This window comes from Equus quagga, chromosome 17 (genome assembly GCF_021613505.1).
Source record: "Equus quagga isolate Etosha38 chromosome 17, UCLA_HA_Equagga_1.0, whole genome shotgun sequence".
Lineage (NCBI taxonomy): Eukaryota > Metazoa > Chordata > Mammalia > Perissodactyla > Equidae > Equus > Equus quagga.
In genome coordinates this window covers 8350654-8416253 of record NC_060283.1, presented here as the reverse complement: position 1 = coordinate 8416253, position 65600 = coordinate 8350654, and the positions used below count along the sequence as shown (strand labels likewise).

Here is a 65600-nt window from a genome sequence, read left to right as displayed (position 1 = left end):
TTCACTGGATTTTATTTTCTTTTCAAAGGGCATTTTAAAAAATGTCTCTGCCCCCGCTCATGCCAGCTGCAGGAGCAGGGATGGGGCGGGGAGACCCTCTGCCAAGGAAAACCAGAAAGGGCAGCCACAAAGAGAAGGGGACACTGGAGGAAACAAGAGAAACATAGGCATAAAAATATATCGTCAAGAATTTACTCTTTTTCATGAAGAAACACATTGTCTCCTCCATCTCTGCCCCTCAGGAGCCCTCAACCCCCGGTCTCTTCTTCTCAGCTTCTAATTTTCCCTTTTCTGCCCCTTAGTCTTCCATCTCTTTCCTTCGTCCTCTCCCCGCCTCTCTCCCCTAACTCCACCCCTCAGTCTCCCCCAACGCCCCCCCTCTTTCCCCTTTTCCTCTCCCTTCCCATCCCTGCCCTCAGCCTCCCTCTGTCTGAGACGGGTTTCTTCCTTTCGCCAGCAGAGGGCGCCCTCCTAATTGCTGTGAGGAACTTGACAAGAGTGGCAATTTCTTGTGCCAAACATTCGCTTGCCATACCACCGACCCCATAATCCCAACCCTAGATGTTACCCAGAAGAGATGAAAACCTATGTTCAAATATATAAAACAAACCTATATGGGAATATTTATAGTGGCTCTAATAATTATGTCAAAAATCAAAAACCACCCAAACATCCTTGAGCTGGAAGTGGATAGACAGAGGGTGATCCACCCACACAGTGGGCTAGTACTCAGCAGCAAAAGGAACAAAGCACTGTCACGCGCCACAGTATGAACGACCCTCAGCTGCGTTATGCTAAGTGACAGAAACTGGACACAAAAGGCAACATTCTGCATGATTCCATTCCTATGACAGTCTGGAAAAGGCAAAACCATAGGGGCAGAAAAAAGATCACAGGCTGCCAGGAGCTGAGGGTGTGGGACCTGGGGGTGCAGGGGTTGACAAGGGGCGTGGGGGAACTTCCGGTGGGGGTGGGGTGAGGGAGCTCTTCTTTATTTGTTTTGTGGTGATGGTTACGTGATCGTAAGCATTTGTCAGAACTCTTAGAACCGTATTTGAAAAAGGGTAAAGTTTACTATTTGTAGATTATTCCTCAAAAAGCTGTTGGGGGGGTCATCAAGAAGACGTGAAGGCCAGTGGACCCTTGAGCTGGACCTGGGCAATTGGAGGCTCCTCGCCCCCTCCCCTGTCTGTGGAACGTGCATCCCACTCACCTCCCCCGCTCTCCGAAGGTGTTCCGGGGATGCAGCGTTGAGAGGGAAATGTGGTGAGAAGACTATCTAGACCGGCCACGTGACTGAGCCCAGTGAAAGCCTCTATGTCAACTTTTAAGATGTGGCGGCAGGTGCAGAGATTTACTCATTTTGCAGCCACACAAGACAAGCCTCACGAGTAAGTGCCCTTCCTTGTTGAACCGCCACCTACCAATCCTGAGTGGGGGAGTGGGGCTGCCTTTTTCTGCGGTCTCTCCCTGCCCTCCGAGGACGGGGGGCAAGTTTCAGATTACACCCGGGAAGCCCCTGAGTAGGTTGCATAGCAGCATTAGCCTAAGTGTTTAAGAACTGAATTTGAATATATATGCACGTGTGTATATATATGTGTGCATGTGTATATACATACACTCGCTGTACAGCTGCTTTTAATGGTTGTAGACCATGTCACTATCTGCAGGTATCTATTGTATCTGGCCAGTTCCCTGCTATTGAATGGTTTCCAGCGTTTCTGCGTTTTCTTCCATGGCACGATGCTCCAGAAGGAAAGGGAGGTTGGTTCAGCCCACGGCCAAGCCCTGCGCCCCTGTCTCCCGCGCCCTCCTTCCTCTCATACCTCAGCAACCCCGGAGGTAGATTCTTCTCCCTGCTCGACAGAGGGCGCAGCTGAGCTCAGCGAGGTGAAGCCACGTGTGCGCCTCACACAGTCGATGAGCGGAGCCAGGGTTCCGAACTGGTTCTGTTTAACTGAGGGACCCACACTCCTTCCATCACTCTGTGCAGCCAGCTGTCAGTTATTCGAAGGGAACAGCTGCTTCTTACTCTTGTCTGTCCCTCCAGAACAGCAAATGCATAGGAGATTGGACCCATGAAGGGTAGGTTCCCAGCCCAACCCCCCCGAGTGGGTTGGCTGGAACTAAACCCCGTTCTCTCAGGGGATAAAGGTCAACAGTCTCTCTCTCCAGGAGCTCACTGCTTCGGAAGAATTGCAGTTCGTACACCTCGCAGGAAAGAGCATGATTCACTCAGCAAATGGCTGCTAAGTGCCTACCATGGCAGGCACGGAAGTGAGAACAAGCACATAATTGTGCCACTGTTCCCACTCTCCACCTCAACCCTCGTGCTTAAACAGAGGACCATCCTTACCTGCGAGAGCCAGGTGGACCACATAGCCTCCTCCCACGTAGATGGCCCAGTGCTTATAGCCAAAGCGAGAAATCTCAATCAGGTCTCCAAGTCTTAGTCTCGGTTTTGTCTGCGAAAGAAAAACCAGAGACAGGCAGAGGTGAGTCCTCCCAGGGAACATTCTAGAACCTGACCTGCAAGGAGCCCCAGCCCAGCCTGCAGACTCCCTCCGTTCATCGCATGCAGGAATCAGGGAGGAGGGAGCCCTCCTCGCACAAGTGGGAAGCCCGTCCTTTACTGAGGCTGCTGGGCTGGAAATGAGCTCCTCAGAGGACAAGGAAGAGATGGAGAGGGTGTCCATGAGGGGCAGTGTGGGCGGGTGTGCAGCGTGGGAGTGTGGTGGAGTGGTGTGCACAAGCTGGGTGTGAACGAATCTTATGCACAGTGCATGTCTGTGCCAGCGAGTGAGTGTGTGATTCCCAGGAGTCCTAAAATACCCCATAAAGGGCCTCCCGCCTCCTACGGGGGCCTGCGTGATGCTTGTCAGTTACAGAGCTCCAACGCGCAAAGCCCAACATGCCAGACACAGGGCTCAACAAGCGATCCACGTTATGCATCACTGCCTGAGTGAGAACTCTCATTACCCCACTTGACAGACGAGAAGACTGAATCTCAGGAAGATTAGGGAACTTGCCAAAGATCCTTCCCTAATGAGTAGAAGAGCAAGACTGAAACCAAGTCTGAAGATTACAATCCCAAAATGTCGCAGTCAAGCCTGCGGCCACTGAAGTCTGAGCTCCAGGCCAACAGCCGGGCTGGGGCTCACGGGAAGTGGCGGGCATTGGTGGAGGGGCAGCGCCCTCTGGAGTTTACATGAGCAGGAGGTATGTTGACCCATCACACTCAGAGTGCAGATACGCCCTTGCCAAGGGAGTCCTGTCTCAGGAATGCTCTGAGGCCAGTGGGCACCCACCCTCCCCCTGACTCAGCTGAGCAGGGCCACACGGCTGGACCCTGACGGGGGACTGAGCTGCTGCTGGGAGGGGAGGATGCCAGCCGACCGGAAGTCTGGTGGGGAGACATGGCTGAGAGTAAGGCCTTTGACGCCAGGAGTCAAGAGTCAACTTGACCCAAAATGGGACAATCTGAGCATCAAAAAGAATAATAACTGCACATAGATCGAAACACATCAAATATGTTAAAATCCATGTGTTCATAAGGATATTTTTAAAACGCTTTGGAGAATGCAAAAGAATCACCTTATTACTCCAAAAGCTGGTAAATAAAGGAAAAGATTCAACCATTTCCTAAATGAACTGTACTCAAGGAATCAACTTAAAAACTATAGCAAAACCCAAACCCGCAAAAGAACAGTTCTAAGGTAACTATATCTATGCAGACAAATGAGTAGAAAAGTATCTAGAAGGACATACACCAAGCTGTACAGGGAGGAACTGTCTACAGTGGGGAGGATGGTGGAAGGGGACTTCAGCTTTAATGCTAATAGTTTCAATTTGGGTTTTGATTTGTTTTTTGGGTTTTTTTAACAAGGAAAATGTATTCATGTGTTTATTTTGGAATTAAAGAAATTAGTTAAGAAAAAAAAAGTAATGGCTGTGGAGTCAGACCCGCCTAGGTTTGAATGCCCTCTCTGCCTCTTGGGTGATAAAGTTGCGAGTAATTATTCCTCCTTCACGGGGTTGTTAAGAAGATGAAATAAAAGCCTTTGGTAGGGTGTCAAGATGCAAGGATCACTCTGGAATGCGGCCATTATTGAGCCGGAAGGAAGAAGGGACATATGGAAGAGGAATAAAGAGTTGGAGGGAAAAGGACACTGGTGCTATTGGGAGATGAGGGGGGATGAGAAGACGCTTGTGACAGCCCCCCACCATGGTCCCACACGGCTGTGAGCCATTTTCCTGCCCCTCCTTCCCCAGCTCATTCCACCTACCGAGGACAGTGTGGCTGAGGAGGGGGTCCTGGGCAGTGGGGCAGGGGCTGCCTTCTCTGAGCCCACCATCCCTGCCCCATCAGGACAACCCAGAGCAGCCCACCCCTTTCCTCATCTCTTTCCCCTTCCCCACCTGCCATCCCCAGGTAGCCGGGCCCTCAGGCCTCAGCACTACCGGTGCCCAGAGTTGCAGACCAACAAGAAAACCCCCCACATCACCACTAACAGAGTCATTGTTTTTCAAATAAAAGCTGAGTGGGAACTCACCGGAGCCATCCTTGTGTCAAGACTGCGTCTGTGTGTTGCCATCTGTATGTCCAGCCTTCTATTCCTTTTCAGTTTCGTTTTCCCTCTGTCCCTGCCCAGGCAGACAAATATTTAAAATTGTGAATCACAGGGGGCCAGCCCAATGGCGTGATGATTAAGTTCCTGCGTTCCCCAGGGTTGGCAGGTTCGGATCCAGGTGCGGACCCACATGCCACCGCTCATCAAGTCACGCTGCGGCGGCATCCCACATAAAAAATGGAGGAAGATTGGCAACGGATGTTAGCTCAGGGCCAATCTTTCTCACCTAAAAAACTAAGAACATGAATCACAATTATACTGTAATAAAATAAATAAATATGAATCAAAGTTCACATTAAAGATGTTCTATCTTCAAGTAGGGCCAGGGTCCACACCCAGTAGACAAGCAGGCCTGGAAATCAGTGAGAGAGAAGAGAAATCAGAGTTTGAATGTAGATTCAGAAGGATTTGGTGATGGTTGAGGTCAGGGGCATGGTCAAAAATCACCAAGTCCCAGGTCAGGTCAGAGAGGAGAGGAACGAGTGAAGTCGGGTGGGTATGGGGGTGAGTCAGGGTGGAGAGAGCAAGGCCAAAGTGGACGAGTTTCAAGAAGAAGGGAGGAGCTCCAAGGAGACCCGAAAACTGGAACTGACCATGACCAGAACTTACAAACGTTTCCACCAGCCTCAAAGTCCGTGGAACTAGGCAGAACATGTCATCAGAGGCGCATTCCCCCCGCACTGGAAACCGTGAGCCTGCTGGGCCAGGAATATGGCAAGAGACCACTCCCCTTCCTCCCTCTTGCCCACAGTTCGGAAACACACATTCTAAACCCAGTGGAAACCCAAAGTCCGCTACTGCCTGGCTGTGGAGGGGCTGCTTCTTTAGACACCAGCGTGCTACCCCGCCCAAAGCCCCAAAAAAGTATCTGACAGCCACTTACGGGCTGTAACATCCTGGGAAAACTGGGCAGGATGCCGTGGGTGGAAGTGACGATGGCGCTTAGCATCCTCACTGTGGGGCATGTGGGCCGGGAAGTGAGGACCAGTAACTTACCTTCTCTAGGCTCTTAAAAAAAGAGAGCTTTATGGTCAGGATACAGGTGGACTGGAACAAGACTGGACAACCAGTCAGGATTTAAGGCATCTCTGTAGACCAGCCACTCTCACAGCAATGTGGTCTTGCCCCAGTGGAGACTCAGCCTCTGTCAGCAGCTCCACTCCAGTTTCCTCTCGCTTCAGTGGGACAAAGAGAGAAGTACTCCCCTTCCTCCACTCTGCAGGAAGATAACAGGATTAGCTTAGCTTATGACCGCCTCCCCGTTGGCTGGAGCCCTTCGGGCTGGACCCCACTGGACACTGGACACCTACGAGTGGCTGGCTTGAGTCAGGTGATCTCAGTTGGTCCAGACAGTGCCATCCCCTTGAAACAACGTCACAGCCCTGTTTCCTTGAGCAGGCAGACTTGGCTGGGCGCTGTCAGCTGAAAAGAATTTGGGTGGGGCTAGCACAGTGACTAACTGAGCTGTGCTGGTTGGGAAAGGAAGAAACATTACTGACCCCATTCTGGAGCTTGTAGCTTTTCCCCTAATCCAACCTGTTCAGGGTGTCAAAAAATCAAGTCCAAGAGCCACATGAAAGGAGAGTCATCAAAGCAAGGGCTGGTGGGCTGGGGATTCTGCTTGTCCCACTGCTTACTGTCCATGCAGCTGCTGGGCGGGAAAGGGGCCAGAGTGCTCCCAACTGGGCAGAGTGGGCAGGGAGGGATGAGCCACATGAGCTAGGACCACAGCCTGGAATAGACATTTTTGCTCTTGCATGTGTATCCATATGAACATATATATTTTAAATTGTATAAAAGGCCATAAAGGGAAAGATCAGCCTCCATACACCCCACCCTTAGCCCCCAGCCACCCAGTTCCCCTCCTTAGGGGCGAATTTGGCAGTTTCTTGGTATCCTTCCAGAAATATCTTACACTACATGTATTTTTTAATGAGTTTTATTAAATTTTATGTCTGTATAGAAGAATATTCGTAAGTGTAAGATGCAAGAAATAACAATGAAACATCCATGCACCAACAATCGAGTTGAAGAAATAGAAAATATCAATATGTTAAATAAGTCCCATGATGCAAAAAAATCTGTACACAATATTCATAACAGCGTAGTTTATAATTGCCCAAAGGTAGATACAACCCAATCATCCATCAACTGATGAATGGATAAACAAAATGGGGTGTATCCACATAATGGAATATTACGCAGCCATAAAAAGGAAGGCAGTACTGTTTCATGCTGCAACATGGAGGATCCTTAAAAGCATGCTATTGAAAGAACCCAGTCACAAAAGCTGCATATTATAAGATTCTATTTACATGTAAGGTCCAGGAGGGGCAAATATATTGAGACAAAAAAAATAGATTAGTGATTGTTTAGGGCTGGGAACTGAGGAGGCTGGGGGATGATAGCTAAAGGGTATGGAGTTTCTTTCTGAGGTGATGAAAATATTCTAAAATTGATTGTGGTGATGGCTTCACCACAATATACTATTATACTAACACTCACTGAATTGTACACTTTAAAGTTTGTTCGGTTTTTTTTTTTTTTTTTGGAAGAGTCACCCTGAGCTAACCGTCTGTTTCCAATCTTCCTCTTTTTTCTCCTCCTTTTCCCCAAGCCCCAGTGCGTGGCTGCATATATGATAGCTGTAGGTTCTTCTAGTTCTTCTGTGTGAGCCACCACCACAGCATGGCCACTGACAGACAAGTGGTGTGGTTGCACACCCAGGAAGTGAACCCCGGCCGCCAAAGCAGAGCATGTCGAACTTTAACCACTGGCAATCTGGGCTGGCTCTGAATTGTAGACCTAAATTAAGTGAACTGTGTGGTATGTGAATTATATCTCAATAAAGCTGTTATTAAAAAAAAATTAGCCTCAGGTCTTCTCTCTCCTAATACGGTTGTAGATACTCTCTTGAATCTTATGTCCATTATTGTCTTGCTTTTTGAAAACATTTTACACATACAAATATATCACTTAACCATATATATCAGGTTGCATTTTCTGAATTTGGTAAAAACAGAATCAAACATCATGCATTCTACAACTTGACTATTTTTGCTCAAGATTAGGTCCCCTTTCGATGGACTGTAGCCAACGTGCGTTCACGTCCACAGTGTTCCCACTGCAGAATGCAGCGCAGTTTACTTATCTGTTTCTCGTCCACGGACATTGGAGGTGCTCCCAGTGGGTAGCCATTACCGACTAAACTGCCACGAGCATCCTCACGCAAGCCTCCGGGAGACTCCTCTCCGAGCAGAAGCTTTCAAACCTTTTTGACCGAGACTCATAGTAAGAAATACATTTTACAATGTGTCAGGACGTAGAAGACTGCAAGGACGTAAATGAAAGTCTAACTGAAAAATCTACCAAAAAACTAGACGAGACGCACTCTGATAAATTCTATTCTCTATCATTCTGTTTCATTTAATGTTTTTAATAATATTGACCATGACCCACTAAATTGACGTTATCACTTAAGGGTCCCAAACCAGAGTTGCTGGGTGGTAGGGTATGGCTGTCTCCAGCTTCCGTAGAGAAAGGGTGCACATGAAGCTTCCCACCGGCAGCAGACCAGAATGGCAATTGCTCAGCATCCTTTTAAATATTTGTCAGCACGTTAGCTGCAGCATAGGATCTTTTAATTCACATTTCTATAGTTACTTATCAAGTGCCCCACTTTGTCATAAGTTTATTGAATGTATTTACTCCTCTGTGAAGGGCCATTAATAAATTGGTCCACTTTTCTGTTGGGTTGTCTTTTTTCTTATTGATTTGTCTGAGTTCTTTATATATTAGGAATACTAAGGCTTTGTCAGTCTTTGTGTTACAAATATCTTCTCCCAGCGTTAGCCTGCCTTTTCATTTACTTTTATGGTGTGTTTTGATAAACAGGTGTTCTTATTTCATGGAATCGAATTTATCTTTTTGTGCTTTACGTTTTTTTCAATCCTTTTGTGTGTGTGTGTGTGAGTGTGCTTATGAACTACAGCAAGGTGACAAAGATGCTCCACTGTGTTTCATTCCAAAAATTTTGTATTTTTGCCTGTGATGGTTAATTTTATGAATCCATTTGACTGTGCTAAAGCATGTCCAGATAGCTGGTAAAACGTTATTTCTGGGTGTGCCTGTGAGGGTGTTTCTGGAAAAGAATAAACACTTGAATTAGTAGGCTGAGGACAGAAGATTGCACTCATCAGTGTGGGTAGGCATCATCCAATCTATTCAGAGCCCCAAATAGAACAAGGAAGGTGGAGGAAGGACAAACTCTCTCTTCTTGAGCTGGGATTGCCATCTTCTCCTGCTCTCAGACATGGGAGCTCCTGGTTCTCCAGCCTTTGGACTCCAGGGCTTCAACCATCCGCTCCCCTGGTTCTTGGGCCTTTGGACTCAGACTGAATGACACCACCAGCTTTCTTGGTTCTCTCCTTGCAGATGGAAGATCATGGGTCTTCTCGGCCTCCATACGGTGTGAGCCAATTCCTATAATACATCTCCATATATACATATATCTCCTATTCATTCTATTTCTTTGGGGAACGCTGACTAATACACTGCCTTTCACATTTAAGTCTGAAATCCTCCCCAAACTGGCTGTTTCTGTACAGTGCAGAGTCCATATGGCTATCCAGTTGCTTGAGCCCCATTTATTGGTTGAGGGTCAGCAAACCATGGCCCACAGACCAAATCCAGCCCTCCACCTGTTTCCATACAGCCTGGGAGGTAAGAATGGTTTTTGCGTTATTAGATGTTTGAAAAAAAAATCCAAAGAAGACTAATAGTATTTCATGACCCATAAAAAGTGCATGAAATTTAAATCTTGGCGCACATAAAGTTATGTTTTTGGCTTTTTTATAAATAAAGTTTTATTGGATACACAGCCGTGTATTACAATACATAGACGAGTATTGCCTTGGGCTGCTTTCACGCTACAACAGCAGAGTTGAATTGCTGCATTGGACGCCTTGAGGCCCACAAAGCCTAAGATGTTTACTCCCCGGCCCTTTACACACACGGTTGCCAGCCCCTGAGTAGTTCTCCTTCCCCACAGATCTGCAGAGCCGCCTCTGTTGTGAATTAAGGGCTCATATATTTGCGGGTCTGTTTTGGAGGCTGCACTCTCTTCCTCTCTCAGCTTAACTCTCCCTGCACCAAAAATGCACTATCTCATCACAGTGATCATCGATAATAAATCTTGATGTTTCAGAGCACAAGTCTCCCTGCCTGGTGTTCCTTCGTGGTCATCAAAAAAGCTAACCCTCCCTCTTTGCTTTTTCCATATTCATTTTAGAATCTGGTTGCAAATGCCAGGAAAGACCCTGTTGGGATTGAGTTTGGAATTGCATTGAATCTACAGATGAATTTGGGAAGAAACTGACATATTTGTGATATTGAAGTTTCCAATCCATGAATAATATATCTGTCACCATTTATTAGATTTTATTTAATGTCCGTCAATATTTTCTCCGTAGAGACCACACGCATGGACTGCTTGAATGTTTGGTAAAACTCACCTATGAAACCATCCGGGCATGCCCTCTCTTTGTGGGAAAAATATTCATTACAGATTTAATTCCTTTAACAGTAATAGGACTGCTTAGATTTTCTACTTATATTTGGTTCAATTTTGGTAACATATTCTTCTTGGAACGTATCAGTTCCACCCAAATTTTTCAATTCATTGTCATAAAGTCATTTATTGATATTTCTTACTGTTTGCTTGATCTCCTTAGCATCCATAGTTATGTCTCCTTTTGTATTTCTAAAACTTTGACTTGTACATTCTCTCTTTTGTTTTCTTTTTTTTAAGATTTTATTTTTTTTCCTTTTTCTCCCCAAAGCCCCCCGGTAAATAGTTGTATATTCTTCATTGTGGGTCCCTCTAGTTGTGGCATGTGGGACGCCACCTCAGCGTGGTTTGATGAGCAGTGCCATGTCCGCGCCCAGGATTCGAACCAACGAAACACTGGGCCGCCTGCAGCGGAGCGCGCGAACCCAACCACTCGGCCACGGGGTCGGCCCCAGACATTCTCTCTTTTATATGCTTTTTTGCTTCATTTGTTTTTGTTCATATTTTTAAAATTTCCTCCTTCTATTTTTTCCCCTGTCTTCTTAAATTAGATGATTAACTCATTAATTTGCACACACTTTTTTCTTTCTGCTTTTTAATGTTATGTTATTAAGGTCATAATAATTTATGACATTGTGAAATTTCAGTTGTATATTCTTCTTTGTCAGTCACCATATAAATACGCCCCTTCACTCCTTGTGCCCACCTCCCAACCCCCTTCCCCTCTGGCAACCACTAAACTGTTCCCTTTGTCCGTGTGTTGGTTTATCTTCCACATATGAGTGAAATCATGTGATGCTTGTCTTTCTCTGTCTGGCTTATTTCACTTAACATAATACCCTCCAGGTCCATCCATGTTGTTGCAAATGGGACAATTTTGTCTTTTTATGATTGAGTAGTATTCCATCATGTATGTATATATATATATATCTCACGTCTTCTTTGTCCAATCATCAATCAATGGGCACTTGGGTTGCTTCCACTTCTTAGCTATAGTAAATAACGCTGCAATGAACATAGGAGTGCATAAGTGTCTTTGAATTGTTGATTTCAAGTTCTTTGGATAAATACCCAGTAGTGGTATAGCTGGATCATACCAGTTCTATTTTTAATTTTTTGAGAAATCTCCATACTGTTTTCCATAGTGGCTGCATCAGTTTGCCCTCCCTCCAGCAGTGTATGAGGGTTCCCTTTTCTCCACATCCTGTCTACCATTTGTTATTTTTTGTCTTGGGGATTATAGCCATTCTAGCAGGTGTAAGGTGATATCTCATTGTAGTTTTGATTTGCATTTCCCTAATGATTAGTGGTGTTGAGCATCTTTTCATGTGCTTGTTGGCCATCTGTATATCTTTTTTGGAAAAATGTCTGTTGATATCCTCTGCCCATTTTTTGATCAGATTTTTTTTGTTGCTGTTGTTATTGAGTTGTATGAGTTCTTTACATCTTTTGGAGATTAACCCCTTGTCAAATAAATGATTTGCAAATATTTTTCTCCTGGTTGGTGGGGTGGGTTGTCTTCTCGTCTTGCTCCTCGTTTCCTTTGCCTCCTTTTTCTTTCTTGTTTTTTATTATTTGGGGGGGGGGGGGGGGTGGAGTAGAGTATTAGCCCTGAGCTAACATCTGCCTCAAGTCTTCCTCTTTTTGCTGAGGAAGATGGGCCCTGACCTAAGATCCATACCCATCTTCCTCTACCCTATATGTGGGATGCCTGCCACAGCATGGCTTAACAAGCAGTGCATAGGTCTGCACCCAGGATCCTAACCAGTGAACCCTGGGCCACCAAAGTGGAACATGTGAACTTAACTGCTGCACCACTGGGCCAGCCCCTCCTTTTTCTTTCTTAATATAAGAATTTATGCTATAAATTTCTTTCTAAATATCCTTTTACCTGCATGGCCCAAATATTGATATCTAATCAATTGATTAATTAATTGATATCTAATATTTTTGTCATCATTCAGTTATAAATATTGTATAATTTCCATTATGTTTTCATCTTTGACTCATATTTTATCTAACAATTTATCTAACATAAATTTCTAAAATTTATGAAGGTACAGGGTTTTCCTAGCTATCTCTGTTACTGGTTTCTAACTTAACCGCATTATGGTTAAAGAAGATGATCTCCATATTACTAGTCCCTTGAAATTTGTTGAGACATGCTTTAAGGCCCAGGATATGGCCAGTTTTCATAAATGTTCCTTTGTGTATGGTTGAAAAGAATCTACATTCCACAATTGTCCTATATATGTCCATTAAATCAACTTGGCAAGTTTTTCAAATTTTCTGTATCTTTACTAACTTTCATGTCTCCTTGAGTCATGAGTTCCTGAGAGAGGGGTATTTAGACCTCCCACTATGATGATGAATTGGTCAATTTCTCCCTGCAATTGACAAAAATTTTCATTATCTATTTTGAGACTTTTACTAGATGCAAACAAGTTTAGAATTATTATATCTCCCTAGTGGGTTGAAACTTTTATCAGAAAGTCTTTGGAGTGTTTTCCAATACCAACACCCAATTCTCTGATTCTCTGGACACCAGCCAGGGGTTCAACAACTCAATTCAATTATGACACTAAGTATTCAGAGTTAGCAAAGACCCCACAGCTTAGGGCTCATTTGTACCAGACTGCCCCCCTCCACCTTCAGACACCATTAACAAGCCCCAGGCCACTCATGCTTATGTTGGTGGGCTATAAATCAGGCATTTCTATGACCCTTCCTGAGGTTCAATAATCGCTAGAACAGCTCACAGAACTCACAGAAGCAATTTACTTACATTTACCAGTTCATTATAATGCATACAACTGAGGAACAACCAAATGGAAGACATGAATAGGGCAAGGTATGAGGGGAAGGGTGTACGGAGCTTCCATGCCCTTTCTAGGCTTGTCCCTCTCCCAGCACCTTGATGTGTTCACCAGCCAGAAGCTCATCAAGTCTTCTTTTCCAAGAGTTTCTGTAGAGCTTAATCTCCAGCCCCCCTCTCATTCCCAGAGATGAGTGAGTGGGGCTGAAATTTCAAACCCTCTAATCACTTGGTCTTTCTAATCACCAGCCCCATCTTAAGGCTATCTAGAGCTCCACCCTAAGTCACCTCATTAGTATAAACTCAGGTATTGTCAAAAAGGGGCTCATTATTAATGACAAAGGCACTCCTATCACTCAGGAAGTTTCTAGGGTATTAGGAAATCTGTGCCAGGAATCAAGGAAAAAGACTAAATCTATTGTATACTATATCATATATTTTATCCTTTTTCTGTCTGGTAATAATTTTTGCCTTTATCTTTGCTGATATCAATATAATTATACCAGCTTTCAGTTAGTAAGTATGTAACTGCACAAAATTGGGGTTCTCTTGCCCAATGAACATTAAAGACACCATTGACTATGGCATCAGCTTTTGGGGGAGATATGAACTTTATTCTGTGAGATTGATCTGCAGGGAGACAGAGGGAGATCCGTCTCCCACATTCAGGATTTGGGGTGAAACTTAAGAGATTAGGGAGAGCAGGCTGGCACACAGAAATGCTGGTAGGATAGGTTCATATTTATGGGCTTTAAGCATTTATGGTAAGGTTTGAAATATTTATTACAGAGTTCTGAACATTTATGATGAGGTGGGGAAGGAATTTTAGCATCAGATCTTCCTGAATGAGGGACCCCTTCACTTTTGACAAGAGTCTGACTTTTAAGTTCTGGTCATGTCCTGGTCCTCTGGATTCATGGGGAGGAGAATCTTTGGTTCTGCAGTCATTTCTGGTCATGATTTCTTCTTCTGTGTATACTCTGGCTACATGAATTTGCAAATTTTCTGAAAGGCAGTTCTTGATCACTCTGTTGATAAGAGATGGGGTCAGTTGAACTGGTCCCAAAGGGCATGCAGTTAAAATCCTCCATTTTTGTTGTTCATTCCTCAATCTTGAGGGATATGGGGCAGTCAGTGCTTTAGCTAACTCCTGCTGGTGAGGGGCATAGGTTGTTCCATTTCTCTGAACCAGTCTCTTAGACAATGATGCAGGTTGGCTCCAAAAATTAGGCCTATACTGTGTAAGCAAGTAACCAGGTATTTAATAAGAAGCATTTCTAGAGAAACAAAAAGAAAAACAAAGTAAATAGTTGGAGCTAATTATAAACCAGTTTCTGAGCCCAGCGGGCAGCCAGTCAGGAAGATTTCTAGATGTCAGAATTGAAGCATCTTTTGCAGCTTGAAATGTCTTTGATGATGTCACTGGGTGTTCAGGTATCTTCCTGAGTGGCTTTCACAGCAATAGACATGAATCTCTCTTCAGTTTATATCAAGTGTCCAGCCTCAGTTTGCAGAGCTTCAGGAAAAAGGACAGATTCAGTTCTCAATGATCTCAAATGAAAATGATGGAAAAAACTGAAAATATTAATTTGAAGATTTGTAACCAGATATTTCAGGAGACCAGAATTCTGGATCCAGGCCAGTTTACAGTTAGAAAATAAAAACCTCAAAAGACAATTAGCAGAACTAGAATCTAATATCCATTAATGTGTGTTATAGTTTTTATTGAAACATAATTTTTACCTCCAAAATCGCCCTCATTTTTACCAAACATAGCCAAATTAAGACTCATTTGTTGGCAAAAGAAAAAGTCTAGTTTCAATGATCTTGGTCCAATTATTTACGTAAGTGCAGCAAGAATGGAAATTGATCATATAGGCTCTTATAAATCTGTTTTGCTTCAACTTTTCATAAGGAATCTCAGATTGAACTTTAAAGGCCTCTCACGGCCAGGAAAATCAAGCCAAGGACTTGTCATTGGACTCTTCCTGCAATACCTATAGATCAGGGTGAATTCCTCTCTTCTCTTGAGGTTTCCCCAAATATTCTGAGGTTCTTTGCATCTGCCAGGGAAGTGACCTTCCTTATTAACCTTGTAAGGTTGCTGGGAACCTGTAAGCAAGGTATCAGACCAATATTTCCAAGTGGCTTTTATTCCATGAAATCAATCTTTGTCCCTTAGCTGCCTTGTCATATCTGAGTCTGCATGTTTCTTTCAATGTGACATTCAAATCAAAGCTTTGGTAATATAACCAATGTTTCTAATTGTGTCCTGTTATAAGGAGAACAGATTCTTAGTGAATTTATGCAAATAACTGTACTGCTATGAAAACAATCCTCACTCACTAAGAGTTTTCAAATTCTGGAGGGATCAGGTAGGGAGAAAAAGGTGAATGTTTCAATTCTGCTTACAAAGGTATAATTTACCAAATTGCTATAAGTTATAGTTATCTTAAGAGAAAAAGGATCCTTAAAAATCAGCAATATCTCAAATGAAAAGTCATAAAAACTATAATCATCATCATCAGTTCATTCAGTCCTATGTAACTGATTCTCGATCTTAATCTTCTGTTAGCAGTTTTATGAGGCCATCAGTTTCTCCATTACAATGAGTAATTTCTTACCCAGCTCAGTTTTATAACCTGAAAGTTTATTAGAAACCTGTATTCTAGAGTAAAAGTCAGAGATCTTTCCACGAATCTCCTTGAAGATGAAATACATCTGCAGAAATATCAGAGTAAAACAACAACTGTCTGAAAATGACATAAGACTCAAAAAAAGGCAACTGACAGAGAAGCTTGGCTATTTCTGTGACATGCAACTCTTCAAAATAATAAGAAGAATTATGGCTAACAACCAGGACAGATCAGAATTTTAGGGATGTTATATAATTTTTAAAACACTTATGTCAATAACATTTACCCACATAATATCACAGGTCCCTATGAAACAATGCTTAGTTATTCATTTAACCAAGGTGACAATTAAAGATTTTCAGGCATATGCAGAGAATTAAATAGCTATAAGAAAAACCTTACCACCTGTGATTAAAGACCTCATAAAAACAATACAGGAAATTTATTTTGACAAAACATAAAATACCTGCCCTTCTGGTAGACTACTGAAGAAAATCTTTTCATAATGCCTTTATCAAGAGCGGACTAAAAGTTTAAGAAAATCATCCTTTCAAGAGAGAGAAAATAAAATTTTAATTTTTGCAATAGCTTACTTTTTACATTAAAACGTTTATTTAACTGAATTCATTTTGATCTTGGCCAACTTGGCCATGTGCAAAATTCTTTCTTCAGGGTTCCTCTTCCACAAACCTTCTATAACTTCCTTTTTACATTCAGAATTTGTCCCATGCCTTCTTTCTTCTTCCCTAGTACTTTAGGACAACTTTATCTTTCTTAACAAAACAAACAAAAATATTTCCATTCTTTATTCCTTCTTTACTGAAAACATATATCTTACTTTCCTTGAATACAAAGATGTTTCTCTTATTAATTTTTAGTAGCTTTAGTCACATATATTAACAAGAATTTTTAACCCTTACAGACCTTAACTTTTGGTGAAAACTAAGAAGTAAGCAATTATAAACTGTCTTTTACATTAGCATTCTGTGGTTTGGCAAGTTAATAAACACTTTTCATAATTTCCAGAAACATGCTACTTCATAGTACAATTTTTAATAAAATACAAGACACGTTTACTAATAGACCTAAACATCTTTTAGTTTCTCTGTAATAAGAAGCCCAAAGTAAGTAAACTTAGACATGTTTAGCAATAATGTTTCAGTATTTTATCTTATTTGAAAATGACTCAGATATTCAATGGATTTTTTTATCATTTAATTTCACTTAGCAAAACTTCAAAGTTTCAATTTGCCAGAAAGATTTTGAAGTTATTTTTAAAACACATGCTATAACACACAATTATTGTTAAAAAGTTCACCCAATGCTTTTATCTTTTTCACATCTATTTAGTTTACTCACTCCCAATAATTATATTTAGATTGCCCATAAAACTTGATGAGACATTAGACAAAATTAGCTATTATTTTAAGTTATTATTTTTGTTAACCAGTTTTGTCATAGAGATAACATTAGCTTATTTGACCAACAAATGTAGAATAAAGGTGGCATGTCTGCATCATATCCAATGCTGATAATCCAGAGGACATGCCTATTTTAATCAAACCAACAATCTTAAATAAGCTTTCAGTTACCAGAGATTAATTTATATCATGTTAACTTTAAAGACATTTGGGTTAGTTGCTATTACATTTAGAAATAATTTCTATAAGTGCTTACTTTAAGCCAATTAAATAGAGCTCTTTAGAATGTACACCATCCAGAGGTGAGATATGACACACATACACAGAGATTCCACAGCTATTGTTTTAAAATTACTCCATGAATCAGGTACAGTAATTCAAAGCTCCCTAGTTACAAACCTAACTTTTGTTTTAAGATTTTTACTAATATTTGTGGAGAAAACACAAAAGATTTTAGATTTTTGGCAAGGGTGCTCTTACGGCCATTTTTCTTTCCTTTTTTCCCTTTCTTTCTTCAGTCTTAGGAATTGGTGATGGGCTAGATAGTCCCTGGAGAGTTTGCAAGCTCTTTGAGATAAGGGAAGTGGCTGGAATCTGAACTACCTCTAGAGCTACACTTCCAGTCTTACAAGGATTTTTTTAAGGACAGTTGCTCTTTATTCCTCAGAGATTGGGTTGTAACTTAAATGACATTATAGGTTGATCTGCCTGTCCAACTACATCACAAAGGCACAAAGAAAGCATTCAAGTGTCCGCCAAGGTGGAGTTTCTGGGGCATATTTGTCTTATTAGTTTGCAACATCCCAACATCTATGAGCATTTTGAAAGGAACAGGGGAGGCTTTGGGATTGGAAAAAGGACAAGTAAACTGTGAACCACTTTCTAGAGTGGTACCTCTGGTCCTGCACAGATTTGCAAGAAAAAGATGGTTGTCTCCAGTTCCCCAAAGAACTGGATTACAGTCTGAATGATAAAAGAGGTTGACCCACCATTTCATCTACATTTTTCCAATTGCTTCTTTATACCAGGGAGATTTTTAACTTAAGAGGTGAATCGAAACATTTTTATGTTCTAACACTTCAGGACAAGGTATCACACCTTCAAAAAGTTTGCACAAAGTATTTAATAAATGCCCTCTTTCCAAGTGTACAATTCAATTCTAGACCAATTTACCCGGGCAGGGAAGTGGGGGAGGTGAAGCATTCATTAGCATCTGTGAGACCAAGAAGGGAAGCTGAGATTCCAAATTTGATTTGGTTCTTAAGACTAGTCGTTACAGGGGCTGGCCCCGTGGCCAAGTGGTTAAGTTCGCGCGCTCCGCTGCAGGCGGCCCAGTGTTTCGTTGGTTCGAATCCTGGGCGCGGACATGGCACTGCTCATCAGACCACGCTGAGGCAGCGTCCCACATGCCACAACTAGAAGAACCCACAACGAAGAATACACAACTATGTACCGGGGGGGCTTTGGGGAGAAAAAGGAAAAAATAAAATCTTTAAAAAAAAAAAAAAAAAAAGACTAGTCGTTACAAGAGCTCTCTAAATACTTTTCCAATTTAGAAGTTTTTCCAATTTAAAGATCCATCCTCTGGCCATTGACAAGTAGGATCTTAATGGCAACTCAAACCAATAAGCCTTTTATGGTTTAACTATGGATGCAAGAGTCATCCCCTAAAGAGAGTGCAAAAGAAGTAGCCCTCACAAGACCCAGACAGTTCACCCCTAAAATAATCCAAGAAAGCAAAGGCCTCCACTGCACAGGTGGCAGTGCACTAACAAGCAACAAAGGTTGAGAGGACAAAAGGCCCCTGATGGACTGAGGCCCCTCATGACAAACGCCCCTGAGAGCTGACACAGCTGGACAAAGAGTACATCTTGGAACCACAGTCTACCAGACTAGTCACCAAGATGCACACAGGTAACGTGCATCCTCCATGTGGCAGAGACCAAAGAAGTCACAAAGCCAAGCTCTCAAGACAAAGAACAAGAGAAAAGGAAAACTTCATCTTACATGCACAGTAACAGCTGAAGCTAAGCCTTGGGTCTCTTGGAGCCAGACTCACACCTGACAAGGAGGTGTCTCAGGGTTTGGGTTTGTGTGTGTTTTACAGAGTACCTTGTTGCATGGAAACTTTCTTGAGGTTGGCAGGGGACCTGTGTCATTTTACCCCATTCTGAGGCCAACTTATACTATCATAGGAGTCTTCTTGAGGTGGGGAGCACTCTAATGGCTCTTAACTGCTTGACCCACGCCCACCAATTTTGAGGCCTCTTTTGTTTCTGAGATGCCTTAAGCAACAGCTTTCACCTCATGCACATATTAACCCACAGCAAAATTCACTGCAGGACCAGCCCAGAGGATAGGCTTATGGAGGTGCCTGAGTCTTTCCCTGTGGTTTTCCCTTTTATGACAACAGACACAAAAGACAGAGACAAGGAAAACAGTGACCATCTCGGGAAGGAGAAGGATCAGTAAACCAATGAGGACTCAAACAAAATTTCTCAGAGTCACTGAATAACCACTTGGCCATTTTCTCCAGAGTCTAAAGAATATCGTGGGCATGTGGTGGTGTAAAAGAATATCACCTTTTCCTGTGTCATGGGGTCACAGCTAAAAGTCACCCAATTTGGGAAAATGCAGCCTAGGAGGCTGTGGTGGAGGTTGAATTAGCATTTCCCATTGTTTCAGAATTTAGACCCAGCTGGTCAAGAGTAAATTTATGCTGCAGTTAGAACCAGATCTCGAAAATATCGGGTGTCCTTGAAACCAAGATCCTCACAATGAAGGCCAAACCAAGACTTCCTTCTAACGGCCAAGGTAATTTCCCTGAGGCTGACAGCTGTTTGGTAGGACCCTTAGCCACAAAAGGGGGTGCAACCGGCATTGCTGTCTGACCATCTCTGACCACAAAATGGGTGCAAACACATTTTTGCCCACCCATATTCTTTGGGACCCTCTCCCCCATCTGAAGACTATCAAGCCAAGCCCTCAGGACACAAAAAAAGTTTGGTAAGATTCTGAAGTTCTTCATAAACATTTACAGCTTCTGGAAGCTTTAGGTCAAAAGTGCAGCCCTTGACTTTCTAAAGATTTCTCCGTGTTTCTTGGTTTGGAGGCTCAAAAAGAGCCCAGAATGGCCATTGTAGTTTTAAATTATCCCAGGTTAACTTGCCAAGCTGTTTACCATTATTCTCATTTTAGGGGGCTTTTCCAAAGGTGGCCACAACAAACAAGGTAATTTCTGTCACAGTCACCGAGAAACTCAGTCCCCAAAACAGCCAATACGATTTGGACAACCATTAACACACAGTACAATTCTACATATAACACAGACCAGAATTACTAGCTAGTTTTCCAGGAGTAACTCAGAACCAGTGCCAGGAGCTACTCAAAACCAGATTGCCGGGGGCAGCTCGGAACCAGTGTCAGGACTTGCCCAGATCCAGAAGCAACTTCATGAGTGAACCTTTTTTCCTGCCTCTAATTATCTTGGATGGTTCAGACCCAAGGTTTGGCACTCAGTCCACCAGGATTCCCCAGGATACAAGATAAACTTCTATTTCCAGGAGATCAAACCAGAGAGACGAGGTAAGGGACAGTCACTTTCTTCAAGTTACTCACCCAGAGCCCAGAGACATCTTGATCCAGAAGCTGTATCTTCACCCAAAAGAAAAAAATGCCTTGGGGCCTGGAGCACCACAGCAGGGAAACAAGAATCGAATCAGTCGAGTGTCTAGAAAAAGTTGTCTGGGCAGCTACTTACGGTCAAGGAAAAGACCCCACATCCTGCTGAGGGCTCCAGAGCCTCAGGCAGGCGGTCACAGGACCTTGTCCCTTCTTGGTCACCAAATTGTTACCACACAAAATTGGAGTTTCCTTGCCCGATGTGAATTTAAAAACCAATTAATTATGGCATCAGCTCTTGAGGGAGAAAGCTTTATTCTGCAAGATTGATCTGCAGGGAGACAGAGGGAAATCTGTTTTCCTGATTCAGGATTTGGGGTGAAACTTAAGAGGTTAGGGAGAACCTGCTGGCACACAGAAATGCTGGTGGGGCAGGTTTTGATTGGTGGGCTTCAAGCATTTATGGTAAGGTTTGAAACATTTAGGACAGGGTTCTGAACATTGATGATGAGATGGGGAAGGAATTTTAACATCAGATCTTCCTGAATGAGGGATCCCTCACTTCTGATAAGAGTCTGACTTTTAACTTCCAGTCACGGCCTGGTCCTTTGGATCCGTGGGGAGGAGAATCTTTGGTTCTGTGGTCATTTCAAGATTCCTTCTTCTGTGTATGCTCTGGCTACGTGACTTTGCAAATTTTCTGGAACGCAATTCTTAATCTATTGACAAGAGATGGGGTCAGTTGAACTGGTCCTGGAGGGCCCACGGTTACAAGTGTACCAGTTCTTACTTAGTATTTACCCAGCATATTGTTTTGTCCTTTTAATTTTTAAAAATTATTATATACTTTACTGAAGTAGATTCCAAAGTCCTATTGAAACCGTCAAGTTCAAATTTCAGATATTTTAAAGATGTTTACTAAGTAGCTTTTTTAACACAGAGAAAGTACTATAAAGACTAGTATGATGACCACCCACACACCTACTGCCTACATTAAAAACTTATTGTTTTACCACATTTGCTTTATCTTCATCTTTTTTTTTTAATTAGGCCATGAGTTTACATAAGACTAATACTATTATCACACTTAATAAAATTAATAATTCCTTAATCTTCTTTAATACCCAGTTAGTACTCAGATTCCCCCAATTACCCCAAATTGCTTTTATAATTGTTTTTCACATTTAGTTGTTTTTGTCTCCAACGTCTTTCAATTCAGGACAGTTCTCATGCACGCTCAATTTTTCTCCTTGATAGCATTAACTTTTTTATCATAACAGACTAGCTGTCATGTAAAAAGTTCATCCTTTTAATTTCCATCTTTGTGTCCATATATTTTAAGTGTATCTGCTGTGAATTGTTCTCCCTGAATTAGTGTTCTAATCCAGTGTGCTGGTTGTCTTTTATTTGGCAAGTTTCGTCTATTTATATTGATGATGATTAACAATATATCTGGAATTAGTTCTTCCACATTATGTGGTTATTTCTACACATCCCACTTTTTTATGTAATTTTTCTTTTTTTTTTTTTAATTGAAGTGGGTGTTTTTGCTTTGCCTCCTTGTGTTTATTTTTCCTCCTTGCTTTTTTCTCCATAATTAGTTTGGAGCTTTGCACTCTGTGTATCCCGGTCACTTTATGCCATGTGAGAGAGGGCTCCAAGAAACCTACCCTTTGGGCTTGGCCGGTGTCCCTTGGGTTTGGGGAGCCTGAGAACTGGCACAAAATGTTCCATCAACAACTGAGGCAAAAAGAAAGGAAAGGGCACTGGAGAAAACTACTCTTATACCAAGACTGGGGCATAGCCTAGGCACATGTTTATCCTGGACCAGATTTGAGCCAAGCAGGAAGGAGCTGGCTGGGAGCCATTTGTAAATCCCTTCCGGGATTCCAGTAGACAGATGGTCCCCCAGACAACCAGGGCTGACAAAGGAAACATTCGCAACCAGTTAGAGAAGCCTTGCCCTGTGGACTGAAGGACAGCTGGCCCCAGGAGAGCATTTCTGAAGAACCCACAAAAGCCCCTTTCAGAGAACTGTCACTCTGAACATCTGCCAAGCCCAGCGAGCAGCAAGAGTAGACCCCAGGGCCCCAGCCACAGATGGTCAGAGTTCACGCCTTCTCACCAGCCCCTCCCGCAGCAGTCCACCCTGGAGACATCAGTCACGAGGCCTGCCGCACCTTCACCAAATAAGGGCGGAGGCAACTTTGTACCATGGGACCCCGCCCCATTGAGCTGAGTTGATTGGCCTAGTAGAGTCACCTGACCCAACGGCAGCCAATGGGTAGGCTGAGCTAGGATATGGTGAGCTGAGCCAATCAAATGCTCTCTCGGGAACTTGAACTGGGAGCGCCAAGCAGGTAGCGGGGAGAGACGGTGCTGAGCTGATGCAGGAAGAAAAGCCGCAGGGAGGGGGTGTGGGATCAGAGACGGGGACGGGGCACAAGCTCAAGTGGTAAGGAAGCAGGACCACTGAAGGTGGAAGCAACAGGGCAGAGAAAAGATGGAGGGAGCAGAGGGAGATAAGGAGTTTTAACAAAATTGGCAAGAACATATACTGAGTTTCCTTATGGCACAGGTTTGGTTTGGTTTGGTTTGAACGCCACTGAACATCTACAGACTCCAGCGGCCAAGTCCTAGAAGCCCTCCTGGGTCTAGATCCAGGCCAAGCGTCCTGGCTATCTGGTGGATCCTGTTCTTCATCAGTCAGGTCTATCCATCTTGCCGCCCAAGTGTATCCTTACAACCAGAAACCCCCATTACTTGAGATAACCGGAGTTGGTCTCTGTTTCTTGCAAGGTAAAGAATGCAGCCAGCAAAGAGAAAGTGAGAGAAAATCATCAAAGAGCCAGGACACAACCAGGAACAGAGCCCAGCGTGTGCCCTCAACAGACTTCACACTAGGCAGTTCTTGCTGCATTTCCTCCAGTAAAATCTTGCCTTCTTGGGCTTTATTTTATTCTGTGAAAATAAGCCTTATTATAAAACAGAATGAAATCCACAAACCAAACCTCAAAGCTTCTAGCCAAACAAGACACCCCCCTTAATATATAAAGTCATTGCAGACAGGACAGTCCCTTCAACTTATTGCTTTTGTCGCTTGTTTCTTGAGAACAAGACTCCGATGAGGCCCACAGCTGCCAGGCCCACTCCTGCGATGCCAGCTGCCATGATGGCGTCTCTGACCTGCAAGAGAGAGGAGGGCAGATCAGACTCCGTGTCAGGAATGTGAGCACAGGCCATACTTGCAACAAGAACATTCAGTTCAGGGAGCCTCACATGCCTCTTGGCCTCCTTGACAAACTCAGGAGTCAACAAATAATGGCAGTAAAATGAGGAGAAAAGGGCTGGATGGGGAAAGAATCTGGGGATGGAGCCAGCTGGCCAGGAGTGTACGGGCCTGAAGAAGGAAATCTGATTCACCCTGTGGGTATTTACAGCACATAAATCCCCAGAGCGTGGCTGTGGAAAGGACAAGGAGACAAAGCCAGGATGGTTGAGATCCTAGCTGGCCACCAGGGAGCACTTGAAGCAAGTTTGAAGTCGAGAAGGAACTGCTATCGAATACTCAATAAACTATGACCTCACTCTCTTATTAATCGCTGTACCCCCAGCACCCAGTCCTGCCAGGCTCAGGGGTACTCTTTACGTATTCTTAAATAAATGACTCAGCTATGAATAGTAGTGCTGTTATACTTTAAATTATTAGGATAGCTGACTTGTATTGCTTGTACTAGAAAAAAAAGTGCTGCAAACTTAAAGTAAGTTTCAAGGTAAAAATTGAACATGTCAAATTTCACTCTTTCTTGAAACCCAACTAAAAATAAAGTAAGCTATTTGTTTAGGGCATAATCCACCAGGACCCAGAGAACACTAAATTCTAAGGCAGCAGTGGGAGAAGCTGAGGACCAATCCTAATTATACAACAGAATCCTTGAAAAAGATCACCTGTTGGCACCTCTGGAAGTAGGAGAGAAAAAGAGAGAGCTTTAGCTAGGTCCCTGGACCGCCCCCGCCCCACCACCACCACAACAGGAGTCTGAAAGTTTATTCACTTGAGAAGGGACAACAGAACATTTGGGGGCCTGGAAATCTAGAAGCACATGTGAGGATGTGAGTATCATCACAAACAAGAGACTGAGAGACAATAAACATGCAAATGTGAGACTCTTGCCCTCCTACCCATCTCTGCTCCCACAACCTTACCCTCCACACAAGAGACAGGAAAGCTTTTCTGGGGAATCTGACCAACCCACATGGAAACGACAAAAGTTACCCATACTGAGGATTCCCAAACAAAGAGCCCACCCAGCTCACCCGGAAGTGAAACTCAAAGTCAACAAGCCACTGCCCCCTCCCAGCTCAGGCAGAGCTTCCATTCAGTAGCAAGCCCTTAATCCTGAGCACACAACCAAGGTACCAGACATCTGAGGAAGACCTCCCGAATAGAAGACAGAAAGCAAAACAAGCAGGAAAAAGGCCACTTGGAGAAACAGAAACCATATATAGAAAAGAAAATGTCTTTTAAAACTATCACTAGAGAATAAGAAAATATATTGCATCCAATAAATAAGATGCTATAAAGAACAATAGAGGGGCTGGCCCAATGGCACAGCAGTTAAGTTCATGTGCTCCACTTTGGCAGCCCAGGGTTCACTGGTTCAGATCTGGGCATGGATCTACACACCGCTTGTCAAGCCATGCTGTGGCGGCATCCCACATATAAAGTAGAGGAAGATGGGCATGGATGTTATCTCAGGGCTAATCTTCCTTTAAAAAACAAAAAGAATGTTGAGAGAACCAAAACAGTTCTTAGAAAATAAAAATATGATAGAAATGATAACCTCAAAAGAAAAGTTGAAAGATAAAGTTGAGGAAATCTCTCCGAAGGAATAGCTAAAAGATAAAGATATAGAAAACAGAAGCCAAATATTAAAAATAGCCAAAAAAATATAAACTACATATATAATCAACCCAGACAGTCTGGCATCTGAATAATAGCCATTCTAGAAAGAGATAATAACAGAAACACAGACAAGGGGACTCAAGAGTGAAATAATTCATGAAAATTTACTAAGACCAAAGGATGTATGTTTTCAGATTGAAATGGTGCTCCAAGGCCCACCTTAGTGGATAAAAGCAGACCTATACCAAGGCATGTTATTGTGAAATTTTAGAACACTGGGTAAAGAAAAGATATTACAACTGGCAGAGCAGAGGAGTAAAACAGGAAATAGAGAAAAGAGCAAGAATCAGGATTGCCTCAGATTTCTCAAAAACAATTCTGGAAGAAATAAGACAATGCAACCATGCCTCCAAAATTCTAAAGCAAAATGATTTCTAACCTAGAATTCTATACACAGACAAACAACCAAATCAAGTCAGAGGGTAAAAAAAATCAGAGTCTCAAAAAATTTACCATCCATCATTTTTCTGGAAGCTTCTAAAAGAGGTTCTACCTAAACAAGGGAGCAAACCCAGAAAGAAGAGACACAGAGCCAGTCCTGATTGCCTAGTGGTTAAAGTTCAGTGTGCTCCACTTCGGCGGCCTGGGTTCAGTTCCCAGGCGTGGAACCACACCACTCATCTGTCAGCAGCCATGCTGTGGTGGTGGCTCACATACAAGAACTAGAAGGACTTACAACTGGAATATGCAACTATGTACTGGGGCTTTGGGAGGAAAAAAGAGGAAAAAGAAGAGGAAGATTGGCAACAGATGTTAGCTTAAGGTGAATCTTTCCCAGCAAAAAAAAAAAAAGAAAAGAAAAAGAAGAAGAAATACAGAAGATGGTGCTCCAGTGCAGGACAGAATAGATGGGAATTACCCTAGAGTGATGGTGAGGGGAGATCCCAGGACAACAACTTTGTACCAAGTGTACAGAGTAACTAGTAGGTGGAATAATAGCCCCCTAAAGATGTCCATGTCCTAATTCCAGGAACCCGTAAGTATATTATGCTATGTGGTAAGGGGGAACTAAGGATGCAGATGGAATTAAACTTGCTAATCAATTTACCTTAAAATAGGGAGATTATCCAGGGGTGCCCAATGTAATCACAAAGTTCCTTAAAAGATGAAAGAGGGAGGTAGAAGAGTCGCGTCATAGTGATGCAATGTGAGAAAGACTCAGCCAGCCATTCTGACTTTGAAGATGGAAAGGGGCCACAAGCCAAGGTTTGTGGGGCAGCCTCAAGAAGCTGACAAAGGCTAGAAAACAGATTCTCCCCAGGAGCCTCCAGAAACACAGCCCCAGTGTCATCCTGATTTTAGCCCAGAAAGACCATTTTCGGACTCCTGACCTCCAGAACTATCAGACAATAAATTTGTGTTGTTTTAAGCCGCTAAGTTTGTAGTAATTTGTCACAGCAGCCATAGGAAACTCATACAGTACCAAATCCAGATTAGAGCAGTGGGACTCGAGCCTGGCATGTTCAGTTGACTGTCATCACCATTGTCCTCTCCCATGTACTCTCTTTCTAACCCAAAGCACCTTCTGGGGGATATGGTCTACCTAAATAAGAGAAAGAGCAAACAAAGAAGAAATGAAGAGACTGTGGAACCAAGGAATCCAATCCAAGAGAAAGGCAGGGGAAATCTGAAGGATGACAGCAGAGGATGTCCTAGAGTGAAGGATGCAGTCAGCCAAGGACCAACCAGCACAGACAACAGAATGGCTGTCTCCAGGATGGATGTACCCAAGAAAAACATGCTAGAACTGATGGATTGCTTGATGGGATTTCCCTCGTGGAACACTGCACTGAGAGCTAATTGGATGCTGTAGGAAGAACTGACAAGAGGTACAAGGAAAACTAAGCAATGAAAGGAGGTAATAATTATCTTCAAGAAAAAAGAAACCCCCTCCTCCCAAAAAAGGAAGGAAACTATCACAATGCACCACAGCACTCAACTGTGAGTAAAATTTGCATAGGCATAAAACAAACACTGGATATTAATTTAATAAAAATGTATAATATGAAATTATACTGAGAGAATGGGGGAGGGAGAGGGGCTTATGGTATTAAACAGTTTAACCCTCACTTACCATTACAAGAGGTCAAAAGAGCATATCCAAAATTTCTGAATAAAAAAGACAGCAGTATACACATATTGTTTCAAAATTCAGAAATAGGTAAGTGCCAAAATAATTGACTAAAAGAAAGAAGAGGGGTTGCCTCTTGGGATGGAGGATGGGAGGAGTAAGAGGGGTGGGGCAGGGAACTCCGTGTTTTGTTATAAGTCTTTGAGCACTAGTTGTCTTTTCAAGTTCTGTGCCTGCATTACTTTGAAAAACTAAAAATTAAATTTTGCTAACTTTTCCAGGAAGAAGAACGAAAGATGAAGAAATAGAGACATGCACAGTAAGCCCAGGAACCTGATGCAAAACCGTATTGCACCTGCTAACTTCAAACGTCAACACCATTTCTACAAAACTGGAAAGGCAAGAGATGAGGAGGAAACCATCCCTTAGTCGAGGCAAAGATTACAGGCAGTTTTAGGAAGACAAACAATTAAGCATCTTAGCGACTAGTCACAAGAAAATGTTGCTAATATATTACACAGATAACTATGCTGGCACAGATATAAGAGAAGCAACTGATTACCATTCTGATATGTTGGCTTTGTCCAGTGACGGGCCATTGCTTTGAGAGGATATGCACACACAGATACACAGCTCAGACTTATCCTTCACTTCATTTGAAACATTTGCCTTTACCTTTGACCTCTGATCTTCAATCTGGTTTATCTCAAGTGCCTAAAAGTGCACTGAATATTCCTACTGGTGTTTCAGATTTTAGAGATTTGTCACTTTTAATAAGCTTTCAGTAGTCAGCATTGGTATAGCTAGCTCTTCTTTCACCTCAGCATTCAAGTCCATTTGATGTTCACAACACTATTCACATACAGCTCAAGGCCCTATCTTACAGTCTGCTGACAGACTAAAACATGGTAGCCATGGACTTGAGCTCCAGTGGAATTAAGAGGTTCAGATTCAGTGCAGATAAGGAGCCTCTGTTAATGAGCGTTAAGGATGCACTCCAGGAGTGACGTCAGCATAACAGCAGAGCAAGCTCTTCCCCTGGACTCTCCCCTCTAAGATACAACCAAAAGGACATTCATACACCAGCAGAGGGCATATACACGTCACAAAAGACGTCTGGGAGACCCACGCAGCCATACGCCTGAAGGTGGTGGTGGGGCTGGGTCCTCCAGAGGAAGTGGAAGCTGATGCGGAGGAGCTCTGTGGAGAGAGCCAGCCCCGGTGGTGGGAAGTACACAGGTGAGAAGGGTGCCCTGTCTCTGCCAAGTACTCTAGGCCCAGAATCGTCTGGAGCACAGTGTGGTGAGCATGGTAGTGGTGGCAGGGAAAGGGTGTAGGCACTCCAGCCCCTGGTTCACCCAGAGCAAGGAGTAGAGTGCTTGGTGGTGGCAGCAGGAAAAGTGTGCAGCCCCAGAGCCATCCAGAGCACAATGCGGAGAGTGGCAGCCATGGAGGGGATAGGGCACAGCCAAGAGGCACCCCGACCCCCGCCCAGTACTCCAGCCCCAGAATCATCCAGAGCACAGCATGGAGAGTGTGGCAGTGGCAGCAGAGAAAGGGAAAGTGCACAGGCCTTTCCATACAGAGAGACAAGCAGGGGCTGGGAGCAGCACTGGGGAAGGAGAGTACTCTTCCCCCTGCCCAGTGCTTCAGATCTGCCATCAGTCAGTCACTCAGAGAGAAAAGCAGTCAGTGGCTGGAGCTGGGGAGCCCCTGCTCATGCTGGGCCCAGAATACACAGCACCTGATGCCCATCCTGTGGCAGTATGTGGCAGCTGCGACCTGATGAGGAAACAAAGATCGACTCCATCAAGCAGTGTGAGTAGGTATATTAAAGCTCCAGACCAGAAGGAAAGTGACAGGTACCCAGAAACCAACCCAGAAGAAACAGAAATTCATAACCAAACCAACAAAGAACTCAAAACAGCTATCATAAAAAAAAAAACAAAACAAAACTCAGTGAGTTACAAGAGAACACAGAAAGACAAATTAACAAATTCAGGAGCTTCTTCATAAAGGAGATTGAAACCATAAAGAAGAACCAATCAGAATTGTTGGAGATGAAAACCACAATGGATAAAATAAAGAAAAATCTGGATTCTCTAAACAACAGAGCTGACAATATAGAGGCGAGAATCAGCCAGTTAGAGAATAGTACTATAAGAATGCTTCAGAGGGAGGAGAAGAGAGAACCGAGACTAAAAAGAAATGAAGAAGCTCTCAGAAATATCTGACTCAATCAGGAAATGCAACATAAGGATTATAGGTATTCCAGAGGGGGAAAGAAGGAAAATGGAGCAGAAAGCTTGTTCAAAGAAATAATAGCTGAGAAGTTCCCAAACCTGGGTAGTGAGCTGGAAATCCATGTGAAAGAGGCCTCCAGATCTCCTAACTTTGTCAAGGTAAAAAGACCCACTCCAAGGCATATAGTAGTGAAGCTGGCAAAAATCAAGGATAAAGAAAATATACTACAGGCAGCAAGGCAGAAGAAAATAACCTACAAAGGAACCCCTAGTAGGCTTTCAGCAGATTTCTCAGCAGAAACTTTACAGGCTATGAGAGAGTGGAATGATATATTCAGAATCTTGAAAGACAAAAACTTTCAGCCAAGAACACTCTATCCAGTGAAAATCTCATTCAGATATGATGGAAAAATAAAAACTTTTGCAGTTAAACAAAAGCTAAGGGAGTTCATCGCCACAAGACCCCCCCATAAGAAATCCTCAAGAAGGCCATCATACCTGAAAAAGAAAAAAAAATAGGAAAGGGGCTACAAAGCCCTGAGCAAGGAGATGAACAGGTAGGCAATAATCCGAAAATGGCAGCTCTCTATGAGCTCAGGTTAGTAAATGCTGAACTCTAACATCAAGGATAAAGAAAAGGAAAACACCAAAACAAAAATGATCTCAACTTTTTAACCACAAACTCACAACACAAGATGGAAAAAGATATGACAAAAATAACTTAGAAGGGGAGGAGAAAAAGGATGGAATCACTATAGTCTAAGGAAATAAGAGGCTATCAGAAAATGGACCATCTCAACTACAAGATTTTTTATACGAACCTAAGGCTAACCACTAAACAAATAATTAGAACGGAGACATTTACAATAAACAAGGAGAAAAAGAAGAAAACCAATGGAGAAAACTACTTAATCAAATTGGTAGTCCGAAATACACGGGGTGAGAAACAAAGGAAATGCAGAAGAACCAGGAAACATTCAATAAGATGGCAGTATTATGCCCTCATATTTCAATAATCACCCTAAATGTAAACAGATTGAATTCTCCAATCAAAAGACAAGGATTGGCAGGATGGATTAAAGAACAAGACCCAACAACATGCTGCCTCCAGGAAACACATCTCAACTCTAGAGATAAACATAGGCTCAGAGTGAAGGGATGGAAGACAATACTCCAAGCTAATGGCAAACAAAAAAAAGCAGGTGTTGCCATACTTATATCAGCAAAGTAGAATTCAAGATAAAACTGGTAAAGAGAGACACAGAGGGGCAGTATATAATGGTAAAAGGGACTCTCCACCAAGAAGATATAACACATAAACTTGTATGCACCCAACACAGGAGCACCAAAATACAAAAAGCAACTATTAATAAACCTAAAAGGAGATATCAATGACAACACAGTATTAGTAGGGGACCTCAACACCCCACAAACATCAATGGACAGATCATCCAGACAAAAAGTCAACAAGGAGATAGTGGACTTAAACAAAAAATTAGACCAGCTGAACTTAATAGATATATAGAGAGCACTCAATCCAAAAACTGTAGAATATACATTCTTCTCAAGTGCACATGGAACATTCTGAAGGATAGACCATATATTGGGAAACAAGGCAAACCTCAATAAATTTAAGAAGGATGCACTCCAAAGCTTGGAAACCATTCCCAACACAGAGGTCTGTTGCCTTATTCACAGTCCAGCAGGAAGGCCAGTGTATCCCACGGCCCTTTCACCAGCTTCCTTCCCAGTCTCTTAGCCATGATGTCCTCACATTCGCCATTTCAACCCTTCATGTTTTATCAGGTACAACAGCAACACTGAAGGTAACACAACTGAATAGAAATGATCCAGATCATCAAGCAACAGTGAGAAAGTTCAGCCTCTTCCTATTTCTAGCATTTTCCAGGACCCAACTCTGGGGGCATCAGCTCCTGTGACAATGCAAAGAAGGAGCAAAATCTCTTGTCAGCTTATAGCAACCATTCCCAATGAAAGCACAATGGCCAAAATCAGCAAAACTGTACTTTTTCCCACTGAAGGCATGAAAGAGTGTTGTGAACATGGATCAGGAAATCTCACCCTAAAACCAAGCCAGGCACTTAAGTAGAGTCAAGAGCAGCAAAGGAGAAGATTCTTAATCATCATTTTATGCCAAGAAGTCCAATGAAGACAGTATACTGAATCCCAGGAACAAAAAGGATGAAAATGTGGGGGAGTTCTCATCAAGATGGCACTGTGAGCAGACGTTGAACTCGCCTCCTCCCACAAACACAACCAGGTTACAACAATTTTAGGAAGAATCACCCTGGATTGAAAACTGAAAACTGGATAAAAAGAACCCCCACAACAAGGGACAGTCCTGACGAAAGCAGAAGAGGCAGTAACTCCAGCCAGAGAGGAAAAAAGCCACCTTTGGGAGCAGCGGAGCTTCTCAGCTGGCCAGGCGGGAGCCAACCTAAGGATATCCAGATAGCATCTCAAGATGCCTAAGAGTCTCGTGCTACTATACATCGGAAGGCAGACAGACTTCCCACTGGGAGGAGGTGGAAATAGGTGAAAACTCTCCAACCCCTGACCCCCGACCCCCGGTCAGCCTAGTTCCTGCAGGAGGCTCTCTTCCAGCGGACTCCCCCCTAGCATCGCCACACACCAAGGGCAGGAGTGTGCACTCACCAGCAGAGCGATGGTGGAAACAGGTGACAACAGCCCTACTCAAGCCCCCCGCGATTACATCTAAGCCCAGGGGGAATCCCCAGGGTCCCGCACCCACTGGCAGGGAAGGCCTCCGCTCGCCATTAGCAGGGAGGCACCGCCCAGAATACAGAACAAAGGGAAGCTCCCGGCAGGCGGATTCCCTGGCACGGCACCAGACCGCAAGCTGCTGCTGGGTCCACAGCCTCCGGCGCACAGGTCAGTGCAGGGGGTGCCCGGACTTCCCGTGGATGTGCTTGGGGACACAGTTGGAGGTCCAGCACCCGGCTCTGTGGCCCGGGGGGAGGCTCCGGGGTCCCACACCCCCCCGGCAGGGAAAGCCTCTGCTTGCCATTAGCAGGGAGGCTCCGCCCAGAATCCAGAACAAAGGGAGGCTCCCGGCGGGCAGATTCCCTGGCACTGCACCAGACCACCAGCTGCTGCTGGGCCCACGGTCTCTGGCACAGGGGGTGCCCGGACTTCCCATAGACATGCTTGGGGACTGGGTGGAGCTCCAACACCCGACTCTGAGGCCCAGGGGAACGCTCCAGGGTCCCGCACACCCCCAGCAGGGAGGGCCTCTGCTCGCCATTGGCAGGGAGGCCCCGCCCAGCATCCAGAACACCAGGAAACTCCCTAGAGCAGAATTCCCCACAAGGCAGCAGCTTACAAACCACCGCCAGGCCCACGGACTCTGGCCATGTCCTAGATGAGGCAAGGGGCTCCCAGAGATCCCGTGAGAGTGGAGTGGGGCAGAGTGGAGCTCTGGTGAAACGGCTACGTAGCCCAGGGGGGAACTCCAGGTTCCCACAGCAGCCTCAGTGAAAGCCTCTGCACAGCACTAGTGGAGAGGTCCTGACTGGCAATGGCAAGGCAGGAAGGCCCTGGGGCAAAAGTAGCACAGCCAGGTGAGCTAACAACAGACTGCAGAAGATACCCATAGCTCTGCTGGGACCTATAGTGGACAAGTGTGATCTTGTGGGCTCTGTTTGGGACAAAGCAGCGATTATAGGTGATCCTGCTCCTGGCTGCTGGGAAAGCCCACAACACCACTGCAGACCACAAGGAGGGAGCACGTCTAAGTGGGCTGCAACAGTAGGCACCAGCAGCCTGAGGCCTCCTTGCGATTGCCCCCACAACTGATGAGGGACCCCACAGGACCACTGTGACTACGAGGAGGGGTCCAGGTCCAGTCAGTAACAGCTGACAGAGTTCCTGGTTGGTGCAGTCTAAACAGCTGCCCCCACACACACACCAGTCGCAACAAGTGGAAGCAGCGACTAAACTCTATCTCTATGCGGAGGCACAAATCCACACCATCAAGCAGTATGAAAAAATATATTAAATCTCCAGAACAGAAGGAAAATGATAAGCACCCAGAAAACAATCCCAAAGACAATGAAATCTATAACCTAAATGACAATGATTTCAAAACTGCCATTATTAAAAAATTCAACGAGTTAAAAGAGAATTCAGATAGACAACTCAATGAGTTCAGGAGCTATGTCAAAAGAGCTTGACACTATAAAGAAGAACCAATTAGAAATACTGGAGATGAAGAACACAATGGAGGAGATTAAGAAAAATCTGGACTCCCTGAACAGTAGGGTCGATAATATGGAGGACAGAATTAGGAATTTGGAGGATAGGAATATAAAAATGCTGCAGGCAGAGGAGGAGAGAGAACTAAGACTAAAAAGAAATGAAGAAACTCTCCGAGAATTATCCGACTCAATTAGGAGATGCAACATAAGGATTATAGGTATACCAGAGGGAGAAGAGAAGGAGAAGGGGGCAGAAGGCCTGTTCAAAGAAATAATAGCTGAGAACGTTCCAAACTTGGGAAGAGAGATGGAACTTCATGTGACAGAAGCCAATAGATCTCCAAACTTTATTAACACAAGAAGACCAACCCCAAGGCATATAGTAGTGAAACTAGCAAAAGTCAACGACAAAGAGAAAATACTAAGGGCAGCCAGGCAGAAGAAAATAACTTACAAAGGAAACCCCATAATGCTATCAGCAGATTTCTCAGGAGAGACCTTACAGGCTAGAAGAGATTGGAATGAAATATTCAAAACTCTGAAGGACAAAAACCTGCAGCCAAGAATACTCTACCCAGCGAAAATATCCTTCAAATACGATGGAGAAATAAAAACTTTCCCAGATAAACAAAAGTTAAGGGAGTTCATCGCCACAAAACCTCCTCTTCAAGAAATGCTCAGGAGGAACCTCAGTCATGAAAAATCAAAAAAAGGAAAGGGGTGACAAAATCCAGAACAAAGGAGATAAGCAGAAGGACAATAACACAAAGTAACAGCTCTCCATCAGGACAAAATGCAAAAGAACCAGAAAACAAGTGATAAAATGGCAACAGTAGGCCCCCACATTTCAATAATCACTCTAAACGTGAATGGATTGAACTCTCCAATCAAAAGACACAGAGTGGCAGGATGGATCAAAGAAGAAGATCCAACAATATGCTGCCTCCAGGAAACACACCTCAGCCCCAAAGACAAACACAGACTCAGAGTGAAGGGATGGAGAACAATACTCCAAGCCAATAATGAACAAAAGAAAGCAGGTGTCGCTATACTAATATCAGACAAGGTAGACTTCAAAGCAAAACAGATAAAGAAAGACAAAGAGGGGCAGTATATAATGATAAAAGGGACACTCCACCAAGATGACATCACACTTATAAATATATACGCACCTAACACAGGAGCACCAAAAGTCATACAGAAACTATTAACAAAACTAAAAGGACAATACAATAATAGTAGGGGACCTCAACACTCCATTAACACCAATGGACAGATCATCCAGACAGAAAATCAACATGGAAATTATAGAATTAAATGAAAAATTAGATCAGATGAACCTAACAGATATATATAGGACACTTCATCCAAAAACAGCAGGTTACACATTCTTCTCAAGTGCGCATGGAACATTCTCAAGGATAGACCATATCTTGGGAAACAAAGCAAGCATCAATAAGTTCAAGAGGGTTGAAATAATATCAAGCATCTTTTCTGATCACAATGCTATGATACTAGAAATCAACTACAAGAATAAAGCTGGGAAAGGGCCAAAAATGTGGAGACTAAACAACACGCTACTGAACAAACAATGGATTATTGAAGAAATTAAAGAAGAAATCAAATATTATCTGGAGACAAATGAAAATGAAAACACACCGTACCAAATGATTGGGATGCAGCAAAGGCAGTCCTAAGAGGGAAATTCATCGCAATACAGGCTCACCTCAACAAGCAAGAAAAATCTTACATAAACAACCTCAAATGACACCTAAAAGAATTAGAAAAAGAGAACAAACAAAGCCCAAAGTCAGTAGAAGGAGGGAAATAATAAAAATTAGAGCAGAAATAAATGATACTGAAATAAAAAAGACAGTAGAAAGGATCAATGAAACAAAGAGTTGGTTCTTCGAAAAAATTAACAAAATCGACAAACCCTTCGCCAGACTCACTAAAAAAAAAAGAGAGAAGTCTCAAATAAATAAGATTAGAAACGAGAGAGGAGAAATCACAACAGATACCGAAGAAATACAAAGGATCATAAGACAATACTATGAAAAACTATATGCCAACAAATTGAACAACCTAGAAGAAATGGATAAATTCCTAGACTCATGCAACCTACCCAAACTGAATCAGGAAGAAACAGAGAATCTGAATAGACCAAGCACAAGTAAAGAAATAGAAACAGTAATCAAAAACCTCCCCCAAAATGAGTCCAGGACCAGATGGCTTCTCTGGAGAATTCTACCAAGCATTCAAAGAAGATTTAATACCTATCCTTCTCAAACTGTTCCAGAAAATAGAGGAAGATGGAGCACTCCCTAATACATTCTATGAAGCCAACATCACCCTGAACCCCAAACGAGACAAGGACAACACAAAGAAGGAAAACTACAGGCCAATATCACTGATGAACATAGATGCAAAAATCCTCAACAAAATTTTGGCAAACCGAATACAGCAATATATCAAAAAGATTATACACCATGATCAAGTGGGATTTATACCAGGGACACAGGGATGGTTCAACATCCGCAAGTCAATCAACGTGATTCACTACATTAACAAAATGAGAAACAAAAACCACATGATCATGTCAATAGATGCAGAGAAAGCATTTGACAAGATCCAACATCCATTTATGATAAAAAACCCTCAATAAAATAGGTATAGAAGGAAAGTACCTCAACATAATAAAGGTCATATATGACAAACCCACAGCCAACATCATACTCAACGGACAAAAACTGAAACCCATCCCTCTCAGAACAGGAACAAGACAAGGGTGCCCACTTTCACCACTCTTATTCAACATAGTACTGGAGGTTTGGGCCAGAGCAATTCGGCAGGAAAAAGAAATAAAAGGAATCCAAATAGGCAACGAAGAAGTAAAACTCTCGCTGTTTGCAGACGACATGATCTTATATATAGAAACCCCCAAAGAATCCATAGAAAAACTATTAGAAACAATCAACAACTACAGCAAAGTTGCAGGGTATAAAATCAACATACATAAATCAGTAGCATTTCTATATGCTAACAATGAACTAACAGAAAAAGATCTCAAGAACTCAATCCCATTCACGATCACAACAACAAGAATAAAATACTTTGGGATAAATTTAACCAAGGAAGTGAAAGACCTATACAACGAAAACTACAAGACCTTCTTGAAAGAAATCGAAGACGACATAAGGAGATGGAAAGACATTCCATGCACATGGATTGGAAGAATAAACATAGTTAAAATGTCCATACTACCTAAAGCAATCTACAGATTCAGCGCTATCCCAATCAGAATTCCAGTGTCATTCTTTAGAGAAATTGAACAAAGAATCCTAAAATTCATATGGGGCAACAAAAGACCCCGAATTGCTAAAGCAATCCTGAGAAAGAAGAACAAAGCTGGAGGCATCACAATCCCTGACTTCAAAACATACTACAAAGCTACAGTAATCAAAACAGCATGGTACTGGTACAAAAACAGGTGCACAGATCAATGGAACAGAACTGAAAGCCCAGAAATAAAACCACGCATCTCTGGACAGCTAATCTTTGACAAAGGAGCTGAGGGCCTACAATGGAGGAAAGAAAGTCTCTTCAACAAATGGTGCTGGGAAAAGTGGACAGCCACATGTAAAAGAATGAAAATCAACCAATCTTTTTCACCATTTACTAAAATAAACTCAAAATGGATCAAAGACCTAAAGATTAGGCCTGAAACAATAAGTCTTCTAGAAGAGAATATCGGCAGTACACTCTTTGACATCAGTTTCAAAAGAATCTTTTCAGACACCATAACTCCTCAGACGAGGAAAACAATAGAAAGAATAAACAAATGGGACTTCATCAGACTAAAGAGTTCTTCAAGGCAAGAGAAAACAGGATTGAAACAAAAAAACAGCCCACTAATTGGGAAAAAATATTCACAAGTTATTTATCCAACAAAGGGTTAATCTCCATACTATACAAAGAACTCACACAACTCAACAATAAAAAATCAAACAACCCAATTAGAAAATGGGCAGGGGACATGAACAGACATTTCTCCAAAGAAGATATACGGATGGCCAATAGACACATGAAAAGATGCTCATCATCACTAATCATCAGGGAAATGCAAATCAAAACTACACTAAGATATCACCTTACACCTGTTAGAATGGCAAAAATATCCAAAACCAAGAGTGACAAATGTTGGAGAGGCTGTGGAGAAAAGGGAACCCTCATACAGTGTTGGTGGGAATGCAAACTGGTGCAGCCACTATGGAAAACAGCATGGAGATTCCTCAAAAAGTTAAGAATAGAAATACGTTATGACCCAGCCATCCCACTACTGGGTATCTATCCCAAGAACCTGAAATCAGCAATTCCAAAAGTTCCATGCACCCCTATGTTCATCGCAGCATTATTCACAATAGCCAAGACGTGGAACCAACCTAAGTGCCCAGCAACTGATGATTGGATAAAGAAGATGTGGTGTATATATATATATACAATGGAATACTACTCAGCCATAAAAAAGGACAAAGTTGTCCCATTCACAACATGGATAGACCTTGAGGGTATTATGTTGAGTGAAATAAGCCAGACAGAGAAAGACAAACTCTGTATGACTCCACTCATAGGTGGTAGTTAACATATGGACAAAGAGAACTGATCGGTGGTTGCCAGGGGAAAGGGGGGTGGGGGAGGGCACTAGGAGTGAAGTGGTGTACCTACAACATGACTAATAATGATGTACAACTGTAATTTCACAAGGATGTTAACTTTCATAACCTTAATAAAAAAAATCTAAAAAAAAAAAAAAGAGTTAGAACTAGGCAGGAAAGTTGGAATTGCAAAATTCTTGTCTTGTTTTGGGGGAAGGTTTATGTACCAATTAGCTCAAGATTTTTATAAAATAAAAAAGTTTAATACTAAAAATTTTAAGGGCAGCTTAGGAGAATAAAAACAATGTAGGAAATCAAAGCCAATAAGGAGAATTTTAAAAGAAAGATCTCATAAAGAAAATAAATAAAATGGCAAGAATAAATCCAAATATATCAATAATCAAAATAACTGTGAATGAATTAAATGCCCCTGTAAAAGAGAAAAAAAAAAAAAGGATGAAAATGTGGACTTGGTACCCAAAACCCACATCCTTACATGATGCTGCCCTTGATTCTCTAAGCACAGAGCTTGCCTGGATTGTGTATGTTGTGGCTGCTAAAACTCCTATGTGACCAATGTGGAGGTCTTCCCTGGTATATATATGTGTATATATATTGGCACTGCCCATGCTTATCTGGGCCACAAATATGTCCCGCATAGATGTGTGAAACGGCGGGAAATGCACCAGTGTGACTAACATCACAAGGTACACAGAACGGACGTTCTCAGCAGCCAGAATGCATGGAAAGTAATAAAAAGAAACTTGAACGAAACCGGAGTTGGGAAGGCCAGTAGGGGGAGCTCTCATGCCCTGTCACACATCATCAATTACACCAAACAGGAAAAGATGGACAGGAAGTAAAACTACTTGACTACTGAAGGAATATTTCTCTCCTCTCGGGGCAACAGCTCAGCCAATGAGAAACAAACACCACAGCTCAGCCAATGAGAAGCTGTTGCCGCCCTGAACTGTTCCTTTCCCCCAATGGACTTTCCTTTAGCACAGCCCCTCCCACTCCCCCTTTTTCTCTGTAAAGGCAGCTCCCCTCCTTTCTCTTCTGGATTTGCCGGCGGTTTGCCACAGCACGCACATCCTGCTTTGCAATTCTTTTGGCTATCCCCAAATACACCCATTTTGAGATAAAACAACAGGCAAATTTGCTTTTTTAGTTGACAGCACGATGACAAAAGTTCGGATGAAGCTACTGGACCTGAGGTTCCATTGCCGGTCAGTCTTCAGACCTTCCTCTTAAAGGTGATTAGGCATGACTCTGTGGCAGCTGTGGTTCTGTTCGGCTAACTTGCTAGGGAACCTGCATAAAACCACTCGTATCCAGCATTTTCCTTCCTATACTATGTGTCAGGGCGGGAGAAACGGTTTGCCGATAATGGAGGAAGCACAATATGCCCCGAGTTACAGAACCTCATAGGGTGAGAACAAATGCTGATGCAGCTGGTTCGTACAAAGAATAGTCTGTCCAGGAAAGCAACAATAACCTCATTGTTTACGGTCATGCTTTGTACAGAGTCAAAGAGTATAATTAAATACAAGAAAGTGGTACCTAGTTAGTCCTGATGGTGCAAATTTTACAAGGAAAGAATCTGCCTAAGAATCAGCGCTACCTTCAGGCGCCATTGATGATTTTCTTGTTAAAAGGCTGATGGGTCCAGCCCACCCACGGGGCTGAAATTACAGTTCTGATCTTGAAAATGGGCGACATGGTGTGCATCACAGGTCTTAAATCAGAATATTATGAAAGAGAAAAAGTCCCTCATTAGAAATGCTAAGAAATCTGCCATTTTTTAAAGCAGGCAAACTGGAATTCTATCAGACTGCAGACAATTAGCTGTTAATGCTAGACAGCTCCTCTGAGTGAAGCCCCTATTTAGTGAAGCCTGAACTGTTTCTGGGGAAAAAACAAATTCTGTGTTTTCTTCACTTTCAGCAATGTTCTAAGTGGATAAAAGAGAAAATGAGAAGAACAGTGTCATTCTGAAGGCAATTGAATTTAGACTATGAGAGGTTAAAAAATAAAAATGGTTACAAAATATTTGTATAGCAATTTGCTTTGTTTATAGTAATTTAAAAATAATACCCTGCAATTTATCCAGATTTATGTAATATACATACTGCCATTGGCCACATCTTTGATTTCCATTTATCTAAATATTTTATCTGACACTGAACAGACTTAAGTAAGAATGTCGCTCCTAGTTGCTTTTTTTTTAAGTAGTATTAAATATGGAAGCTTATTTACGAAAGCTTACTAAATATACCTTTTTGAAGCCTGAGTATTTTTAAGTAGGTGTCAGGCAGGAGAATCTATTTTAAACATTCTTATGCATGCAAAGCACAAACTACATTTTAAACTACAGTTTCAATCCGTCACTTGCCTTTCTGACCAGGAGGTTAGAGGAGTCACAAACTTCAGTTAAAGGAAACCTAGTCTGCTTCAAAGAGCCCAAAGCAACAACAAATGACGGACCAGATTCTTAAAGACCAAAATGCGTTCATGAGTTAAATGGAAAGGAGAAGGGCTGCTTCGACAGCACTTACAAAGGAAACCACTGCTGGACGTTTTCCTGTAGCTACTAACTCCACCGTCTCCAGTGAGATGGGACGTGGGTGGAAGTTACATTTTAATGTGGCCACCCCGTGTATTGTGATCATTACTCACGGAGCCAGTAGTTCTCAACTGGCACAGCTTTGCCCCCTGAGGGAACTGAGCCAACATCTACAGACATTTTTGGTTCTTACACCTGGGGATCAGGGAGGGAGTGCTGCTGGCACGCAGTGGGTAGAGACCAGAGACACTGCTCAAGCCCCTGCAGGGCACAGGGCAGGTCACAACAATGAGGAATTATCTTCACTGTCAATGGCCCCAAATGTCAATAGCACTGAGGTTGAGGAACTCTCATCGTAGGCCAAGAAATGAAAGAGGAAATCTTTGGAAGATGGCACCTCTGTTCATTTTGTAGTCGATTCTGGTCTCCTTTTCTGTGGTGGGGTCCAGAAGAATTGTTTATGCTGTTTTATTGTTGTTGTGTTGCCATCGTTCTGCCACTTTTGGGTGGACGGGTAGGTGCACAGGGCTAACGCCATAGGAAGAAACGTGTGATGCGTCCAATTTGTATTGTTTCATTTTGCAAGAAGAGTTGAATTATTGTTTATCAAAAGAGTAAATGATAGAAAATATTTTTTAGTTATTTCACTATCTCAAGACTTGGAATTGCACTTAATTACTCTAAATATTATTCATGCCTGGTGACATACGTATTTTACTAAATTATGCGACAATTTTGCATTGATACAAAATATTCTACTTACATAAACTTGTGAACCTGTTCTTTCATCTGCTTAGTTTAGTTTAGTGATTAATAATCACTAAAGAATAACTAAAAATGAAATGATTAGGAGATATCTTATAAATCTATCAAATCTTCCTAATGCAGCACCTTGAATTTCATAGGGTATTTTATGGCTTCACAAGTTTGCAGCATAATCCTTTTTTTTTTTTTTTTTTGGTGAGGAAGATTGGCCCTGAGCTAGCATCCATTGTTGCCAATCTTCCTCTTTTTTTTGCTTGAGGAAGACTGTCACTGAGCTAACATCTGTGCCAATCTTCCTCTATTTCATGTGGGATGCTGCCATAGCATGGCCTGAAGAGCAGTGCTAGGTCCGCACCCTGCATATGAACCCACGAACCCAGGCCGCCAAAGCAGAGTGCGCAAACTTAACCACTATGCCACTGGGCCAGCCCCTGTAGCATAAATCTTTATGTGGAGTTTACTGCTGCATAGGAGTATGGAAATTTACCTGAAGTAGAAGCCATGCATGAGAGAGGATCTCAATTTTGCAGCAATATCACCAATGATGAAATCAGATTTATTTAGCATAAGTTTCTCTTTTTTACGCTGATATTGTCACTGCTACTTTTTTTAAAAAAGAACTTCTATTATACCTAAGTCTATCAATAAATGTTAGTTTTCCAATTTAAAAAGATAATTAAATAGAAAACAGGCGAGAGACAATAAGAAAATCAGAGGAGGGGCCGGCCCGGTGGCACAGCAGTTAAGTGTGCACATTCCACTTTGGTGGCCCCGGGTTCACCAGTTCAGATCCCAGGTGCAGACATGGCACTGCTTGGCACACCATGCTGTGGTAGGCATCCCACATATAAAGTAGAGGAAGATGGGCACGGATGTTAGCTCAGGGCCAGTCTTCCTCAGCAAAAAGAAGAGGATTGGCAGCAGTTAGCTCTGGGCTAATCTTCCTCAAAAAAAAAAAGAAAGGAAAAGAAAAGAAAATCAGAGGAGCAGTCTTAGGGGTCCAACATCCAAATAATAGGAGTTCCAGAATGAGAGAAGAGAAAATAGAATTTCCCAGAACTGAAGGAATGGGGTGTCCAGATTGAAAGGAGCCATCAAGTGCCCAGCACAACACATGAAAACAGATCCACACAAGGTCTATCACAGTGATATTTCAGAACACTGAGGATAAAGAGAAGATTCTACAAGCTTCTGGAAAGGAAAAACAGGTCACATACAGAGGGTCAAAGGTCAGAACGCTTTCAGACTTCTCGACAATAATAGCATAAGCTAGACAACAATGGAGTGATGCCTTCAAAATTTTGAAAAAAAGTTATTTTCCGCCTAGAATTCTATATCCAGCCAAACTATCAATCAAAATATGAGGGGGAAATGAAGACATTTTCAGGCAGGCAAGGTCTTTTTAAAATGCATCCTTTCTCAGTAAGCTATTAGAGGATGTATTCCACCAAAACAAGGGAGTAAACCAGGAAAGAGAAAGATGAGAGCTACAGAAGATAAAAGCATTAATAGGAGAGAGAACTGAAGGGGATCTCTGGGGTGCTGTTAAAGAGAGATACCAGGATGGCAGCTGTGCATCGCCAGGTGCGACTCAAGACAAATGTTTTGAAGGCCATTATCCCCAAGAGATAGATGTGTTGAGTGGCATCGTCCTCCAGATTCCTTCTTTGGTTGCATCACCTTTTCAAGCGGAGGTACTAATGAGGTTCTTCTCCTGGCCCTGCCCACTGGCTTCCCCAAAGGAGGCTCTTAGGAACTCTCAGGGAAGTTGAAGCCAGACTGACTCAGAAGCTCTCGGAGTCTTCACCAAACGTTGGCAATATTGCCCTTTCCTTATCTAGCTAGATGTAAACTTGCTACTCCTTAACATAAACACTTTTATGTTAATCACCTTTCACATTCATATATATACATAGAGGGAGACAACAATAATAACACAACTGACTGAAGGAAAAAAATAAGAGAATGCCCACTGGAAAAGATCGCATAGCTCATCACAGAGATGACTAGGTAACCAACATGGGGGTGAGTGTCGTAAACAGCTGGTTATCAGCAAAAGAGGAAAGCTGGGAGTGATTCTTGGAGGTGGTGCTGGTGAATGACTCGCCATCACATCACTGCGGCCCAGAGAGGCCAGTGGACAAGGCACTGGGTGAACCGAGAAAAAGAATGAAGGTGAGGACAATTACGACACCTCTTCTGCTACAATTTATTGTGTGCTTTCTGAGCTGGCACTCTGCTCAGCATAAAGATGCTCTTATTGAATTCATACAATAACCCTCCAGGATCAGCATTATCATTTCTTTTACCAAGGTTTCGAGAACTTGAATAAATCTGCCAAGTTCATAAAGCTGGCAAAAGGCAGAGCCCGGATCCAGCCCAGGTCTGCCCGACTCCAGGATCCCATGCCCGTGACCACCTCCCCGAACAAGAAAGAGACCACATCTCCAAAAAATTAAAAAGTAATAAAAATAAACAATCTGGCAGATCTTAACCTCCTCATTCATTGAAACAAAAAATCCTACTTTTTGCATCGACAGGCCTCTAAGAACTTTTCCAAACAATATTCTCGCCAAGAAAAAAAATTGGTGTCAAAGGTGCAGAAAGGGAGAGAAGATGAGAGAGAATGAGAAGGAAGCTAGTTACTCAGGAGAAAAAGAGATTCAAAAAACAGAGGGAGCAGGGCCACAGTCAAACTAAGTAAATGAACAAAAGTGCATCCCCAGGGCCCCTGGACTGACCCTGGGGTTTCAGCGGGGCTGAGGACCGTGTTTTTATAAGCATGAAAAGCTGTGTCAAACAAACCTGGACTTCAAATCCCACGTCTGCTACAAAGTCAGCACCGTTGCAGACAAACCCCAGGAAAAGACAAGCCCCAGGTCTGGAGACTCGACACAGATTCGTTTGATGAAACGAATGGCCGTCGACAAGCTATTTAAGTGCTGGGAGCCTCGGTTTCCCCATCTGTAAAGCGGGCATAATAAAAACTGCCTCTGGGGCTGTGGGAAGGGTCCATCTCAGGGCTGGTGGGCCAGAGAGGCAGGCTCAGCAACCAGGCTGACCGTCATGGCTATGACTGACGTCCTCGGCCGGCACCCCCTAACCGCACTGGTCTGCGGTGCCAACTTGCTGGTCTCCCCACCCCCGTCCCCACCCCGACAGTGACGTCCTCAAGGGCAGGGATTCTGTCTCTGACATTTTGTCTCGCTCACACCTCTGTCTCCACCCCAGCACAGCCCAGGCTGACACCCAGCCACTGTCAGCTGAGGGAACAGTCTGGGTCCAGGGGACGGGACACAGGCTGAGGACGCACCTGGTCGCTGCGGGGCACTCCGTAGCGCAGCTCGTTCACAAAGTGCTCGCAGTTCTCGCTGGTCAGCTTGTACAGCACCTCCTGCCCCACCAGCTCCTCCGCCCGCTGGATGATTTTGCTGGGAGGCAGCGGCGAGTACTTGTCGTCATGTTTGTTATTGACCTGGTACTTGTCCCTCCCGGCCACATCATACAGCAGTTCCTTCTTCACTATGGCCTTGTCAGTCAGGGTAGACATGATGCTGGCCGCACCAGCTCCCGTGATTTCACCTGTGGATTCACACAGAGGAGACAGGGACTTCAATCCTGGGCAGGCCTGCGCGGGCCCCCAGCCAGGTATCCACCCTTGCCACTATCCACAAAGGAATAAGCAGGTGTGGAAGACTCAAAGGGGAAGGATCGGACACATGCTGTGTGGCTTTGGAGAAGGCGTTTGCTGTCTCTGGGCCTTGGCTTTCTTATCTGAAATGAGGAGTAGTGAAGTTCCATGACTGGCCGTGATCTTTTTTTAACCTAGAGAAGCTGGTCTTCTACATCCTGTGACACTCAGTGGGACTCTCGGTTATGCAAATATGGGCCCTGAGCACCCCCATCTCCCTGGGGGAATAGAATGTGACCTTTGGTGATTCCATCAAGGCTACACTTCCTTAACATATGCGAAGCTGATCACTGCAGAAAAGCTGGACAATCGTGGAGACGGCACTTGGATAAGGCAAACAATCCATGACTGAATTTAGGGAAACGTCAGACCGGGCAGGATGCATCGTGGTTAAACACAGAGAATAGAGAGTCGACAGCCAGGGTTTGAGTCCCACCTCCCCCATTACCTGCTGTGTGACCTTGGGCAAGTTGCTTAACTTCTCTGAGTCTCCGTTCCTTGTAGAATAGGGACAATGACAGTCCCTACCTGTCCCTAGGGTACCACACAGGGAGCTGTGGATTAAAGAGTTGGCAATGCACAGTGCCTTCACCAGGGCCTGTGAAGTACAGGGCAGTGCCCTGCAGTGTCGGCTGTCATTATTATTGGGGTTGTTCTCTACGCTGCCTTCCAATTCTCATTTCTACCATTTTCTCATTAGCGTGAGGTTAGCCCTCCTCGCCTCACCTGTTTCCCAAGATTCCTGCGAAGCTCGAGTAAGAAGATGCAGGTAGAGCATCTTTTCCCTTTAAAGAGCATCCCTCACCCAGTGATGGGTGGTACCTGTCCACCCAGATCCCTGTCATGCCTTCCCCTGCCCCTTGGCCACCAGTTAGACCCACTCAGTGCAGAGAGTCAATCAATACTTAGGCCCTACCACGTGCCAGGCCTTGTCCAAGGTGCTGGAGACAGTGGCGTGAACTAGACACCACACCTGCCCTCAAGTAGCTCACATTCTAGTGAAAGGACACTGATAATGAACAAGAGAGAAAATGAGACACTTTCAGGTGCTGAAAATGCTCCAGAGAAGAAGAAAGACAGTAACACAGGAGAGGATAACGAGGGGAGGCTGCTCTGGCTCCGGCTGGGGAAGGCCACCTTGGGAATGGTCACGTGAGTTGACAATTGAATGATGAGGGGGAGGCAGCTGAAAGCCAGGGAGAGCATCGCAAGAAGAAGGAAAAGCAAGGGCAAAGAGCTCAGGGAGGAAAGAGCGTGGCATGTTCCAGAGGCTGCAAGGAGGCCAATGTGGCTGAAGTCTGGGGACCCGGGAGGAGGGAAGACACCGAGGAGGGTCAGAGAGGCAGCAGGAGCCAGACCATGCCACGCCTCACACGCCACACACAGACTGATCTTATTCTACGTCTGATGGAAATGCCAAACCAGAATTCTAAGGAGGAGAGTGATATAATCAGCTTTATACTTTAGACCGATCACGCTGGCTGCCCAGTGAAGCAGGGACTGACCATAAGTGGGCAAGAGGCAGAGAGACCAACCGGGAGCCACGGTGGAATCAGATGAAGGAAGATGTAGCTTATAGCAGGACACAAGCAATGGAGATGATGAGAAGTGATCAGATCCGGAGGCAGTTTTGGAGACAAAGCCAACAGAGTTTCCTCATGGCTTAGCTATGGGGTGAAAAGGATCAAGAATGCTGCCTAGATTTTTGGCCTGAGCAGCTGGATGGTGTCATCCACCAGAGCCTTCCATGTGGGGCATGTCAAGTTCAACACGCCAATTAGACACCCAGGTGGAGATGCCAAGTAGTCAAGAGGTTATACAAGCCTGTAGCTGAGCAGGGAGGCCTAAGCTGCGGACATGGGCTTGGACTATATGGACAAATAGAAGGCATGAGAAGGGGCCGGCCAGGTGGTGTAGCGGTTAAGTTTGTGCGCTCCGCTTTAGCAGCCCGGGGTTCACCGGTTCAGATCCCGGGCACAGACCTATGCACTGCTTATCAAACCATGCTGTGGCAGGCAGCCCACATATAAAATAAAGGAAGATGTGCACAGATGTTAGCTCAGGGCTAATCTTCCTCAAAAAAAAAGGAAGGCATTGGAAGCCAGGGGACCCAATGAGGTCACCTGGGGAAAGTAAGGATTAGTGATATGGGAGAGGAGGATCCCCCACAGGAGACCGAGAAGGAAAGGCCCAGCGGGAGAGGAAGAAAGACAGGTGCCAGGTGAAGAACAGAGAGGTCACTTGTGTCAAGTGCTGCAGAGAAGCTGTGACCAGAAAATCAACCCTTGGCTTTGTCAAGACATGGAGGGTCTTTTGGTGGCCTTGATAAGAGCTGTTCCAGGAAGGGGTGAAACAGACAGCCTGGTGGAGGGAACTGAATTGAGAATAGGAAGTGAGGAATCGGTGATGGCCATGGTAGACAAGAGACCTGCTCTTTGGGGAGTTGGCTGGAGAGGATGTGAGGTCTGGGGGTGTTTGTTTTATCAACAGGAGATATTACATGGTTTCTATGCCGATAGGAATAACCTAGTAGAGAGGGAGACGATGATAATACGGAGGGAGGCAGGGAATTTGAGGAGCAAAGTGCTTATGAAAGTAACAGGTGGGGGTCCAGGACCCACATATAAGGGCTGGCTTTCTAAATGAGGGCAGGGGCACTGTGCATTTTAACAGAACAAAAGGCAGATTATGTGGGGACAGGGATTGGTGGTTTAGTTAATCAGGGGTGGGGAAGATGACATCTACTCTGGTTACTCCTGATTTCTCTATAAGGACAGCGGGAGGCCATTAAAGGGATGAGTGAGAGACATATCCAAGAATGTCCACAGCAACTGTGTTCACAGTGACCGAAAATTGGAACCAATCTGACATCCATCAGCAGAAGAATGGATGACAAATTGAGGTGTATTCATATAATGGAAAACCCACAGCAACGAAAAAATACAAACGATTACCACTCAACGTGGATGACTCTCACGGGCCCAGCAAAAGAACCCAGGCCAGACTGTGATTCCTCTCACATGAAGTTCCGAACAAACAAAACTAACCGATGGCAGGAGAAGCTAGAATAGTGGTTGCCTCTAGGGAGGGGAGAGGATATCGAGGAAGAACGCAGGATTAGGGTAGGCAGAATGTTCTAGATCTTGATCTGGGTCATTGTCACATGGATGGATACATTTTTTAAAAATTCACTGACTATACACTTTATTACATTTGTGCACTTTACTGTATTTATATTATACCTCAGTGTGAATAAAAAGTTTAAGAAAGGGAGTGGGGAATTCTCACAACATTTCTCCAAGTCAAGTATTCTTAGCCTCATTTACAGATAAGGAAACCGAGGCTGGAGAGTAGAAACTGGGTTCATAGCCAAGTCTGCTGCCCAAAAACCCATACCTTAAGAGTTGAACGTGGTTTATCCAAAACCATGGTATATAAACCCATAAAAGCAGAGCTGCCCCCTGGGAAGCCCATCTCAGGCCCTCTATAGAACCCCTAGGGTTCCAAGGAGCATAGTTTGAAAACCACTGCCCCACACCAAACTGCCTTCTTGTAGCACCCAGGAACCACCCGCCAGTCGGGAACCAAGGAGAATGTTGGGGCCACCTGTTACCCACAGCTCCGCCATCTCCCTCTCCTCCCAGCCCCAGCACAGTGGAAGCCCAGGCGTCCTTACTTGGGGGGGCCAGGTGGATCACATATCCATCGCCAACGTAGATGGCCCAGTGTCTGTAGAAAGGGCGGAAAATTTCAATCAGGTCTCCAGGCTTGGGCTCCGGCTGCAACACCAAGAAGAGGACTGTCAGAGGTGACAGGAGCGAGAACTGGGAACCAGGTTGCAAAGGCTGGGGGCCCTGCCAGAGGATGTCAAACCGGGAGGGTGAACCACAGGCCCTCCCCAACCTAGCCCAGTGGTTCTCTGGCAGAAATGTCCTCCTGGCTGCTCATCCTGATGATGAGGGGGTGTGTGTGAGTGTTAGTGTGAATGGACAAGTAAAGGCAAACACTGTCTCCTCTACACCGTACTCACACCAACACTTCCGACACCAGATATGTGGGTTTTCCAAGCAATTCAATTCTCAATAGACAAGGACTGGGGGTCCCACAGTTTACCTCAGTTCTGACACTAACTGCACAGGGTTAACACAGACCCCACAGGTTAAGGGCTCAGTCCCACGAGAGTGCCCGCCCCCCAGTTCAGCTGCCAGTCACAAGTCCTGTTGTCACCTGTGCTTCTGACCAACCAGCTATAAATCAGAGGTTCCCACAACCCCTCCTCAGACTCAATAATTAGCTAGAATGGCTCACAGAACTCAGGAAAATGGTTTACTTACTGGATTACCAGTTTATTATAAAGGATACAACTCAGGACCAGCCAGATGGAAGAGGTAGATAGGACCAGGCGTGTGGGAAGGCGCACAGAGCTCACACGCCCTCCCCCGGCGTGCCACTCTCCCAGCACCTCCATGTGTTCACCAACCCAGAAGCTCTCTGAATCCCTCACGTTAGGGCTTTTTATAGAGGCTACATTACCTAAGCGTGATTGATTAAATCATTAGCCACTCGTGATTAACTCGGCCTCCAGCCCCTCTCCAGCCCCAGGGGGCTCGGAGGTGGGATGGAAGGTTCCAGCGCTCTAATCCCGGGTTGGTTGGCTGGCTCCTCTGGCTCTGAGCCCTCAACACCTCGTTAGCATAAACTCAGAAAAGGGTGAAAGGGGCTTGTTATGAATAACAAGAGACTCTCCTCTCACCCCAATCACTCAGGAAATTACAAGGGTTTTAGGAGCTCTGTTCCGGGAACTAGGGAGGAAGACCAAAAATATATTTCTTATCATATCACACTGAGTGCCGGTGTGGCACAGCGCATGTATGTGTGTGTGCCTGTGCCGGGGAAGGTAGCAAGGATGCTGAAATGCTGCTCAGAGCCCCACGCTGTTAGGGGAGCACGGAGCAGGGCTGGAGAAAACTTCCAGGAGGGTCAAGAGCACTTTCATTCAACGTTATTGAGGTGCCAGTAACAGACGTTGTGCTGAGTGCTAGGGGAGGGGGGAGGGGGTGGGGCAGGACTTCCGACTGGGACCAGCATTGGGGGGATGAGCTCCTCTGGTCCAACCCAGTCTTAAATCTTATCTCCTCTGTCCTTTGTAGTCTCCACTCGCAGTCACGGCCTCGTGCCCTTCAGTGCAGTGAAGAGCGGGGCGGGGGCTCTGGCTCTCCTGTTCTTAAAGCACAGACTCAGAGGGGTTTGCCCACATCCCGCCACCACACTCTGTGCGCCTGACAGATGCTCACCCTTGTGTGGCTTCCCTTGGGATGAAAACAATGGCCAGTGGGAACAGCCAATCACAACTCTACAAAGCCCGTGAAGCAGGGTCAATGGCAGTTCATTTCTATTTATAGAAACACTAAAACCGCAAACAAGATGACATATAGTAGGAAAAAAAATCTTTTCACAGGAATTTTACAGATAAATCATGTATTCTTCTGCAGCAATTATAATTTATCTTCCAAAAACAAGGCACCCTGACCTTACTGAGAAGCTATTTCAGAACAAGGGACTCTGGTCGCAATTTAGGAATCCCATTTGTTTTCCAGAATGAAAGAAAAAAAGGGGCCAGCCCCAGGCTGAGTGGTTAAGTTCCCTGGCTTAGGTGGCCCAGGGTTTCACTGGTTTGAATCCTGGGCCCAGACATGGCACCGCTCATCAAGCCATACTGAGATGATGTCCCACATAGCACAACTGGAAGGACCTACAACGAGAATATACAACCATGTACTGGGGGGGGGGGGGGGGGGGGGGGGGGAAGAAAAAAAAAAAAAGATAGGCAACAGATGTTAGCTCAGGTCCCAATCTTTATATATATATATATATATATATAAATTGTTTGGTGAGAGTTAGAGGGTCTTCAAGGATCCCCCAAGGGGAATTTAACTGGGGGTCTCCACAAACAAGCAAGGCCGTAAAGACAAGACAGGGACCCAGCCCCCAGGGAGGCTACCAATTGCACAGTAGCACGTCAGTAACAAGGTGTCAAGTAACAGGCAGCCAGCAGATGCACAGACCCAAGGAGTTCACCGTGCTCCAGACAAATATCAATGAAAGGAGACCTACACACAGAAACAGGGCTGGAAAAAAAATTCTTATTACGATGACCAACATACCTACAAAGAAACTCAGACTTTATAACACTAAACACCAAAAGATAAGGGACCAGCAAACGCATGATGCTAAGTGGAAGAAGCCATACCCACAAAGCAACGTCATGAATGATTCCAGTCATGTGTCATTCCAGAACAGGCATCACTTGACGACAGGAAAGCGATCAGTGATTGCCAGGGGCCAGGAGTAAGGAGAGGGGTTGACCACAGAGGGGTGTGAGGGAATTTGGGGGCAGTTCAACTCATGGTTATGCAATGGTAAGTGTTTATCAAAACTCATAGAACTGGGGCCAGCCCCGTGGCCGAGTGGTTAAGTTCGCACACTCCGCTTCAGCGGCCCAGGGTTCACAGGTTCAGATCCTGGGTGCAGAGCTACACGCCGCTCATCAAGCCATGCTGTGACGGCGTCCCCCATAGAAGAACTAGAATGACCTACAACCAAGATATACGACTATGTGCTGGGACTTTGGGGAGGAAAAAAGTGGCGGGGAGAAATTGGCAACAGATGTTAGCTCCAGACCGCTCTTCTTCACCAAAAAGCATACCTTAAAAAAAACCTCATAGAACCGAACTTAAAAGGGGTAAATGAGACCTTAATTTTTTTTAAAACAAATTTTTAAAAATAAAAATGAAAAAAAGTTTTAATGAATATCTACAGTTCGAAAGGAAAAAAGTTGTGATTTTCTAAATACTCAAGCAAACTGCCTGTCCCTTGTAAGGGGAAAAGACACAAATTTCCAAATACACACAAGTTCAAAACCTAATACCACTCAAGGACACTTCTTTTTCAAAATGAAGTGGAAGCAGGTGGACTCACTCATGGAGCCCTGTGCACTTGTTCGAAGTAAGGGCTCAATGTTCACATGGCAACATGGATAATCTTCAGACATAGTGCCAAGTGGAAAATGAGAATGAACTCTGCAACCCAATACCACTTATATAAATTAAAGAGGCCCACACACAAACCAATAATGCACATCCTATAAGAACCAGACCTGAAAAAATACTTTTTAAAAAAACAACAACAAGAAAAAAATCATACAAACTAAAGTACATACATTAAACACATTAGGATGCTGGCCACTGGGAAGATGGGGTAAAAGACCATGATAAAAGGGAACCAAAGAAAACAAAACACACACACAAGAGAGGGCGCCTTGCAGGAACCAGAGAGCAGAGGGCGTCATGAAGTAAGGATATGAATAATTCTCTTTCACTGTCACTAACATCTAACTAGAGAAACAATTCCTTGATACACATAAGCCAACTCAGCTAAATAAAAATTAAGAACTCAAGAACTCGTGTTATAAAATTCGAAGTAGAACTACAGTCCATGAGCCAAATTTCTGCCTCTGCTTATTTTTGGATGCAAGCTAAGAATGGTTTTTCACATTTTTCAAATGCTTGGGGAAAAAGTCCAAAGAAAAAGACTATTTTGTGACACATGAAACTATATGAAATTCAAACTTCAGTGACTGTGAACTTTTATTGGCACACAGCCACACCCAATCATTGACATATGGTTGACGGCAGCCTTCTCTCTCCTAGAGCTGAATATTTGCAACAGAGATCGCATGGCTTGCAAAACCTAAAATCTTCACTATCTGGCCCTTTACAGAAAAAGTTTGCAGACTCCTGTTACAAAAGGATGGGCAGTGATGTCTCCCTCATTCAGCTTGATGCTCAGTCCTGGAATCCAATTGTATCACATTACCAGGCATTTCTTCCCCCAGGAACAGGGACCAGCAGGAAGCACCAGGAAGAGAGCAGCCTCTCCAGGGCAGGGCTGGGGGTGGGGATCCCCAGCCAGCACAGTAATCAGGGCTCTCCTGGCAACACAGATGATAACAATGGCAAAGCAGAGACTCTGCGCCCACGAGATTCCAGAACAAAACGTCTTTATTCTCCCCACAAAAGCAGAGTTACAAAGAGCTGTGTAACAGCCATTTTCCTTAACAAGCGAATTGAGGAACAATTTCTGGCCTCCAAAATTCACATTGGGAAAACAACCTAAACAACCATTAATAACGACCAATTAAATAAATTATCCTACATCCATAAGTACATACAGCCGTTAGAGAGAATAAGGTGGATTTACAAGAGCAGACACGGAAATAATCGAAAAAAGTAAGTTGAAAAATATTACTATCCCATTTTTGCTTAAAATACATTTTTATACATTTCCAGGCAAAATGTATTATACACTATGTATGATCTGAGGAAAATACACCAAACTGCTGCACAGTATATGGGGGGAGGGGTTCAGAGACTTTTTCCTTTTGTGTCATACTATTCTATTTTTTTACCAATATGAATTACTTTTATAATAAAATTTTTCAAAAGATTTTTAGATGAGGAAAAAAAATCCCTCATGTTGATGAACTTTCAGTGTTTAATTGGAGAACATGGACATTATCTGTCACCAAAACCTCTTGCAACCATCTCCCGTCTGGTACCTGTAAATATGAGCATGCTGATGCTTAAAAATCAGCGACACTTAAATGCAACAAATAAAATCATAAAATAAATTTTAAAAGAACACAGATGGATATGTGTAGATCTTGGAATAGAGGAAGACGCTCTAAGGAGAAAAGCCAAAGTCAAAGGAATAAATGAAAAGACTAAAAGTTTTGACAAATAAAAATGGCAAGCAATAGGATATATTGGAGTATATGAGGAAGCCATTTTGTGTAAACCTAATTCGACCTGACCTTGTCTTTCCAAAAGGGCCTGACCGTGGCTGTTGAGCATGCATTGTATATCTGCTTTAGAGATTCCCTATGGCAAGAGCAAAGGCCCTTGAGATAAAGGTGCTACTTCTCTCCCCCTCCCAACGTTGGCATCTCCTTAAGGGTTAAGCATCTTTCCTTAGGCTAGAAACTGATTGCTGCGCTCACCTGTGACCGCCCAGCTTGAGACAATAGACTTGCCTCCTGCTACACCCACCGAGATGGCAGACCCACTACCTGCTGTGTCCATCAAGTGCTGTGCCGACAGGGCAGTCTTGTGACTATTGTGGGAGGGACACTTCAATCATATGTGAAACACCCTCTTTGAGGGTATATAACCACCCTGTGTACCCCCACTTCTTTGGAGTGCTCTGTTCCTTTGTGGAAGGACTCTCCCGGGTTATAATCCTAAGATTTAAGTTCAGAATAAACTCACCCAAATTTTCATTTTATAGATTGGTTATGGATTATTTTCGTCGACAGTTTTGATAATTTAAAAAATGTTAAAGCTCTTATTATTAAAAATTTCTATCATTGCGTGTTATGTTCATACTCCATTTTAAGGGAAACTGATCACCTACAGTCTCAGCTGCCCATGCAGCCATGTTTTCTACCATGTGACCACACAGCCCAGCCCCAGTCAGCTGGACGAGAAGACGGTACAGGCCCCAGGCAGTTGGCAGCCTGTGACCCTCCGTGAGAAGTGGAACTAGGCCAATCGAATCCTCTCTGTCTCTCAAAAATAGGAACCAAGCAATGGAAAACAAAACAGGTTATTTGGCAGCAGGGACTAAAACTGAAAAGTCATGACGTAGAAGAGGCAAGAGAGACCCCAATGGACCATGGGCCAAACAAACGGTGGGAGCAGAGAATGCCAACTCTGACCAAACAGAAGACTCCTGTTGATAATGGGAGAGAAGGAAGCAGGCGTGTCAAGATCTGCTGGCTGAGTCGCATCAGTGGTGGGGCGCTAGCACTGAGATGCACACACTCCAGCTGCTGAGTAGCCTCGAGTCACCTTGATCCGGAACTGACTCCCCGCTCTAGGCCTTGAGAGGCCCTGTTATTATAGCTCCTGTTCTTAGATTTTCACGAGAATCCCCTTACCTCTCCATGTATGTCCTTAAACTAAATCTTCTTTACTTGAGCTAGCTTAAGTGGCCTGCTTTCTTATTTTATAACCAAAAGAGCCAGGCCAGAACATTCTATGCATTGAGAAAACACCACAAACAAGGTACTATGAACAACTGGAAGAAAATGACCCAAAAAATCAGTTAATGTCTTTCCTATATAAAGAGTTTTTATGAATCAATAAAACAGATTTAAACACCAAAATAGAAAAAAATGGACAAAGGGCATAATAAATAATTTTTAAAAGAGGAATACATATTACCATTAATACAAGAAAACATATTCTACCTCACTCGTAATCAAATAAATGAATATTAAAATCTGGTTTGGGTGAAAATTAAAATACTAGTATTAAATATAGAAAAAGATGCAGGTAAACAGGTGATCTCATTCTCACTGCTGATGGGAACAGAAAGCAGTACAACTTTTTTGAAGGGCTATTTGGCAATTTGTATCACTAACCTTAAAAATATTCATTCCTTTTGACCCAATTTCTATTTATAAACCAGATCTTAAGGAAATAATCTGAAATGCCCAGAAAGATGTCCATCACAAGGTCACAAATATCCTACAGAAAGAGATGAGTTAAATCTTGCCATATTTATATACCAGGATACTATACAGTTATGTTTTAAAAGTTTTGTTTTAAAAGAATACTTAATAACAAGAAATGTCCATAACATAATAGTTAATGAAAAAGCTTTATGAGAAACAGTATATGTTTTAAACCTCATTTAAAAAGGAAAATTTAAACACATAAAAGAAAAACTGTGGAAAATACACCACAACGTAAACAGTGTTTATGACTAAGTGGTAGAATTTTGGGTATTAATTTTCTTTTGAATTCTTTTCTAGTTTTCCAAAGTGTTTAAATAAACATACATCTGTATTAGATTCAGAAAGAGCTTGACTTGACAAACAGCAGTGTGTTCAATTTGGGGTAATCCACATAATTATTACTATGCAACAGAGTAAATACAAGGTTTACACTAATATCTTAGCATACACTCCCTCTGGGTGCCAGGACTAAGGGTGCTTATTGTGATGGTTTCATTTCCTTCTATTTTTCTGTATTTTCCGCTTTTCTGCAATGAACATTTTTAAGTTCATAGCATGCTTCCTAACATTTTATTATGAAAATTTTTCGAACCTACATTTTCAAACATTCAGAATTGAAAGTGTTTTTTTGCTGAGGAAGATTGGCCCTGAGCTAACATCCATGCCACTCTTCCTCTATTTTGTATGTGGGTTGCAGCGCGAGTGACGAATGGTGTGGGTCTGCACCCGGGATCCAAACTCCCAAACCCGGGCCGCCAAAGTAGAGCACATGGAACTTTAACCACTTGGCCACGGTGCCAGCCCTGGAACTGAAAGCATTTTTTAGTGAATATCTGTATACCATCACCTAGATTCTCCTAAGTTACTGTATTAGCTTTATCTCAAATATGTCCACCGATGCATTCTCACTGTGGAGTATCTTAAACTCTCCTTTTAAATTTAAGTGATCAGTGTTCTGAGAGGCAGAAGGGAAGCACTGAGGAGGTCCAGGACAATGACAACAGCAATAAAACGAGCGTGTGGTGTGCCCTAACTCTACGCTCGGGAACTCACTGGGTGCCTGCCACCAAGCCTGCGGCCTTTACCCCCAGCTGTGGTTCTCAGCCTTGAGCCTGCACACAGATGACAGGAGAGGGGGTTGCTGGCAGGCATGGAGAATCACTCTGCATTTTTAACAAGTACCCTCCCCCTACCCCCAGGGAAACGGTATATGTGACCGAGGTCACCTCTTCACCTTGGGGGTGCCCACCTCGGCCCAGGAGGGTCAAGGAACTCATTCATTTGCTCATTCACTCAACAGATGCTCACAGAGCGAGGCACCGCCCCGGGCTCCTGAGCTCCGGCTATGAACAAAGCGAAGATTCCTGCCTTGGTGAAGCTTTTGTTCAGTGTCAGGGAGAGAGACAGAAAATTTTTAATTTTTTTAAAGACCTTAGTAAACAAGTAAATCATCTAGCATATTAGAAGGGATACCAAATAAAAACAAAAAGAAAGAAAAGGTAGAGCCTGCCCTGATGGCCTAGTGGTTAGAGTTCGGTGCTCTCACCACTTCAGCAGCCCGGGTTCGTTTCCCGATCACGGAACCACATGACCCGTCTGTCAGTTGCCATACTGTGGCAGCAGCTCACATGGAAGAACCAGGACTGACAACCGGGATATACAACCATGGACTGGGGCTTTGGGAAGGGGAAAAAAAAAGAGGAAGATTGGCAACAGATGTTAGCTCAGGGCAAATCTTTCCCTGCAAAAAAAAAAAGAAAAAGAAAGAAAAGGTAGAGCAGAATGGAGGGGGCTGGAGTGCAGTGGGATGGGGCAGGGGGTGCAATATTAAACAGGGCATCAGGGATGGCCAGAGCGGGCCCTGCAGATGTCTAGAACACCCAGGCAGAGGGAACAGCCTGAGCAAAGGCTCCAGGTAGGAGCGTTCAAGGGCAGCCCAGAGGCCAGCATGGCTGGAGTGGAGGGGGGAAGGCGGGGAGAGAGGGAGAACGGAGGATGGAGAGCGGAGATGATGGCTCATCTCCAAGATAAGATGGGGCAGTGGGAGATGAGAGGTGATGGATTCTGGGTTGCTTTGAAGGGAGAGCCAAGAGGATTGGCTGATGGAACGAGGTGGGGCGTGAAGGGAAGAGGAGTCAAGATGACCCCAAGGTTTCTAGCCAAAGCAACTAGGAGGCTGAACGGCAGGCTGCAGACAGAGCAGGCTGAGGGAGGACAGAGTGCCCCTGCTAGGACCTGCTGGGCTGAAACGTCCACCAGGTGGCCAAATGGAGAGGCTAAGGAGGCAGCTGAGTCCACGAGCCTGGAGGTCAGGAGAGTGGCCTGGGATGAGGGTCACTGGTGACCTTTACGAGAACAGCTCCCATTGAGAGTTGGAGGCAAAAGCCTGGCTGCAATGGGTGTGAGAGAGAACGGGAGGAGAGGAGCTGGAGACGAGCTGGGAAAGGCAGCCTCTGAGACTTTTGTTGAAGTCTTGAAAGATGAGGGGTACCTGTAGGAGGCAGAGACAGAATTCAAACCCAAATCCTACACTCTTAGCCCTCACACTCTCCTGCCATCAGAGACTGCGGCGGGAAGGGAGTGGCCCTAAAGGGGCTAGAGAGAGGTAAGCAGGGGTGCGGGGCACACCGGAGCAAGAGCATGGTTCGGGGGGGCATCTCAGGGTGCTCTTGGGCCAGAAGCAGGACCCCCGGCATGAGGCCCAGGCCTGACATTTTTTTAAAGCTTCCAGGTGATTCTACTGTGCAGCCCAGACTGAGAACACCAGGAGAGGGTGTTTGAAGGGGAGAGAGGGGGAAGACTGAGGCGTTAGGCTGAGCTGGACAGTCATACCTCATTTTGCAGGTGGGGAAACTGAGGCTAAGGGAGATGAGGTCACTTACCCAAGGTCAGCCTGAAAGTGGCAAAGTGTGAACTTGAACCCCAGCCTCTTCCCTCCGACGAAGGAGAAGGGAGACCGCCCCACCCCCCCCATCGGATTCCACCATCTCCCATGTCATCCCTGGGGACTAACCCACATCTCCGGCCGGAGACCCTGACCCAGTGCGAGACCCTCGGCTGTGGGCACTGGGCAGGACCAGAGCGGGAAGCGAGGGCACTTTGAGAATTTTCACCCCAAGGATTGAAACGAAACCAAAAGAATGTTTTTCTTTCATTCAAGGCCACCATGGCAGAATTCGAATCCACCCACACTCAGCCCCGGCATGGGTTTGCCAGTTGGTTTTTTTGACAAAATATTTCAGGCGTACAAAAAACGCAGAGGGTAGGCGAATGAGCATGGCCGCTCTGTGTTTAAATCGAGATGGATTTAGTTTCCAGAAACAGCAGACTGACTACCTTGGGGCTCCGGAGCCAGAAAGCCTGGGTTCAAATCCGGGCTCTGCTACTTCCTAGCTGGATAACCTTCAGAAGTTACCCGACTTCTCTCGGTCTCAGTTTCCTCAGCTGTAAAATGGGGATGACTATAGCACCCGATTCGTGGGGCTGTCCTGAGGATCAGAGAAGTTAATGCCCCAAAACCACTCAGCAAATACCACCTGGCACATGGGAAGCGTTCTGTCAACGGCAGTTTTTGCTGCCACTGTTCTCGGGGGTGTTTTTATGAGTTTTTTTTTGGAAAGGTCGCAGACAGCTCTGGGACCAGCTAGAGACACAGTGGAGGTTGTGAAACCCAGCGTGACAGCAAGTTCTCCTCTGAGGTCCCAAAATCACACACTGTGGTCAGTGTGGAAATCCCTAACGTCATCCCCTTCATTTCTGAGGCTCTGGGAAAAACATCTAGAAGCCTGTAAAAAGAAAGACTGAAGTCCTGGGTGGGTGCTGAGAAGGGGCTTCCCGGGAGAGAGCTGGGAGTTTCAGTGCCAAGGTTTTAGGAAGAAAAGGAAATATGTGAGGAACTGGGCGCCAATCCCATCTCTCTGAGGCAGCGTTTTCAGAAGCAGAGCCCAGCCCTCAAACTGGGCCCCTCTCTGCTCTATTGCTGTGTGACCTGCAGGAATCACTTAACCTCTCTGAGCTTCTCTGGTAAAACAGGGCCATTAAGGCCCATCTGGCAGGGTTTGTGTGAGGAATAAATGATATGGGGGCGAAGGCTGTAAAACCACTTAGGCCCATGAGAGGGTTGAGACCCCATGCCCCCAGCTGGGTGGGTGCAGGCAGCACTGGGAGGGTGAGGCCTGACTGCCCAGACTCCCCAGTCTCAGATGTGTCTCAGTCTCTCTTCCCCTGCCAGCCGCTGGAAGAGGGACGCGGCAGCCCCAGTGGGCACCAGCCCCAGTGGCACAAAGGTCATGGGTGTCCTGGAAAAAGGAGGCAAAACTCATTCGCCCTCTCAGGCTCCTGACCTCCAGGCCCCAGTCCTGTTCCACGTGCCCAACTTCACCCGCTGTGAATCAGGACCGCCCCCTGATTCATCTGGGAACCATCACCAGCACCAGGCACGTCCTGGAGTTTTCACAAATCACCTGGAATCCTTACAGCAGCCCCATTTTACAGACCAGGAAATAGCTCAGAGATGGCAATTAACTTGCCCAAGGTCTCAGAGCACCCCGAGAACCGCTACCAGGATTCCACTGCAGGTCTCCCAGTTGAATCCAAAGGCCAAGTTCTTTCCACTACACCAAGTAATTCACACGAAGGTACCGACGTCTGCTAACGACCCCCGTGGCGAACACTGCCTCTGCATCACAGTGCTCGAGGCCTGGCAAACTCCTACTCATCCCTCAAGATGGGCTCAAAGTCTCCACCTCCTCAATGCCTCCCCTGAGGCCCGCAGAGGATTGCCACTGCCCCCATGGCCTGTTTATCAGATGACTATAATGGTTGAGCGGAGCCCAGGGGAAGGAGTGAGCACTTTCCACGCCCGGCCCACCAGCTAGACTGCACAGCCAGCCTGGCACATACAATGCTCTCAGTAGAGGAGTGTGGCCTCGTGGGACACACCAATTTCTCCTCAGGCCCCTCCTAGCCTGTGGCCTCTGCAGAGTGAGGATGACCCCCTGCAGGGCCTGAAGCCCCACTGCTGTTTGAGAAGGGTCCTCTTCCCCCTCACCCCTTTGCAACTTAACTAGCTCCGCAGAGCCCTATCAGAACATCAGGCAAACTTGGAGGGTCATAGAGAAGTCGCTAAGTCTCCAGTCAGAAATCAGAGCGGGCCCATCAATTTCCTCATAGGCTGGAGCCTCAGTTTCACTTTGGATTTCACATCCCCAGCGGCAGGTGTTCAACAAGCCACAGGTTTAAGGATGATTTAAGGACGCAGTGTGGGTGGAGGAGGGAAGGCAGAGGCTCCTGGCCCATGCATTCTCAGCAAATCTGGAAGACCGAGAGGAGAGAAACAGTCAGCGCCGGCACTGACCCGGGGCATCCCAAGGAGGTCTGCTGAGCGGCTTGAAGGATAACAAACATTCGTGAAGCCCTAGGAGCCAGCAGTGACACACCCAGAGCTAGGAGGTGGGAGCCGCAAACCCCGGATGCACGACAAAGAGAAGTGAGCTGTGCACAGAGAATTTTAAAACAACACGACAACACAACAAAAGTCAGTCTGCTGTTTATTACTGCACGTGCCAACAATTTTAAACAGTATCAGTGATAAAATACTACTCCCCCCAAAGCTATTTTGTTCAAAGTTCTCATTGCTGCAATTACTGCTGAGATTTAATAACACAGATGTGAGTCTCAAATTAGCGCATTGTTATTTCTTGTTCTTTAAAAAGCTTTGATTTCTCCATGGAAGTTCAATCAGAGAACATCCAGTTATACGGTCAGCCCCCGAGACACACAAGATTCACGTACGCGCATCTGTTCCCACAGTGAGTTCCAAATGGCTCAGAATGGTTGGAACTCACTTTCTGCACGGCTTGTGCCACCAATTCCTGTGGTTCTATGTTTTCCTGTTTTTAAACAGAGGACAAAGAGTCTGCTCTCTCTAAACCACCCGTAGACAACCTGCTTCTAGGAAACATAGGGGGGTTTCCGAGCGCTCCCTCACTGTGATCTATTGAAAGGCAGCCTCAATACAAGGGTTTTTTTGTTTGTTTTTTTGTTGTTGTTTTTAAGATTTTATTTTTTTCTCTTTTCTCCCCAAAGCCCCCCAGTACATAGTTGTATATTCTTCGTTGTGGGTCCTTCTAGTTGTGGCATGCGGGACGCTGCCTCAGCATGGCTTGATGAGCAGTGCCATGTCCGCGCCCAGGATTCGAACCAACGAAACACTGGGCTGCCTGCAGCGGAGCGCGGGAACTTAACCACTCGGCCATGGGGTCGGCCCCTCAATACAAGGTTTTTAATTTAAAAAATGTTTTAAAAGAGTCTGCTCTCCCAGTGCCAGAAGAAACTGAAAAGAAGTGTTTGAAAGCCTGAATGATTTTCACCAAGAGCTCGAGTCCCATTCTAAAGCAGTAGTTTAAATGAATGTTAATGTTCACCATCATTCAACCATTTTCTCTGACTTTTGCAGAAGAAAATCTTGGGAGAATTTTGCCAAATAAGATAAAAACATATGAGACTTTTCTGGTGAAGATGTTTTAGTGAAAATGTTTCAATTGTGGAGATATTTAAAACCACTAGAATTGATTTTTAAAAAAAGACATAGGTAGTATTGCAATTTCTGGAATTTATTATGAAATGGGGTTTTTATGAATCTCTGATGAACTCATGCTAATGTTGAAGGCTTTCCCTATTTGGATATCTGTTGTTTCACATGAAGAGAAGCTTTCGAAATTAAAATTAATAAAAAAACGTTCTTTAATTAACCGTGAGCAAAGATTGACACACTGACTAGCTCCACTGAATAGTAAATATGACCACGCAAAGAAGGTCAATTTTGACAAAGTCATGGTCAGCTTTTCAGAAGTTAAAAAGTTCCAAAACAGAAACTGTAATGTTATTATTCATTACGGCAACCAACCTATATGTAAGAATAAGTTTTTTTCAAAATCCATTCATGCAATTAAAAACCATTAATCCACTACATTTTTCTATTTTTGTCTATAACATTTACCTTATTTTTCATTTTTTAGTTTTTCACTGGCATGATTGTCACACACAAAGCTCAATAAAAGAAAACTGTCACTGGGTTTCTTTTCTGAACATCATTACTATTCATTTCATGATTATGACTAAAAATAATGTCGTCAGATAAAGGAGAGGGGTGATTAAAAATGACCATGACCACTTCAGGGGCCAGCCCGGTGGCTCAGTGGTTAAGTGCACCTGCTCCGCTCCAGCGGCCTGGGGTTCGGCAGTTCAGATCCCGGGTGCAGACATGGCACCGCTTGGCAAGCCATGCTGTGGTAGGCGTCCCACATATAAAGCAGAGGAAGATGGGCACGGATGTTAGCTCAGGGCCAGTCTTCCTCAGCAAAAAGAGAAGGATTGGCAGCAGATGTTAGCTCAGGGCTAATCTTCCTCAAAAAAAATTAAAAAGACCACTCCAGGCATCAGATATGCCAGGTACACCCTCATGCCGGGCGTGGTGCGAAGGTCTTTACAGCTATTTAAATAATAATAATAGTGAATTACAGTTGAACACTTAATATGTGTTCAAAGTATCCTAAGTATCCAGTCATATGATCTTCACTCCGGGGAACAGAGGGGTTTTGAAACTGGATCAAAGTGCCACAGCTAAGTGCTCAGTGTGAACACAATCCCAGGGGGGTCTACTCTGCAGCCGGTCCTGCTGAGTTGAAAGGAAGCATTTGCTAAGCCCCTTTATGATTTCTGAACCACACCACAGGTTAGAAAAAGGAAAAGTGAGAGCTGGGAAATTGCTGGCAGGGCTGGTCATGAGGTGGGTCAGCTGAGACCAGAAAAGGCCCCGCTGGTCAGACCCAGGGAGGCCCAGGGCAACAGCTCCAGTCCCAGACACGCAGCCCCAGGGGCCAGAGCAGGTGTTGTGGACTGACTCAAGAAGGCAGCACAGCGCCTTTGTGGAACAATTCGTCCCTTCCTCCTCCCTCCCCAGGTAGGTCCTGAAGGCCCTTCCCGGGGGCCTGGTTTCAGCAGGGCGGCCTCCACACCCGCCCTCGCAAGTGCAGCCCTGAGACGAGCCCAACAGGCGCCCGCTGACCCACGTCCGACACCTGACGCCCAGCGGCCGTGGAGGTGTGACCCTACGTCCTGAAGCATCCTCTGTCTGAAGTGGTAACTCAGGCCCAGGACGGCGAGTCCCCACTGAAACACGACCCCCACCCCCAGCCCACGCCCGCCACACACTTACGATGGGCGCGCGCATCTTCTTCCGTGCGGTGGACCCTCCGTTTCAGGCTGGAGTTCGCTTTATCAGCTGTGGAAATGCCCGAAGCAGGGCGAGCAGGGGATACACTACGTCGTTAACAGGAAACAGCGCACCGGAGACCCCAGGGGACGGGGGTTTCTGGCGGGGGTGACCGTGCACGGTGCGTCTCAGACTCAATTCAGAAACACTAACTACTCTCCTGGAGTGCCCCGCCCGCCGCGTCCCTGCCCTGCGCTCGGCAGTGATCGGATGAAACCCTAGAAGGGGCCGGGGAGGGTCACCCGATACCTGAGAGGCGGGCGGCGCAGCTGCGGGGAGCGCAATGAGAGTGGCCGGCCCGGGGCGCCGCGCCCCAAAAAGCCGGCCACCGCCGCCAGCGCCCGGCCCTCCCTCCCCGGCCCGCGGGGCCAGGCGGCCGCAGCTGCTCGCAGGCTGCTCCCTAACTTGTTTACTCCCGCCTCGCCCAACTTCTCCCTCTGCCACACAGCTCTCGGGCGGAGAGAGCGCCCCAAGCCTCTCACCCTCCCTTAAGTCCCGGAGAGAACCGCTCCACCCACCTCGCGGACTTGGAGGCAGCGCGGCGGCCACCGCAAAGGAAACGAGTTTAATGGCCGCAGAGGCTAGGCCAGCGTGAGGTCACCCGGCCCCTCCCCGTGTGGCTGGCTAATGAGAGCCTCGCAGAGCTCCCTTCCCCCCCGCCCCTCGCTGTCTCCCATCCAGACAGGCCAGGATGCCACCCGCTCCTCCCCCCGCCCCCCGCCTCCCACCCCGCCGCCCCCTCCTCTGCCCTCCTTTCCCCGGGGGCACCCACTGAACCCGGCTCCAGGACCACCTCCTCACCTCTCACCCGCCCACTGCGGGCCAGCCCAATATTTGAGAACGTGTTGTATTATACTG

At 44.7% G+C, this 65600-nt stretch overlaps 1 protein-coding gene and 1 long non-coding RNA gene across 4 annotated transcripts; both read right to left on the bottom strand.

Annotated features, from left to right (window-relative positions):
* Positions 1-2356: 2356 nt before the first annotated feature.
* On the bottom strand, positions 2357-6038 carry LOC124229182 (uncharacterized). 2 transcript variants are annotated; one of them, XR_006885830.1, is made up of 4 exons: positions 5942-6038; positions 5628-5847; positions 4554-4644; positions 2357-2465 (listed from the first exon to the last, which is right to left on the bottom strand). It is a non-coding gene; the product is annotated as an uncharacterized LOC124229182 (long non-coding RNA). The 2 variants fall into 2 exon arrangements; XR_006885829.1 differs by lacking the exon at positions 5942-6038 and having other exon boundaries at positions 5628-5929.
* Positions 6039-21787: 15749 nt separating this feature from the next.
* On the bottom strand, positions 21788-65338 carry PLAAT3 (phospholipase A and acyltransferase 3). 2 transcript variants are annotated; one of them, XM_046643886.1, is made up of 5 exons: positions 65261-65338; positions 64686-64751; positions 49565-49667; positions 45511-45779; positions 21788-23879 (listed from the first exon to the last, which is right to left on the bottom strand). In XM_046643886.1, exons 2-5 carry the CDS (start codon positions 64698-64700, stop codon positions 23778-23780), a joined length of 489 nt encoding a protein of 162 aa, XP_046499842.1. In that variant the 5' UTR covers positions 64701-64751; positions 65261-65338; the 3' UTR covers positions 21788-23777. The 2 variants fall into 2 exon arrangements, with proteins under 2 accessions (XP_046499842.1, XP_046499843.1); XM_046643887.1 differs by lacking the exon at positions 65261-65338 and adding an exon at positions 64992-65230.
* Between the last annotated feature and the right edge of the window lie 262 nt (positions 65339-65600).

Bases quoted from the DNA above. Each gene is read 5' to 3' on its own strand.
- PLAAT3 (XM_046643886.1), bottom strand. The intron at 45,780-49,564 runs GTAAGGACGCCT...GTGAATCCACAG, and splicing joins GATCCACCTGGCCCCCCCAA to GTGAAATCACGGGAGCTGGT. The intron at 23,880-45,510 runs GTGCGTCCTCAG...TCTCTCTTGCAG, and splicing joins GAGTGCCCCGCAGCGACCAG to GTCAGAGACGCCATCATGGC.